General features: G+C 45.4%; 2 protein-coding genes and 2 pseudogenes across 2 annotated transcripts; 1 reads left to right on the forward strand and 3 right to left on the reverse strand.

Annotated features, from left to right (window-relative positions):
- Positions 1-18,392: 18,392 nt before the first annotated feature.
- On the reverse strand, positions 18,393-20,548 carry LOC123040093 (putative serpin-Z6C; annotated as a pseudogene).
- A 4,506-nt stretch (positions 20,549-25,054) lies between these two features.
- On the forward strand, positions 25,055-26,152 carry LOC123040094 (uncharacterized). The gene has a single exon (XM_044463031.1). It carries the CDS (start codon positions 25,226-25,228, stop codon positions 25,823-25,825), a length of 600 nt encoding a protein of 199 aa, XP_044318966.1. The 5' UTR covers positions 25,055-25,225; the 3' UTR covers positions 25,826-26,152.
- An 18,773-nt stretch (positions 26,153-44,925) lies between these two features.
- LOC123038818 (indole-3-acetic acid-amido synthetase GH3.8-like) lies at positions 44,926-48,102 on the reverse strand (annotated as a pseudogene).
- Positions 48,103-50,929: 2,827 nt separating this feature from the next.
- On the reverse strand, positions 50,930-54,944 carry LOC123040095 (probable leucine-rich repeat receptor-like protein kinase At1g35710). The gene is made up of 2 exons (XM_044463032.1): positions 51,428-54,944; positions 50,930-51,291 (listed from the first exon to the last, which is right to left on the reverse strand). The coding sequence occupies exons 1-2, from the start codon at positions 54,942-54,944 to the stop codon at positions 50,930-50,932; spliced, it is 3,879 nt and encodes a 1,292-aa protein (XP_044318967.1).
- Between the last annotated feature and the right edge of the window lie 17,145 nt (positions 54,945-72,089).

Consider the following 72,089-nt stretch of genomic DNA (forward strand, 5'->3'; position numbering starts at 1 on the left):
CAGAAGCGACCACGAAAAACTAGTTCCACCGCCGTAACCTTCTGTATCCGCGATATCCCATCTTGGAGCCTTCGTCGGCGCTCCGCCGAAGGGGGAATCAACCATGGAGGGCCTCTACATCATCTCCAAGGCCTCTCCGATGAGTCGTGAGTAGTTTACCACAGACCTTCGGGTCCATAGTTATTAGCTACATGGCTTCTTCTCTCTCTTTGAATCTCAATACAAAGTTCTCCTCGATCTTCTTGGAGATCTATTCGATGTAACTCTTTTTGCGGTGTGTTTGTCGAGATCCGATGAATTTTGGGTTTATGATCAAGTTTATCTATGAGAAATATTTGAATTTCCTCTGAATTCTTTTATGTGTGATTAAGTTATCTTTGCAAGTCCCTTCGAATTATCAGTTTGGTTTGTCCTACTAGATTGATCTTTCTTGCAATGGAAGAAGTGCTTAGCTTTGGGTTCAATCTTGCGGTGTCCTTTCCCAGTGACATCAGGGGCAGCAAGGCACGTATTGTATTGTTGCCATCGAGGATAAAAAGATGGGGTTGATATCATATTGCATGAGTTTATCCCTCTACATCATGTCATCTTTCTTAATGCATTACTCTGTTCTTTATGAACTTAATACTCTAGATGCATGCTGGATAGCGGTCGATGTGTGGAGTAATAGTAGTAGATGCAGGCAGGAGTCGGTCTACTTGTCACGGACGTGATGCCTATATACATGATCATGCCTAGATAATCTCATAATTATTCGCTTTTCTATCAATTGCTCGGCAGTAATTTGTTCACCCACCGTAATACTTATGCTATCTTGAGAGAAGCCACTAGTGAAACCTATGGCCCCCGGGTTATCTCTTATCATATAAAGCTTTCAATCTACTTTTATTTGCATCTTTACTTTTCCAATCTATATCATAAAATACCAAAAATATATTTATCTTATCATTTTATCTCTATCAGATCTCACTTTCGCAAGTGGCCGTGAAGGGATTAACAACCCCTTTATTGCGTTGGTTGCGAGTTCTTGTTTGTTTGTGTAGGTGCGTGAGACTTCTGAGGAGCCTCCTACTAGATTGATATATTGGTTCTCAAAAACTGAGGGAAATACTTACGCTACTATTGTTGCATCACCTTTTCCTCTTCAAGGAAAACCAATGCAAGCTCAAGACGTAGCAAGAAGGATTTCTGGCGCCGTTGCCGGGGAGGTCTTTGCTCAAGTCAAGACATACCAAGTACCCATCACAAACTCATCTCCCTCGTATTACATTATTTGCCATTTGCCTCTCGTTTTCCTCTCCCCCACTTCACCTTTGCCGTTTTATTCGCCCTTTCTTTCCCAATCTCCTCTCTCTTTTCTGTTTGTCTTCTTCTTCCTCCTTGCTTTTTTGCCGTTATGTCTGAAATTGGGGAGATTATCGTCGATATGGACAATAATGATAACATGGAAAATTCTGATGCTATTGCCGAAGAACCCCCTATCTTGCATACTAAAATGTTTCGAATCGGTAGTGGTAATATTATTGGAAAAGGGGTTATTCAAGATTTCTTTACTTGTGCTGGTGCTTTACCTTCTATGGGTAGTTCTATCTTGCATAGAACTAGTAGTCTTGTCGATGCTATCACCATGCTTATAGTTGAGCTTGAAAGACAGTTTATGCACATGCATCCTTGCATACAAAGAATTTTCCTAGAATTTTCTAATATTGAGCATTCTTCTGTTAAGCGCGCAGCTACTATCTTTTTGGCACATGAGTTTAGATTTATAATAAAAGAAGCCAAGGAAATTTTTGCGCACTATAGGGTGGACGCCGGCCGTTCTCCTATAGAGGAGATTCTCTTCGTTCAAGAGGAAATTATGCGTTTCCAATCTTTGGACTATATTGCATTTAATGAAAACCTTAGAAAAAAGGTTCCTACCACTGTTCTAGTTGATAAAATTTCTGAACTCAATAATGATTTTGCTATTCGAAATAATGAGCTAGGATACTCTCTTGAGTGTAAACTCAAGAGGTTCTATCAAAAGAATGTTTATAACGATGAATTGGTTGTGTATGAAGGGCCCAAGGAGGAACCCATACCTCCTGAAATTGATCTTGGGGACTTCTGTCCCATTAAATTCAGCCTCTTTGATTACTTTTGTTTTCCTCAAAGAAAACTTGCTGCTGAACGTAGAGAATATGAGATGAGTTTTCATGATCTATCTTATTATTATGGCACTACCTAGATCTATCCTCGCTTTTATGCCTGGCTAGGGGTGTTAAACGATAGCGCTAGTTGGGAGGCAACCCAATTTTATTTTATTTTGTTTTTGCTTCTGTTTAGTAATAAATATTTCATCTAGCCTCTGTTTACATGTGGTTTTATGCTTTAATTAGTGTTTGTTCCAAGTAGAACCTTTGGGAAGACTTGGATGAAGTTTATATGATCTTGCTGTAAAATATAGAAACTTTAGCGCTCACAAGATTTGCTGTCATATTTTATTGTGAAGTGCTTTTTAGTTGATTATTTTTTCAGATGATTAATAGACAAATTACACACGTTCACGAATTTAGTTTAGAGTTTTTGGAGTTCCAGAAGTATTCGAAAGTTACAGATTGCTACAGACTGTTCTGTTTTTGACAGATTCTGTTTTTCGTGTGTTGTTTGCTTATTTTGATGCATCTATGGCTAGTATTGAGTGATATGAACCATAGAGAAGTTAGAATACAGTAGGTTTAACATCAATATAAATAAAGAATGAGTTCATTACAGTATCTTATGTGGTGGTTTTTCTTTCTTGCACTAACAGGGCTTACGAGATTTCTTGCTGAGTTTTGTGTTGTGAAGTTTTCAAGTTTTGGATAAAAGATTTGATGGACTACGGAATGAGGAGTGGCAAGAGCCTAAGATTGGGGATGCCCATGGCACCCCAAGATATTCAAGGATAACCAAAAATCAAAGCTTGGGGACGCCCCGGAAGGCATCCCCTCTTTCATCTTCGTCTATCGGTAACTTTACTTGGAGCTATATTTTTATTCGCCACATGATATGTGTTTTGCTTGGAGCGTCTTGTATGATATTAGTCTTTGCTTTTTATTTTACCAAAATCATCCTTGCTGTACACACCTTTTGGGAGAAACCCACTTGATTAGAATTTATTAGAACACTATATATGCTTTACTTATATCTTTTGAGCTAGATAATTTTTGCTCTAGTACTTCACTTAAATCTTTTAGAGCATGGCGGTGGCTTAATTTTGAAGAAATTGTTGATCTCTCATGCTTCACTTATACCTTTTTGAGAGTCCTTTAGAACAGCATGGTATTTGCTATGGTTATAAATTTGGTCCTAGAATGATGAGCATCCAAGTTGGGTATAATAAAAACTATCATAGAAAGTGCATTAAAAACTATGATCAATTTGATGCTTGATAATTGTTTTGAGATATAAATGTAATAATGCCAGAGTCATGCTAGTTCGGTAATTATGAAATTGAGAAATACTTGTGTTGAAGTTGGCAAGTCCCGTAGCATGCACGTATGGTAAAAGTTGTGTGACAAATTTGTTACATGGAGTACTCTTTTGATTGTCTTCCTTATGAGTGGCGGTCGGGGATGAGCGATGGTCTTTTCCTACCAATCTATTGTTGGGGAACGTTGCAGAAAATAAAAATTTTCCTACTCGTTTCACCAAGATCATCTAGGAGTTCATCTAGCAACGAGTGAATAGATGCATCTACATACCTTGTAGATCGCGAGCGGAAGCGTTCAAAGAACGGGGATGATGTAGTCGAACACGACGTGATTCGAATCACCGGAGATCCTAGCACCGAACGGACGGCACCTCCGCGTTCAACACACGTACGGAACAGCCACGTCTCCTCCTTCTTGATCCAGCAAGGGAGGGAGGAGAGGTTGAGGGAGATGGCACCAGCAGCAGCACGACGGCGTGGTGTTGATGGAGCTGCAGTACTCCGGCAGAGCTTCGCTAAGCAATAAGGAGGTGGAGGAGGTGTTGGGGAGGGAGAAGGAGGCAACCAAAGGCCAAGGACTCAAGGTATGAAGTCCCTCCTCTCCCCCACTATATATAGGGGTGCCAAGGGGGGGTGGCCGGCCCTAGGAGATCCAATCTCCTAGGGGGTGCGGCGGCCAAGGGGGGTTTCCCTCCCCCCCAAGGCACCTAGGAGGTGCCTTACCCTCCTAGGACTCTTGCCCCCTTGAACCCTAGGCGCATGGGCCTATGTGGGGCTGGTGCCCTTGGCCCAAGCAGGCCAAGGCGCACCCCCTACAGCCCATGTGGCCCCCGGGGATGGGTGGCCCCACCCGGTGGGCCCCCGGGACCCCTCCGGTGGTCCCGGTACAATACCGATAACCCCGAAACTTGTCCCGATGCCCGAAACAGGACTTCCCATATATAAATCTTTACCTCCGGACCATTCCGGAACTCCTCATGACGTCCGGGATCTCATCCGGGACTCCGAACAACATTCGGGTTACTGCATATACATATCCCTACAACCCTAGCGTAACTGAACCTTAAGTGTGTAGACCCTACGGGTTCGGGAGACATGTAGACATGACCGAGATCGCTCTCCGGTCAATAACCAACAGCGGGATCTGGATACCCATGTTGGCTCCCACATGCTCCACGATGATCTCATCGGATGAACCACGATGTCGAGGATTTAATCAACCCCGTATGCAATTCCCTTTGTCAATCGATATGTTACTTGCCCGAGATTCGATCGTCGGTATCCCAATACCTCGTTCAATCTTGTTACCGGCAAGTCACTTTACTCGTACCGTAATGCATGATCCCGTGACCAAACACTTGGTCACTTTGAGCTCATTATGATGATGCATTACTGAGTGGGCCCAGTGATATCTCTCCGTCATACGGAGTGACAAATCCCAGTCTCGATCCATATAAAACAATAGATACTTTCGGAGATACCTGTAGTGCACCTTTATAGTCACCCAGTTACGTTGTGACGTTTGATACACCCAAAGCACTCCTACGGCATCCAGGAGTTATACGATCTCATGGTCGAAGGAAGAGATACTTTGACATTGCAAAAACTCTAGCAAACGAACTATACGATCTTGTGCTATGTTTAGGATTGGGTCTTGTCCATCACATCATTATCCTAATGATGTGATCCCGTTATCAATGACATCCAATGTCCATAGCCAGGAAACCATGACTATCTATTGATCAACGAGCTAGTCAACTAGAGGCTTACTAGGGACATGTTGGTGTCTGTTATTCACACATGTATTACGATTTCCGGATAACACAATTATAGCATGAATAAAGACAATTATCATGAACAAAGAAATATAATAATAATGCTTTTATTATTGCCTCTAGGGCATATTTCCAACAGTCTCCCACTTGCACTAGAGTCAATAATCTAGTTACATTGTGATGAATCGAACACCCATGGAATTCTGGTGTTGATCATGTTTTGCTCTTGGGAGAGGTTTAGTCAACGGATCTGCTACATTCAGGTCCGTATGTACTTTACAAATCTCTATGTCTCCATCTTGAACATTTTCACGGATGGAGTTGAAGCGACGCTTGATGTGCCTTGTCTTCTTGTGAAACCTGGGCTCCTTGGCAAGTGCAATAGCTCCAGTGTTGTCACAGAAGAGCTTGATCGGCCCCGACGCATTGGGTATGACTCCTAGGTCGGTGATGAACTCCTTCACCCATATTGCTTCATGTGCTGCCTCCGAGGCTGCCATGTACTCCGCTTCACATGTAGATCCCGCCACGACGCTCTGCTTGCAACTGCACCAGCTTACTGCCCCACCATTCAAAATATACACGTATCCGGTTTGTGACTTAGAGTCATCCAGATCTGTGTCGAAGCTAGCGTCGACGTAACCTTTTACGACGAGCTCTTCGTCACCTCCATAAACGAGAAACATTTCCTTAGTCCTTTTCAGGTACTTCAGGATATTCTTGACCGCTGTCCAGTGTTCCTTGCCGGGATTACTTTGGTACCTTCCTACCAAACTTACGGCAAGGTTTACATCAGGTCTGGTACACAGCATGGCATACATAATAGAACCTATGGCTGAGGCATAGGGGATGACACTCATCTCTTCTATCTCTGCTGCCGTGGTCGGACATTGAGCTGAGCTCAATTTCACACCTTGCAAAACAGGCAAGAACCCTTTCTTGGACTGATCCATTTTGAACTTCTTCAAAATCTTATCAAGATATGTGCTTTGTGAAAGACCTATGAGGCGTCTTGATCTATCCCTATAGATCTTGATGCCTAATATATAAGCAGCTTCTCCAAGGTCCTTCATTGAAAAACTCTTATTCAAGTAGGCCTTAATGCTGTCCAAAAGTTCTATATCATTTCCCATCAAAAGTATGTCATCTACATATAGTATGAGAAATGCTATAGAGCTCCCACTCACTTTCTTGTAAACACAGGCTTCTCCATAAGTCTGTGTAAACCCAAACGCTTTGATCATCTCATCAAAACGAATGTTCCAACTCCGAGATGCTTGCACCAGCCCATAAATCGAGCGTTGGAGCTTGCACACCTTGTCAGCATTTTTAGGATCGACAAAACCTTCCGGCTGCATCATATACAATTCTTCCTTAAGGAAACCATTAAGGAATGCCGTTTTGACGTCCATTTGCCAAATTTCATAATCATAAAAGCGGCAATTGCTAACATGATTCGGACGGACTTCAGCTTCGCTACCGGTGAGAAAGTCTCATCGTAGTCAACCCCTTGAACTTGTCGATAACCCTTAGCGACAAGCCGAGCTTTATAGATGGTCACATTACCATCCGCGTCTGTCTTCTTCTTAAAGATCCATTTATTTTCTATGGCTCGCCGTTCTACGGGCAAGTCAGTCAAAGTCCATACTTCGTTTTCATACATGGATCCTATCTCGGATTTCATGGCTTCTAGCCATTTGTCGGAATCCGGACCCGCCATCGCTTCTTCATAGTTCGAAGGTTCACCGTTGTCTAACAACATGATTTCCAAGACAGGGTTGCCGTACCACTCTGGTGCGGAACGTGTCCTCGTGGACCTTCGAATTTCAGTAGGAGCTTGATCAGAAGTATCTTGATCATTATCATTAACTTCCTCTCTAGTCGGTGCAGGCACCTCAGGAACATTTTCTTGAGTTGCGCCATTTTCCGGTTCAAGAGGTAATACTTCATCAAGCTCTACTTTCCTCCCACTTACTTCTTTCGAGAGAAACTCTTTCTCCAGAAAGGACCCATTCTTGGCAACAAAGATCTTGCCTTCGGATCTGAGGTAGAAGATATACCCAACAGTTTCTTTAGGGTATCCTATGAAGACGCATTTTTCCGATTTGGGTTCGAGCTTTTCAGGTTGAAGTTTCCTAACATAAGCATCGCATCCCCAAACTTTTAGAAATGACAGCTTAGGTTTCTTCCCAAACCATAATTCATACGGTGTCGTCTCAACGGATTTCGACGGGGCCCTATTTAAAGTGAATGCGGCAGTCTCTAAAGCATAGCCCCAAAAAGATAGTGGTAAATTGGCAAGAGACATCATAGATCGCACCATATCTAATAGAGTGCGATTACGATGTTCGGACACACCATTACGCTGAGGTGTTCCAGGCGGCGTGAGTTGTGAAACTATTCCACATTTTCTGAAGTGTGTACCAAACTCGTGACTCAAGTATTCTCCTCCACGATCTGATCGTAGAAACTTGATTTTCCTGTCACGTTGATTCTCAACTTCACTCTGAAATTCCTTGAACTTTTCAAAGGTCTCAGACTTGTGTTTCATTAAGTAGACATACCCATATCTACTCAAGTCATCAGTGAGGGTGAGAACATAACGATAGCCACCGCGAGCCTCAACACTCATTGGACCGCACACATCAGTATGTATGATTTCCAATAAGTTGGTTGCTCTCTCCATTGTTCCTGAGAATGGAGTCTTGGTCATTTTACCCATGAGGCATGGTTCGCACGTGTCAAATGATTCGTAATCAAGAGACTCTAAAAGTCCATCAGCATGGAGCTTCTTCATGCGTTTGACACCTATGTGACCGAGGCGGCAGTGCCACAAGTATGTGGGACTATCACTATCAATCTTACATCTTTTGGTACTTACACTATGAATATGTGTAGCATTACGCTCGAGATTCATAAAGAATAAACCATTCACCATCGGAGCATGACCATAAAACATATCTCTCATATAAATAGAACAACCATTATTCTCGGATTTAAATGAGTAGCCATCTCGAATTAAACGAGATCCTGATACAATGTTCATGCTCAAACTTGGCACAAAATAACAATTATTGAGGTTCAAAACTAATCCCGTAGGTAAATGTAGAGGTTGCGTGCCGACGGCGATCACATCGACCTTGGAACCATTCCCGACGCGCATCGTCACCTCGTCCTTCGCCAGTCTCCGTTTATTCCGCAGCTCCTGTTGTGTGTTACAAATATGAGCAACGGCACCGGTATCAAATACCCAGGAGTTACTACGATTACTGGTAAGGTACACATCAATTACATGTATATCAAATATACCTTTGGTTTTGCCGGCCTTCTTGTCCGCTAAGTATTTGGGGCAGTTCCGCTTCCAGTGACCACTTTCCTTGCAATAAAAACACTCAGTCTCGGGCTTGGGTCCATTCTTTGGCTTCTTCCCGGCAGCTTGCTTGCTGGGCGCGGCAACTACCTTGCCGTCCTTCTTGAAGTTCTTTTTACCCTTGCCCTTCTTGAACTTAGTGGTTTTATTGACCATCAACACTTGATGTTCCTTTCTGACTTCTACCTCTGCTGATTTCAGCATAGCAAATACTTCAGGAATGGTCTTTTCCATACCCTGCATATTGAAGTTCATCACAAAGCTCTTGTAGCTCGGTGGAAGCGACTGGAGGATTCTGTCAATGACCGCATCATCCGGGAGATTAACTCCCAGCTGAGTCAAGCGGTTATGCAACCCAGACATAGTGAGTATGTGCTCACTGACAGAACTGTTTTCCTCCATCTTACAGCTGAAGAATTTGTCAGAGACTTCATATCTCTCGACCCGGGCATGAGCTTGGAAAACCATTTTCAGCTCTTCGAACATCTCATATGCTCCATGTCTCTCAAAACGCTTTTGGAGCCCCGGCTCTAGGCTGTAAAGCATGCCGCACTGAACGAGGGAGTAGTCATCGAAACGTGCCTGCCAAGCGTTCATAACGTCTTGTTCCGCAGGGAGAACGGGTGCGTCACCAAGCGGTGCTTGTAGGACATAATCTTTCTTGGCAGCTATGAGGATGATCCTCAGGTTCCGGACCCAGTCCGTATAGTTGCTGCCATCGTCTTTCAGCTTGGTTTTCTCTAGGAACGCGTTGAAGTTGAGGACTACGTTGGCCATTTGATCTACAAGACATATTGTAAAAATTTAGACTAAGTTCATGATAATTAAGTTCATCTAATCAAATTATAATGAACTCCCACTCAGATTTGACATCCCTTTGGTCATCTAAGTGTTACACGATCCGAGTCGACTAGGCCGTGTCCGATCATCACGTGAGACGGACTAGTCATCGTCGGTGAACATTCTCATGTAGATCGTATCTTCCATACGACTCGTGTTCGACCTTTCGGTCTCCGTGTTCCGAGGCCATGTCTGTACATGCTAGGCTCGTCAAGTTAACCCTAAGTGTTTTCGCTGTGTAAAACTGTCTTACACCCGTTGTATGTGAACGTAAGAATCTATCACACCCGATCATCACGTGGTGCTTCGAAACGACGAACTGTAGCAACGGTGCACAGTTAGGGGAGAACACTTCTTGAAATTTTGTAAGGGATCATCTTATTTACTACCGTCGTTCCTAAGTAAACAAGATGCATAAAACATAATAAACATCACATGCAATTATATAAAGTAGTGACATGATATGGCCAATATCATATAGCTCCTTTGATCTTCATCTTCGGGGCTCCATGATCATCTTGTCACCGGCATGACACCATGATCTCCATCATCATGATCTCCATCATCGTGTCTTCATGAAGTTGTCACGCCAACGACTACTTCTACTTCTATGACTAACGCGTTTAGTAATAAAGTAAAGTAGTTTACATGGCGTTCTTTAATGACACGCAGGTCATACAAAAAATAAAGACAACTCCTATGGCTCCTGCCGGTTGTCATACTCATCGACATGCAAGTCGTGATTCCTATTACAATAGCATGAACATCTCATACATGACATATAGATCATTCATCATTCATCACAACTTTGGCCATATCATATCACAAAGCACTTGCTGCAAAAACAAGTTAGACGTCCTCTAATTGTTGTTTGCAAGTTTTACGTGGCTGAAGTAGGGTTCTAGCAAGAACGTTTTCTTACCTACGTGAAACCACAACGTGATTTGTCAACTTCTATTTACCCTTCATAAGGACCCTTTTCATCGAATCCGCTTCAACTAAAGTAGGAGAGACAGACACCCGCCAGCCACCTTATGCAACTTGTGCATGTTAGTCGGTGGAACCGGTCTCACGTAAGCGTACGTGTAAGGTTGGTCCGGGCCGCTTCATCCCACAATACCGCTGAAGCAAGATAAGACTAGTAGCGGCAAGAAAGTTGACAAATCTACGCCCACAACCAATTGTGTTCTACTTGTGCAAGAAGAACTACGCATAGACCTAGCTCACGATGCCACTGTTGGGGAACGTTGCAGAAAATAAAAATTTTCCTACTCGTTTCACCAAGATCATCTAGGAGTTCATCTAGCAACGAGTGAATAGATGCATCTACATACCTTGTAGATCGCGAGCGGAAGCGTTCAAAGAACGGGGATGATGTAGTCGAACACGACGTGATTCGAATCACCGGAGATCCTAGCACCGAACGGACGGCACCTCCGCGTTCAACACACGTACGGAACAGCCACGTCTCCTCCTTCTTGATCCAGCAAGGGAGGGAGGAGAGGTTGAGGGAGATGGCACCAGCAGCAGCACGACGGCGTGGTGTTGATGGAGCTGCAGTACTCCGGCAGAGCTTCGCTAAGCAATAAGGAGGTGGAGGAGGTGTTGGGGAGGGAGAAGGAGGCAACCAAAGGCCAAGGACTCAAGGTATGAAGTCCCTCCTCTCCCCCACTATATATAGGGGTGCCAAGGGGGGGTGGCCGGCCCTAGGAGATCCAATCTCCTAGGGGGTGCGGCGGCCAAGGGGGGTTTCCCTCCCCCCCAAGGCACCTAGGAGGTGCCTTACCCTCCTAGGACTCTTGCCCCCTTGAACCCTAGGCGCATGGGCCTATGTGGGGCTGGTGCCCTTGGCCCAAGCAGGCCAAGGCGCACCCCCTACAGCCCATGTGGCCCCTGGGGATGGGTGGCCCCACCCGGTGGGCCCCCGGGACCCCTCCGGTGGTCCCGGTACAATACCGATAACCCCAAAACTTGTCCCGATGCCCGAAACAGGACTTCCCATATATAAATCTTTACCTCCGGACCATTCCGGAACTCCTCGTGACGTCCGGGATCTCATCCGGGACTCCGAACAACATTCGGGTTACTGCATATACATATCCCTACAACCCTAGCGTAACTGAACCTTAAGTGTGTAGACCCTACGGGTTCGGGAGACATGTAGACATGACCGAGATCGCTCTCCGGTCAATAACCAACAGCGGGATCTGGATACCCATGTTGGCTCCCACATGCTCCACGATGATCTCATCGGATGAACCACGATGTCGAGGATTTAATCAACCCCGTATGCAATTCCCTTTGTCAATCGATATGTTACTTGCCCGAGATTCGATCGTCGGTATCCCAATACCTCGTTCAATCTTGTTACCGGCAAGTCACTTTACTCGTACCGTAATGCATGATCCCGTGACCAAACACTTGGTCACTTTGAGCTCATTATGATGATGCATTACTGAGTGGGCCCAGTGATATCTCTCCGTCATACGGAGTGACAAATCCTAGTCTCGATCCATATAAAACAATAGATACTTTCGGAGATACCTGTAGTGCACCTTTATAGTCACCCAGTTATGTTGTGACGTTTGATACACCCAAAGCACTCCTACGGCATCCAGGAGTTATACGATCTCATGGTCGAAGGAAGAGATACTTTGACATTGCAAAAACTCTAGCAAACGAACTATACGATCTTGTGCTATGTTTAGGATTGGGTCTTGTCCATCACATCATTATCCTAATGATGTGATCCCGTTATCAATGACATCCAATGTCCATAGCCAGGAAACCATGACTATCTATTGATCAACGAGCTAGTCAACTAGAGGCTTACTAGGGACATGTTGGTGTCTGTTATTCACACATGTATTACGATTTCCGAATAACACAATTATAGCATGAATAAAGACGATTATCATGAACAAAGAAATATAATAATAATGCTTTTATTATTGCCTCTAGGGCATATTTCCAACATCTATCCCTCTAGGGGAATGCGTAGTAGTACTTTGCTTCGAGGGCTAATAAACTTTTGCAATAAGTATATGAGTTCTTTATGACTAATGTGAGTCCATGGATATACGCACACTTACCTTTCCACTTTGCTAGCCTTTATTATGCTGCGCAACTTTCGCCGGTATCATGCACCCATTATTTACCTTCCTCAAAACAGTCACCATACCTACCTATTATGGCATTTCCATAGCGATTCCGAGATATATTGTCATGCAACTTTTCACCGTTCCGTTTATTATGACACACTCCATCATTGTCATATTGCTCTTTGCATGATCATGTAGTTGACATCGTATTTGTGGCAAAGCCACTTTCATAATTCTTTCATACATGTCACTCTTGATTCATTGCACATCCCAGTACACCGCCGAAGGCATTCATATAGAATCATATCTTGTTCTAGGTATTGAGTTGTAATCTTGAGTTGTAAGTAAATAAAAGTGTGATGACCTTCATTATTAGAGCATTGTCCCAAGTGAGAAAAGGATGATGAAGACTATGATTCCCCCACAAGTCAGGATGAGACTTCGGACTTTATAAAAACAAAAGAGGCCAAAGAAGCCCACAATAAAAAAAGAGGCCAAAGAAGCCCACCAAATAAAAAAATGAGAGAAAAAGAGAGAAGGGACAATGCTACTATCCTTTTACCACACTTGTGCTTCAAAGTAGCACCATGATCTTCATGATAGAGAGTCTCCTATGTTGTCACTTTCATATACTAGTGGAAAATTTTCATTATAGAACTTGGCTTGTATATTCCAATGATGGGCTTCCTCAAAATGCCCTAGGTCTTCATGAGCAAGCAAGTTGGATGCACACCCACTTAGTTTTTTTTGTTGAGATTTCATACATTTATATCTCTAGTGCATCCGTTGCATGGCAATCTCTACTCACTCACATTGATATCTATTAATGGGCATCCACATAGTCCGTTGATACGCCTAGTTGATGTGAGACTATCTTCTCCCTTTTTTGTCTTAACAACCACCATATACCACCATAGTGCTATGTCTATGGCTTGCGCCAATGTATTGCGTAAGAGTTGAAAAGGCTGAAGTGCGTTAAAAAGTATGAACCAATTGCTCGGCTTGTCATCGGGGTTGTGCATGATGGGAGTATTTTGTGTAATGAAAATGAAGCATGGCCTAATTATATGATTTTGTAGGGATAAGCTTTCTTTGACTATGCTATTTTGATAAGACATGATTATTTGATAGTATGCTTCAAGTACTACTATTTTTATGTTTTATAAGCTTTTATTTTGAATCATTTGGATCTGAACAATCATGCCACATTAAAAAAATTACATTGAGAATTATGCTAGGTACTCCCTCTGTTCCTGTATGTAGTGCGCATTTCATCTGGCTACAATACCAATGAATGAGCTGGCATGTGTACTTTGGACTCTGCTACCCTCCACTGAGCATGTCTACATGCATGTGCCCAGCGACCCACGCTTTCTCAGCCACACAATTCCAGCCCAGCGAGGGTAAATTCCGTCCAAAACGCCAATCACGAACTACATTGTGAAACTTTCTCAGAAAAATAATGCGCATTACATAGAGGAATGGAGGGAGTAGCATTCTACATCAAAAATTCTGATTCTATCATTTACCTACTCGAGGACGAGCAGGAATTAAGCTTGGGGGTGCTTGATACGTCTCCAACGTATCTATAATTTTTGATTGTTCCATGTTATTATATTACCCGTTTTGGATGTTTATGGGCTTTACTCTACACTTTTATATCATTTTTGAGACTAACCTACTAACAGGAGGCCTAGCCCGAATTGCTGTTTTTTTGTGCCTATTTCAGTGTTTCGAAGAAAAGGAATATCAAACAGAGTCCAAATGGAATGAAACCTTTGGGAACGTGATTTTTGGAACAAACGTGATCCAGAGGATTTGGAGTGGAAGTCAAGAAACAAGCGAGGCAGCCAAGAGGGTGCCCGGCGTGCCCCCTACAGGTGGGCGCGCCCCCACCCTCGTGGGCCCCTCGAGCATCCACCAACCTACTTCTTCCTCTTACATATACCCATGTACCCCGAAAACATCAGAAGCGACCACGAAAAACTAGTTCCACTGCCGTAACCTTCTGTATCCGCGAGATCCCATCTTGGAGCCTTCACCGGCGCTCCACCGGAGGGGGAATCAACCACGGAGGGCCTCTACATCATCTCCAAGGCCTCTCCGCGGAGTCGTGAGTAGTTTACCACAGACCTTCGGGTCCATAGTTATTAGCTAGATGGCTTCTTCTCTCTCTCTGAATCTCAATACGAAGTTCTCCTCGATCTTCTTGGAGATCTATCCGATGCAACTCTTTTTGCGGTGTGTTTGTCGAGATTCGGTGAATTGTGGGTTTATGATCAAGTTTATCTATGAGAAAAATTGAATCTCCTCTGGATTCTTTTATGTGTGATTAAGTTATCTTTGCAAGTCTCTTCGAATTATCAGTTTGGTTTGGCCTACTAGATTGATCTTTCTTGCAATGGGAGAAGTGCTTAACTTTGGGTTCAATCTTGCGGTGTCCTTTCCCAGTGCAGCAGGGGCAGCAAGGCACGTATTGTATTGTTGCCATCGCGGATAAAAAGATGGGGTTTATATCATATTGCATGAGTTTATCCCTCTACATCATGTCATCTTTCTTAATGCGTTACTCTGTTCTTTATGAACTTAATACTCTAGATGCATGCTGGATAGCGGTCGATGTGTGGAGTAATAGTAGTAGATGCAGGCAGGAGTCGGTCTACTTGTCACGGACGTGATGCCTATATACATGATCATGCCTAGATAATCTCATAATTATTCGCTTTTCTATCAATTGCTCGACAGTAATTTGTTCACCCATCGTAGTACTTATGCTATCTTGAGAGCAGCTACTAGTGAAACCTATGGCCCCTGGGTCTATCTCTTATCATATAAAGCTTTCAATCTACTTTTATTTGCATCTTTATTTTTCCAATCTATATCATAAAATACCAAAAATATATTTATCTTATGATTTTATCTCTATCAAATCTCACTTTCGCAAGTGGCCATGAAGGGATTGACAACCCCTTTATTGCGTTGGTTGCGAGTTCTTGTTTGTTTGTGTAGGTGCATGGGACTTCTGAGGAGCCTCCTACTGGATTGATACCATGGTTCTAAAAAACAGAGGAAAATACTTACGCTACTATTGCTGCATCACCCTTTTCTCTTTAAGAAAAACCAACGCAAGCTCAAGACGTAGCACTGCTGCATGACGAGGGTGAGGGAGTGGGTCGCTGATATACGTGCCAATGGCGGACACGAACGGACGAGGAAAACATTAGTTTTTGTCCGTCTAGACGCATTTGTAGCCCAAATTTGGTCCAGGTTTAGGATCGGGCCGGATAAAACCGGACATTGCGGACAACTTTAATCTTTTGGGTTCTCCGTTGGGCTATGTTTGGCTCCAAACGGACAAAGTCAGACAATTTGGGTCTAGAGTTGGAGTTGGCCTAAGGTCTTTAGTTGTGTTTTTGTCCCCAATTGTTAGCAGTGAGGTGATGGAGTTGTCGCTGGCATGGAACAAGTCCTTCATGTCTCCTCCTCTGATGGTGCCATTTTACAACGTTTGGAAGCACGTGTCCCAGATCTGGTTCTCCAGATTTTTTTTGCAGATTTGTCTCAGAGGCTCTGTTCTACGGAATGGACGGGGCGTATGTGTTTCTTCAACTCTAGTTCCGACCAACGAAGGTTGGCCAATTTCAGTCTCAATCAAGAGCATGTGAGAGTTGTGTTCCCCGAATCCATCTAGCTGGGCCAGGTGTGTTATGAAAGCCATGTTCCACATGATGATCTTTCATTTTATGGAAACGATCAACAATCACTTCATTGGTAATTGTATCTGGCAATTCCTTTTCGACGAGGCAAATTAGGCTGCGACTCAAATAACAATCACGAATTTTGTTACACGAAGCATTTTTCACAATCCTCATAGCTGAAAACATTTCTCAACAGTGACAATGGCAACGAGTGGTGGCGTTACCATCTCTTTATTTCTTTATCAAATACTTCTCCATTATCTTCTTCCCTGCCAAACCATTGAAATACTAACTGTAAAGAGTTTAGATAAAAGTATGCTAGTATCAGCAGACTAGCACGCCAGTACTAGTTCTGTATTAGTACATCCGAGAGTAGAAAATCCAGTCTCAACAGAATGGCTTCCCAGATTGAATTTCATAGAAAATTTGATTATAACAAAGCATGCTACTGTGTTAAAAAAAAGCATGCTACTAGAGGGCTAGCACACTGCACGTCTGCACACAAGTACTAGCACTGTATCCTAGAAAATGACCTAGCAGTTCTATACTAGCTACTCTGCTATAGTGTGTCACATTTTAATCCTATCAAATTTGATAAGAAAAAGTATATGGCTCATAAGACTAGCAGTTCTATACTAGCACAAACAGAATTTTTGCATTTGATTTGACAAGAATCAAACCAGAAATCCAAAAAAGAAAAAAAATTCCTTTCACGAATGGATCAGCTCAAAAAGAACAAACCTAGTTTCAGAGTTCACCAGTTGAGGATGAGGGATGAGGATGATGAGCAAGGGAGTGACCAGCATCCCGTGACCTACCTAGGCAGGCCGGCCGCCGGCGGCGGCGCGCGGCGGACTCTACGGAGCAACGGAGGGAGATCGTGGCAGCAGGCGGCGGTCGAGCCGACGGTTCGTTTGGTTTGTATAATTAATTTCCAGCAAGAATCGGCGCAGCTGTGCCGCCTTGCCTTCCAATTTAATCGCTGGAGCAGCGAAAATCGGAAATCGCTCCTGCACGCACGCCAGGCTGCCTTCCTTGCGTTTATCTTTCCTGGGCTTTAGCAAGGGAGTGGGGGGCACCAGACCTGGGCCGACTGGGGGCCTTGCTGGGCTAGTACTGGCCATATAAAGGGAGGCTCAAAAATTGAGTGGGGTCCTGGCCCCCCCTCGCCTGAACGTGCGTCCGCCCCAGGCATGTATGTTCGGTCCTCCCTCCCCCTCAATTGGGTGGTTCCTATTTGACGCTCGCGTGCATCGAGGAGACGTGGCTTCGCTGAAGCGCGGGAGTAGCTGCGCGCGATGGGCCGGCCCACTTCGCTAGTTAATGCAGTCCCAGGCAAACCGGTTTTGGGAACCTTCTAGAAGGTTCCCTAAACCGGTTTCTTTTTTTTTCTTTTGCCGGTTTTCTGTTCTTCCTGTTTCTTTATTCTTTTCTTCTTCAGTTTATTTATTCTGTTTCTTTTTCTTTTTTACTCCTCTTCTTATTTTATCCTTTTTCGTTTTTATTTTCGTCCTTTGTTTCAAAAAAGTTTAAAACTTCGTATTTTCTTCATGATTTCATAAAAAAATGTTTTTAAAATTTTGTTCACAATTCAAAATTTGTTCAACGTACATTACAGTCATGTTCAATGTATTTTTAAAATTTTGTTCGGTGTATATCACAAAAATGTTCAGTATGTATTTAAAATTGTTCAGCGTATAATACAAATATGTTCAATGTATGTTTAAAAATTTGTTCATCTTTTTGGAATTTCGAAATTTTTGTTCAACTTTTTAATAATTATTCACGTTTGAAAAGTTTGTTCAAATTTCAAAAATTGTTCATGGTTTAAAAAAGGGTTTCGCGTTTGTCAAATTTTGTTCAGGATTTTAAATTTTTTGTTCTCGAGTTTCTTGAATTGTTCGTAAATTTTCAAAAGTTGTCGTGTACTTTAAGGTCTTGCGCTGCTTGCAAACTAGTACAACATATCAGCTCGACTGGTTTGATTGTAAAATTCCCGAGCGGGACGTCGCGAGTTCGATCTCTCGCTGGCGCCGGGTATTTTTGGCGTTTTTTTACGCGCTTCAGCTACTGACCTTCAAATGGGCCGGCCCATCTACCTTCAGCGAAAGCTACTCTGCCTGACGCTAACGAGCGTCAGACAGGAGCTCTCCCTCAATTGATAGTGGGGTCAACAACGTGCCCCGCGAACATGATCGCACCTGACACCTCCTCGATGACAAAGAAGGCAAAAGGATGGTCAGCAACGAAGGCCACACGCCGCGACGGCGGAGGTAGGGCACTAGTCGTGCTACACGTAATCATCACAGTGGCAGCCACGGCCTCGGTGCCTTCCTTGTTCACCTCGATGACGGCTCAGTGGATCGCTTCCTGTAGGGCCAGCATCCTCCTCCCCCTCGCCCCGTCCTCGGCCACATCAGATAGGTCGGCCTTCCCCGGCTCTAAAGCCTCCTTGAGCCCCATGTCGTGGAGAATGTCGTTCATAGTCATGTCAAAGCTGACCTTGAATGTAGGCAGCTGGAAGTCGTCGACCTCGACGTCGCTCCTCGGCAGGTGCTTGCGAAAAAAGTCAGGGTCTCAGGCGATCTGGCTGGCCAACCAACACAGCCCATCGCGCACGTCAGGGAGGAAGACACACATTGAGTAGGTCGGCTGTGGCTGCGACTGCACGGGCAAGGGGCGACCTTGCTCGTAGCGCAGCTGGAGCACCTTGAAGCCATTGTGCCACGCGATTCTTTGCCTACCGAAGCCACGCATGAAGGGCGTGTCGATGGCGATGTTATCAAGGCGGTGAAACAGATGGCGTTCCTCATCGAATGACTTGTTCCACTTGGCCTTGAAGTAGATGGTGTTGACGAGCACCAGGTCGGTGAGGTGGGACAACGCATCACGGCCAATCAGGGTGGGGATGAGGTCGTTCGTCAACGCCGCCACCCATGCATTGATCTGCTCCCTTGCCTCCTCCGGCTGCATGTACATACCGAAAATCATATATCTACATGCCATAGATCAATCATAATAGCCGTACTATTAATTCCGTTGCGCATTGTTGTGCTAAAGCAGCTCTTCAACTAGAGAGTGTTGTAAATTACTCTAATATAATCTCTGGTTTTCTAAGCTTCAATGACTTTTCTAAAGAAGAGTCATTGAATGGGCTTTTGAACATAACATCTCAGAGTGTGCAAAACCAAACCGAAAACCAAACAAAAAATCAAACCAAATCGACTTTTTTTTTCAGGTTTCGGTTTCAGATTTGAGATATGAAAACCATTTGCATTTCGGTTTTTTTTGTTAGAAAACAAAAACCATTTAATTAAACCGAATTAACCGAAACTGAGGTTTGTTGTGTTCAAAAGCGTAATGCGGTGCTGTAGTCTAATACTACTTTCTAGCCCATTCAGTGCTTCAGTTTACGTGATTAGCCTGAGTACTTATCCAATGACTCTTCTTTATCCCTTTTTAATTGTTTCTTTTCTCATTATTATATATATCATTGTTTCTTATATATATCATTATTATATACACATGAAAACGTTATCTGTTTGCTAAAAAATTCATGTCAACCTTGGTTATTTTGGTCATTACCGAAACCACACTGAAAGTGAAGGGCTATTACTGAATCCGAACCATATCTATGTATGAAACCATATAATCCAAAATATAAAAACCGTAGAAATCAAACCGAATAAAAAAAAACGAGTGCACACGACATATCGATCACTTCCGGGGTCCGGCCGCTATTCACCGACCTGTCGGTGGAAGTTAACGTCGCGGAAGGCGGGGCGGAGGGGCACGGTGGCGTCGTGCCACACGCCGCACCCGAAGCTGACGCGCGGGCCGCCCGTCCGGGGCCGGTCGGTGAGGGCCTGCCGGGCCAGCGTGCAGACGTGGAAGGTGTGGACGTCCCGCGAAGGCACTCCGAGGACGCCGAGCAGCTCGTTGAGGGTGCGCTCGCGCGCGCCGGTGGCCCACAGCGAGAGCGCCGCGTAGAGGCACAGCGGCGAGAAGACCAGGTTGCCGCTCCTGCCGGCGCCGGCGGCGAGGCGCTTGTTCAGGCGGAGGGTGAAGGCCTGCAGGCTGTCGCGGGCGGCGGCGCGCTCGGCCTCCTCCCACTGGGCTATGGCGGCGCGCTCGTCCTCGACCCATTGGGCTAGGTCGTCGGCGTGATCGACCTCGGATTTGGGCAGCATGCCGAGCCTCTGGGCTATGGCGGCGTGATCGTCGTCAGCCCCCGGGCAGAGCCATCGGGCTAGCATCTTGAGGCAGCGGCTAGGGAACCCCTTGACACGTTCCATCTTGTCCTCCGTTGACGTGCCTTGTGTTTTGATCAAGTCATGCAGTAGCACTACTCCGGTTTATAACCAGCTGACAGCATTTGCATGCCTTGGACGTTCACACGGGGATTAGTGAAGGCAGCTTTGCTTCACACGGAATGAGCGAGCAGCGTTCGCACATGATAACTCTGTTCCAACGAACTGCCTCTCATCTCCACCATCATTTCCTTGTCTCACCCACCTGTCATAACTCATAACTTGACGTGCATTCTTCTAAGGGAGTTTTTTCGACGCCTCTAATATTCTACTCCCTCGACCCGAAATTACTTGACGCTGAAATAGATATATCTGGACCTGAAATACATCTAGATACATCTATTTAAGTGTACCACACCGTGAAGGCGCTTCATGTGTCTCACTGACTTCTCGTATCATAGTACTGTTCATTATTTGTAGAATCTTGAACATGGCAGATGCACAAGGGTTGTTTTGGCTCTGCGGAGCATATGCTCCTGAATGAAAAGTAATCTCAAAATGAAGTGTAGAAATATTCTAAAATTCTAATTTTTTGTGTGTGGATGTTGATCTTAGTCTAACAAGCGTGCTTGACAATTTTCATGTGAAACGGGATAGTAGTGGTTCGTTGGTAAAAAAAAAAAATTAACTATAAGATTTGGAGGTAACATCGACATTTGATTTGTTTTTCTCACACGGGTCAAATAGCTTAAGTTTTTCCACTAAAAAATTGCAGGGGTCATTTGAATGTGACAATGAACACATCTAATTTTTCAAAAAAAAATGACGTTTGTAAAAAATATTTTTGGTGGGCAGGAGCATAAGCTCCCAAGAGCCGAATCGGATTTTTGGCAGATGCATGCCCTATATCATAAATAGCACCAACTTATTTATCATTTTACCTTTTTCTTTTTCTTGGAGAAGACAATAGTTAGTCAATCATGGCAGATGCAGCTCTATACTTTGTGTACTAGTTATATTACACTGGTTTGGCTCTCTGTAACCAAGGACCTATTTATGGTAAGCACATGTGGACCTTTTTATGCTACACATCTGAAAATGCTAATTTAATTAGAACAAATCCAGGCGGGCACTAAGAATATACCCCCATAATTAAGCAAATGATCCTGTTCTTTACCTTGGAGATAATCTGTATCTCTGTCAAAATATTCGGGGTGGATCACCTCGTGGCCTTTAACCATGAATCATGACCAAGAGTCATCATCAACATCAAGGGAGTCGAAGAAAGACTTCCACGTTTTAAATGAAATCAGCGCAATTCCGGCAACACCATCATCTTCGCTCTCCCGGAGTTAGAGTAGGATCTTGAATCAGAGTCCAAGTAGGATTCAGAGTAGGATACCAACACTAATGCTGTCAAGTCCATCGAACACGGTTAAAACCCTTTTTCGCACACGCAGATGCAAATCATTGTCTTGTAATGTTGTCCAATAGGGGGAGGTGCATGGCACACGCAGCAGGATAACCTTGTGCGGTAAGCTTCGAGGATGCACACATTTTGGCAAACAAAAAAAGAACAATGGTATGTGATGCCAGAACCTATCGCACACGTGATTCCCGAGGTAAGAGTTTGAGATTCATACAACGTCCCCAATGTTGTATGAATCTGGCAGAAGAGTTCATCGATTCAAAAGAATGTCCACAAACTTGAAAAAAGTTCGTCAATTTGAAGAAAATGTTCATGAATTTGAGAGTTCAGGTTTTAAAAAAAGATCAGGAATTTAAAAGAGTTCATATTTTTTATTTTCATGATTATAAGAAAAATGTCCATGTCACTGAGTAAAGACACCGCAATATTTTACCCACTACTATGCAGCACTTCCTCTGAAGATGTAATCATCTAATTGGCCAAAGAAGACTCATAGATTGGGAAACATACATAGCTATGAAATCACACATAAATATATCTCAAAAAGATTCAAATACTTTCAATCAATAATCTGATCATAAACCCGCAATTCATTGGATCCCAACAATGCACCGCAAAAGTTTACTTTGAATAGATCTCATATGAGATCATTGTATTGAAGAGAGAGAGAGAGAGAGAGAGAGAGGGAGAGAGAGAGATCTAGCTACTGCTATGGACCCGTAGGTCCGGTGGGAACTACTCACACATATTTGTAAATTAATTATTTTTAAACATGTGAATAATTATTCAAGCCTTTGAATAACTGTACGAATATTGAAAAATAGTAATCTAAAAGAAATCAATGTTTTATATTATACAAACATTGTTATAATTCATATATATTATTTCATGAGATTTTAAATATTCGTAAATCATTGTTAAATATAGCCCATTGCTGTGTATTTTCAATGTTTGTTTTCAAACAGTTTGAAACACTCATATATTATATTTAAAATAGTATTTTCCACATAATTAGTTAATATTTCTAAAATTAAGTTTTTTTATCGCATACCTCTATATATTTATTTTGTATGCACATTGATATTTGTGTATAATGAGGTAATTATTAATAACACATGAATATTCGAATCTAACTTTTATTATTATCATTATTATTTACATACTTTTTACTTTTAAAATAATGTGTGCAACATGGGCACTGGCTGCAGTCAATTTATGTACATAAGAGTTTTTTTGTTTAAGTACATAATATCTGAGGGACTTTTTTTGTCAACAAAATATGTTGGTTGGAGTCGCTGGCGCATGCATCGCCCAAGGCGGAGGTAGCATGTTCGATTCATGTAGTGCAGATTTTTATGTTAATTTTCCTAATTACTGAGAGGCGGCCCACTACTCGTAGAGTATATAGTGCTTAAGCATTTTTGTTTCGTAACTATGAATGGGCCCCACGCTATGTTAGTGACACATCAGCTATATACATTGCCACTTCGATGCATATTATGTCTACAGACAGCGTTAGCACCGTATTTGCCCGTTCGTGCCAAGTTGTAGAACCAGTTTGATATATTTTTTAAGTTTAGGCATCAAAATGATCATCCATGTCAAATTCAAGCACCACTGGTGTATTTACCTCTCCTTCCACAGTTAAACATCTTCCTGTGTAAATCTCTCCAAAATAGAGATGCGATATTTGAGGGCATGAGGCGCGTCAACCTCCGGCTAGCCGGCATGGTTTTGTGACTAGAAACCTCTTCTAATTTTAGTCTCTCACGATGAATACTACTATACTAGGAACTAGAAGATATTGCTGCTTATTAGGATTCAAGATGTCATTTTGTCAGTAAAATTTATATTATGCATACATATCAAAATATGCATGATCCAAAAGGTCCACTACAGAAATATATCTATATTAAATTATGACTTTATTGTTACTGTTCAATTTGTGTAAAAGAAATTTGCTACCAAAATCTTGACATCACAAGGTCTGGATCCTGGCACCGCCATTGGCAGGCTTAATCTTGTTAAAGCATGTACTGTAGATTCGCCCCTGATGGGAGTGATGCGGTGAGGATAAATCGACCGAAGGAGGATGACTGCAACTACGGTCGGGGCTATAGTTTATATAGCGGTTGAATGAAAATGGTAGGCGGCAGACGGGCAAAAGGGTGGCGTCGGAGTAGGTTCCTTGACAACCGCGTGTCATTAATGTGGACGACAGATGGACGGTCGGACGACCATGGTGTCGTTTAAACACGGAACAGTCACATGCACCGGGAAGCAGCACGGGCGACGCACCGCTTCAATGCTGGCGACAATGAGAGGCCGCATCTGCTCTAGCCGGTCATGAATGTGGTGCTGAAACTCTGGAGAGATGCTCACTGTTTAGGACGGGAAGCGCGCTCGGGCGAGTGAGGTGATTGGGGTGGCCAGGGCGGTCAGGAGCGGACACGCTTGTAAAGCCCCTTGGTTCATCTCCGGCTATGAAAAAAATATGTTCGAATCGCTCGACGGATCGATACAGGTCCGCGTTAGACGACACGACTCGTCTAGACCACGCGGTCGGAATCGTATGCAGTCGGTTTAAAGTACGTTGAAGATGCCTTAGCAAACAACGCTACAGGGTGAAGCGTGTCTGGACTCCGGAGCAATCATGCATGCATGAGCTGCCGGAACAATCCTCTGGAGTTGAGGACAAGCAGCTAGCTAGCTAGCTCGAGCTACTAGTGGTGCATGCATGCCACTCGGACCATGCATGGCAACCACCGGGCCGGCCGGGTGGGTAGAATGCCGCTATCAACTCGACTCGATTGGATGTCCACTCCGCCCATGCGTGCTGTCCTAAATCGATCGTTTGCGCCTTTCAGGTTTGCCCAAAGCGAGCCATGATTGATCACACGCCAGTAGTTGCAGTTGCACGTTCTGTGGAGCCTAAATAAGAATATTATTATACAAGTAGGTGTAGTGGCATTACCGTTCAATTTACGCAAGATGCACGACTCTCAAAAGTAGAGCCTGCAATTGGCCGTGTTACTAATTCAAATGTATATTTTTATGAGGTGAAACGAATTATATGGTTGCTTAATGAATTCAGAGTAGTTGAACCACCCATGAAATGAAGAGACGTGCCCAGCTCACTCACTCACTCACTCCCACACTCGTACGCGCACCGCTATAGCTAGTCTCTCTCACCTCATCTTCTACACGCGTCCACGGTATAGCTAGGCAGGTAGCAGGACCTGGGGAACAGCTAGGTAGCACCGGGGCGGCGGCGGGCCCTGAAGAATAATATCGGTAATTCGGGAGAGATGCCGACGGTGCGGCGGCGGAACCCGGACGTGCACGTGAAGGCGCTGGAGGGCATCGTGTCGGCCAACACCTTCCTCACGGTGGCCGTCTTCATCGGCATCACGGGGACCATCACGGCCTCCTCCACCGTCCCGCGGAACTGCGTCGCCGGGGACGACATCGCCCGCAACTTCTTCCTCTTCGAGATCCTCTCCTTCGGCTTCTACCTGCTGTCCAGCCTGGTGGCGCAGGGCATGAAGCTCTCCGTCACGCTGCTGGCCGCCGGCGACGACTTCTACGGCGACGGCGAGCAGAAGCCGGTCATGACGGACGACTGCGAGGAGATGCCGGCGTGGCGCGCCGCGGGCCCCCGGGAGCGGCGCCGCGCCGTGCTGCGGTACGCGCGGCCCATGATGCTGCTGGCCGCCGCCTGCTCCATCATGGGCACCTTCTTCCTGCTGCTCTCCATGATCGACGCCATCCAGCTCAAGTTCGGGATCCTGTCCTGCAACATCCCGCTCGCCGTCGGCGCCACCTTCGCGCTCTCCGTGCTCGCCGTCTCCGGCCTGCTCTTCTACGGCTGCACCGTCGGATACGCGCTCTACAACTACCTGCCGTGACCGCGACCGCTCACCCTCTTGCCCACCCACACCTAACTCTTCTCTGCCTTTGTTTACAGTCTCCTTTATCACTTTTACAGTGCGCGGTTAATATATATTCTGGGATTAGTTTTCTCTTAGTGTAAGAAGTACTCTCTCCGTTTCTAAATATTTGTCTTTTTAGAGATTCAAATGGACTATTACATACGGATGTATATAGACATATTTTAGAGTATAGATTCACTTATTTTGCTTTGTATGTAGTCGCTTGTTTAAACCTTTAGAAAGACAAATATTTAGAAATACATATTTTATTGAAAGGAATGGTACGGTATTCGTTTCCAGAAAGTAAGGAGTGCATTTGAAGAAATTTGTTGCCTCGACAGTCGAGATCCATGAGATTATTAGTTAAGCACGCAGATACTACATCGGGTGTGATCTGGCATCTTGCAGTTCCTTCCAAAACTAGTAATTGTGCACGTGCACGCACGTGTGACTTTATAAAAAAAGGTTTGCATTAAGTTTCTGAACCCTAAACTTGTATGCATACTATTATACCAACTTAGACTTCTAATCCCTAAAATCGGAACCCTAAATCTTGTTCTCAAGCTGCCAACAACCTGCGCTAGCAGGCCAACCGGCCAAGGTCTGCGCCCTTCATTATGCCGGCATGGAAGAGAGAAGCCAATGACCGAGGGGCGGGACGGGGCTGAGGGAGGGGGGGGGGGGGGGGGGGGGGTGCACAATCCACTTTCCCTCCAAGTTCCTTAAGGCTTCCATGAAGTTTATTCACACAAAATAGAACTGCAACCAACAAGTATTACTGAGCAAAACCAAGAGGATCGCCCAAAAGGAAGAAATAAAGCAGATAGCCTCACATGGACCAACAAAGAGCAATGGTCTTGAAGATTGCAAAGCATACAAGGAGTAAGAGAAGAAAAGTACTCTTTGTATCTGAATTTTGCCTTCCTTTTTGTGTGCGCATGCTGCATCTGTGTCATGTGGAGAATTAATCAAGATCTGCAATGAAAATGTTGACACTTTGCATGTTCTCGTGGGTGATGGTCCGAACTCTGAAGCCTATGGAATGAAATGTCATATACTTGTATCATTGAAGTTGTCTATTTTATGCAAAGAAAACACCATTATTTTCTTGTTCAATCATCAACTTTGTCTTACTCTGTAATATGCACTGAAAAAACAGTGATTCTGCATATACACGCAATATGCGTGAACTATATTCTGCATATTCCTTGGAACCTGACACAAGGCAGTTTGCCCACTTTGGTATTTCACCCTCACATTAAGTAGTTTAACCAGCATGAGATTACCGCCCAAATAATAAGAGCACATGGTTCGTTAGAGTTTTACACAAAAGAGAAAGCTTTACTGCAGCACAGTAATAAATAATAATACAATTTTCGAAGACAAGCCACCTGTGGCATCAAGGATCTCATCTATACCAGAAACCAATGGCACCTACAAAGCTAAATTCTTCATAGCTCCAAAATACACAACAAAGTGTCAAGCGCTATTTATGAAGAACCTAGTGCTTTACATTGGTTCACATTGCCCTCACATAGAACTGGCTATACTACAGATCATATTGTACAGGAGTGACCGCTGCATCTTTTATTTAACTGAATTGTATCCAGGATACATCATCAGATCACACCATCTACAATAATAAATATTATCAGCAAAGAAATAATACCAATTGAAAAAAAAATACCGTTGGTTATTGGACGCCATGAGACGGGGGCGCCATGAGATGGACGGTGCCGCCAGATGTGGGTTCTTATCTAATCAAATCCCATCATACAACCAGAACAGAATTAAGAGGAATTTTTTCTGGATAGCCTCGCATGGGCCATCCAACACGTCCCAATTTTGCGAGAAACAAGCAGATCATCAACAAGCTCTTACAACATTGCTCATGAGGCTCTAAACTCTGAATTCGAGTGTGTCTTGTATTGTAATTCGAGTGGATCATAGATTCTATTGGTTGTAGGAAAATGTTGCAGGCTATGCAATTCACGCTATAATTGACTGAATATTTGGTACGTATCCCTGTAAAGAAAAGGTTGTAATGCAGAAAAGTGGTGTAAAAAATAGAACATCAAAGGAACTACAAATTACCAAGAAAAAGAAAATAACAAGTGTGGAGCAGATCAGTGTTACCTTTGTGACATACTCGCCTACACCCTTCCAAAAATAACAATCAAAGCAAGCGGCTGCAGATTCAAAAAGGAAGGACATGTGTACAGCTCGTGTGCTCTTGCAATTTTTGGTATGAAAGAATGCATTTTATTTCAGCGCAAAAAAAGAAGAAAATGATGATAGGTTACAGAAAAACAAGTACATACACCAAATTAAAGGAACACATTTTTTATTTGCAAAAAAGAAACCAGGCAACTACGCAATTTAAAGGAACACATTTAGTTTTATTCTAACCTGGATCCAAGAGGACATTGAATGCATGAATCCAATGTTGTGACACTGTCACGGAGTACAGGCAACATTCCTAGCAACTTGACAGAAGATGTGTTGTCGAACACACCGTATCTTGGCAGTCATGTACTTGAACCAGTTACAAATTCTTACTAAATGATTCCTCATTTCTTAATAAAAACGATAGACAAATGAGGATCTCTTAATATGCTCGATAGAAAAGCATTGCCAAACAAGTCAGATCCCAGTAAGTGGTGTTGATTCAGCCAACAGGAGAATGAAATCTCATTATAACTCATTGGTAAAACATAGACATATTATACATCAACTAATGCGAGTACTGTCATACAAAGACAAATAGTAAGTAATATGCTAACTCTTGCCAAATGAGGATGCGTAAACACAACAGTGTATACTGTATATTTCCCTTGCAGCGCCAAAATTTTCAGTGGTTCCTAGAGTTTAGAAAGCTCAGAAATACTTTCATCCATTCCCAGAGTTTCTATGAAAAAAAAGAACAAGCATCTACTTGCAACCTCACATTTGAGCACTTAGATTGAACACACATGTTCTGAACCAGAAAATTCAAGCACAGTAACAGGTAAGGTCACCACGCACCTAGGAGCATGATCTCAGGGAGAAGGCGTTTGATATCAGCCAGCAATCGGGCTCCCTTGTCCTACCGATCATACAACACCATCAGGTAGAGCAAGACGCTGAGACGACGAGGGCGTGTGGGCGGATTTCTTCCGCCTCCCCTTTCCTCTCGGCTTCTTTTTTCGCCGCCCACCTGGAGAGTCGTCTAGCCACCCCTTGGCCCTAGAGATGAGGCCATGAAGCCGATGGCGTCTTCCTCTCTGCCGGTGCAGGAAAGCAAGAAAAGGGAGAGGGGCGGCGTGAGGAGGAGGGGATGGAGGAGCGGAACCCATCGCCGCCACCGCCGACGCAGGTTCAGCTTGCTACATCCTGCGCCGCCGCCGCCCACGCTCGACAGAGGAGAGGGACACCGGCGCCGCCGATGCAAGTTGAGCCCGCTGCGTCGCGCGTTGCCGACGCTGCTCGTGGGATGAGAACGACCCCGGCGGCGTTCTGTAGCGGCAACGAGGAGAGAGGAGGGAGGTGGAGGCGGCTGGAATCGATCCCCCTGTTGCGGGCCGGTGGGTGATCCGCTTGTTGCACGAGGGGCCGCGGAGCGCTAATAGGATTGGCAAACCACGCCGTCAGCTTGGCAGAACATTTCATCTGAGTCGTTGATCTGATTGGCAGACTATTAACGTGATGTAGACGGTGGGATGTGTTTAAGTTAATTTGATCGAAGGGTTCTGCTTATCCTGTGTACGCTTTATGGGGTGGGTTTAGAAAAACTCAAATTCGGTCTTTTAATAGTAGTATAGATGACTGACCGTTTAAAGATTTTTTTTATTCAGCTATATGTTATGCAACTACACGGTTGGAGCATGAGCATATGGTCACGGAGGTTTTTCATGGATGGAGTGTAATCTGCGGATAGGATCTATCCCTCCATAGACTGGACTAATCTATTTTTGCTGTAAAACAATGTTCATTTTTTCTTGTGCTGGACTTACTAGATATTTCGAGGAGGCAACTAAATATTTTATTTGGGTCAGTAAAAATTGTAACCTTTGATTCTACGTGTGTAAAAGCTCGCCATGTAATTTGACTGACTTGTTTATTTCTTGAGTCGATTCTTCTTTCCTCGCTGAGCCTCCATGCATGCATACACTAGTAGAAAAACCCCTATTAGTCCCGGTTGGTGAGGGTTTTTTGTCCCGGTTTTTGAACCGGGACTAAAAGGTCGTTACTAATGCCCTAGACCTTTAGTCCCGGTTCTAACACGAACCGGGACAGATGGGCCTTCACGTGGCCGGTGCACCGATCCCAGGCAGGAGGGCCTTTGGTCCCGGTTGGTGGCACCAACCGGGACCAAAAGGCATCCACGCGTCAGCATTTCAGTGACTGGGGTATTTGTTTTTTTTTGAAGGGGGGGGGGTTGGGGGTTTTGAGGGGTTAATTTAGGTGTTTCATATATTATGTTAGCTAGCTAATTAATAAAGAGAAGTGTCCTCTCTTATGTCCGTGCTTGATCGACGCTACGTACTGTACATAGAGAGACCCTTGACACGCTAGCTAGTAAGAAAATGAAGGGAACCATTAAGTATAGAAGTCTGTCATGCATACCGGGAGAAGTGATCGATCGACCTCTCCTTCTCCGAGAGATTGGTCGAACAACAAGTTTTCGTATTATCTATTCGACGCTACTGGCTACATACATATACAATATGTAAGATCTCTTACAATCCCCTAGCATTTGAAATCAATTTCCACATGGTATTCTCCGGCTGTATTGATGACGTGGTCAAGAAAGAATCCCGCCAATTTCTCTTCAATTGTTTTCATGCGATTTTGTTCTAGGAGTTCATTCCGCATCTGCCACGTCTAATTTGAAGAAGGGGGTTAATACATATATGAATGAAACTCTACAGAAATGATGGTGTAATAAAATGAAATTGTGAATATTATTGCTTACGCACTTCATAGTCTTTTAGAGTAGCCCCGCTTATTTTTCAAAGTCGCGTTGTAGATGAACTCGCACACGTAGTATCCACAGAAATTATTCCCTTCTTCCTGCCACAAGCACTTTACGAAAAAATAGAGGTCAATCAAACTGATAATGAAACATTATAAATGACATTGATGAAAGTATAGCTATAGAATCAACGGGAGATGCGTGCAACTAGCTAGCTAGTAGTACTTACTTTCGGGTATGTATATCGCAGCTCCTTCAGCAGTCTCGGAGCTTCTGCGGTTGACCTGTTTCCAATCCCTGCAAGACAAAGAAAATAATTATTATTACTTGAGATATCTGGAAATGAACAAAAAGTTGCCGATATGGTGCGATAATGATCGATTGAACTTACTTGTTGAGCAATTTAGTCATGTCTGCATAGGTTTCGGGATCTTTTCGTCTCGAGTCTAAGACGGTTACTACTCCCGCTCAAGCTTAATCTCCAGAAGAACATAGGGTGATTTGACTGAACGCCCAAAAAAAATCAAAGGGCTATCAAATAGTTGTAATCGTTTACTTTTTTGCCTATGCTACAATCATGTGACACTATTTAATTTTGTATTAGAAACTTAAAAACAATTTCTAATCAGGTTTAAACAGTTCAAGCATGAATCTCAATGCAAGATTTACGCTTATACATTCATGTAGGATCTCCGGCATGCATAACTTCTAGCTACTGATTCATTTTTCCTCATAAACTTCATGTTTATTTTGTCTTATTTTATATTCATTTTCTAGCTTCTCAAAGGGTAACACTAGAGCCACCAATTCATTCTTTGGTAGAAAAACTTCATTGTTTTGATTTTATTTTATATTTTATTAGGCAAGACCTATGCCATCAATTTATTCCTTCATAGTAAACTCATTTTTTTCTTCAAAAATTCACTATTCTATGCTTATTCTTCCATGTTATAAAAAACACATTTTTTTGGTTAACTCTGCAATTTTTGACATTGTTTGTTCTTTTTTCAAATTTCCCATGATTTGATTTTAGGATGCGTATGAGGGGAATAAGAAGGCTAGAGAAAGTAGAAGGCGGCTGAGCCTTTGGATCCTGATCGGGTGGTGGAGAGAGATTTGACCGAACACCCATAAAATTTGAAGCGCCTATCAAATAGTTATAATCGTTTAATTTTTTTGCCTTTGGTACGATCAGACACTATTTAATTATATATCACAAACTTAAATAAAATAGTATCTAATCAAGTTTAAACAACACAGTCATAAGAATGCAATACAAGATATGCATGTAGGATCACCCAGCATGCAAAACTTGTATTCATGGCTAGTTACTGTTGCCGAGAGATGGCGTGTCAACTCCAATAGGCCTGGGCTTATGTATGTGAGCAGCCCTAAAGAAAGTGACTGATCCCTAAATCTGTTCAGGTAACTTATCCACCAAAAAACCAGTCAACTTGCATATAGTCCGTTTCAGAAATAAATACGTGAGTTGAAAATTATAAGTGGCTTCTTGGCTGGTCCTCAAATTTTGAGCGGTCGCAACCACTTCTTAGGATAACTTCGTATTGGGGAACGTAGCATGTATTTTTTTAAAAAAAAATACGATTACGCAAGATCTATCTAGGAGATGCATAGCAACGAGAGGGGAGAGTGTGTCCACGTACCCTCGTAGATCGAAAGCGGAAGCGTTAGCTTAATGCGGTTGATGTACTCGAACGTCTTCACGATCCAACCGATCAAGCGTCGAACGTACGGCGCCTCCGAGTTCTGCACACGTTCAGCTCGATGACGTCCCTCAAACTCTTGATCCAACAAAGTATCGAGGGAGAATTTCGTCAGCACGACGGCGTGGTGACAGTGTGGTGATGTGATCCGCGCAGGTCTTCGCCTAAGCACTACGACGATATGACCGGAGGAGTAAACTGTGGAGGGGGGCACCACACATGGCTAAGAAAACAATTGATGTGCTTTGGGGTGCCCCCTGCCCCCGTATATAAAGGAGGAGAGGGAGGAGGCCGGCCACAGGGGGCGCGCCATAAGGGGGGAAACCGACTAGGACTCTGAGTCCTAGTCGGCCCCCCTTTCCTTTCCTTTGGAGAGGGAAAAGGGAGGGAGAGGGAGAGGAAGAGGGAGAAGGAAGGGGGTGGCGCACCCCGTTCCCCTTGTCCAATTCGGACGGCCCATGGGGGGGAGGGCACCCCTTGCGGGCTCCCCTCTCTCTCCCCTATGGCCCATGTAGGCCCATTATTTCCCCGGGGGGTTCCGGTAACCCCTCGGCACTCCAAAAAATACCCGAATCATTCCGAAACCATTCCGGTGTCCGAATATCATCGTCCAATATATCAATCTTTACCTCTCAAAATTTCGAGACTCCTCATAATGTACGTGATCTCATCCGGGACTCTGAACAATCTGCGGTCATCAAAACACATCACTCATAATACAAATCGTCATCGAACCTTAAGCGTGCGGACCCTACATGTTCGAGAACTATGTAGACATGACCGGGACACATCTCCGGTCAATAACCAATAGCGGAACCTGGATGCTCATATCGGTTCCTACATATTCTACAAAGATCTTTATCGGTCAAACCACAATGACAACATACGTTATTCCCTTTGTTATTGGTATGTTACTTGCCAGAGATTCGATCGTCGGTATCCTCATACCTTGTTCAATTTCGTTACCGGCAAGTCTCTTTACTCGTTCCATAATGCATCATCCCGTAACTAACTCATTAGTCCCATTGCTTGCAAGGCTTATCATGATGTGCATTACCGAGAGGGCCCAGAGATACCTCTTCGATACTCGGAGTGACAAATCCTAATCTCGATCTATGCCAACCCAAAAAACACCTTCGGAGACACCTGTAGAGCATCTTTATAATCACCCAGTTACGTTGTAACGTTTGATAGCACACAAGGTGTTCCTCCGGTATTCGGGAGTTGCATAATCTCATAGTCAAAGGAATATGTATAAGTCATGAAGAAAGCAATAGCAATAAAAATTGACGATCATTACGCTAAGCTAACGGATGGGTCTTTTCCATCACATCATTCTCCTAATGATGTGATCCCGTTAATCAACTGACAACACATGTCTATGGTCAGGAAACTTAACCATCTTTGATTAACGAGCTACTCAAGTAGAGGCATACTAGGGACACTATGTATTGTCTATGTATTCGCAAATGTATCAAGTTTCCGGTTAATACAATTCTAGCATGAATAATAAACATTTATCATGATATAAGGAAATATAAATAACAACTTTATTATTGCCTCTAGGGCATATTTCCTTCACTTCGTCCATTTCCTTGTGACGTTCTTTCTCCCCCGCTTGCCCGCATCGATGCCAGCGTTGCCTCTGCTGTTCACCCATAGCCTCCACCCCGCCGGCACGTCGCAGCATCCGCCGACCTCATGCCCACTCCGATTTTCTCACTAGTCGCCACCATTGCCAGAATCAACCCATGTTGCCATCGCCGCCATCCCTTGGATGAATAAACTCGCCTCCGAGCTTGGTTTGTTCCAATATAAGCTAGTGGACGACCAAGATGTCGTAGAGCACCCGCCAAGGGCCGAGGAGCTAGGTGGGGCCAGAGTCACTGTCACGCCTGCAAAATCAAGGTCAGCGTAGTTCGACCACAGTGAGCTTGGACGGCGACCGACAAGTACGTTTTCTGGAGAACTTTCCTCCTACGAAGTCACCAGGTTGTCATGAAGGTCCTCCTACAACCCATAGCCTCGGCATCACGTAATGCCGCCGGCCAAGGCTCTCACCTCCTCCGCTTGCAAGGTGTCTGATGAATTTACTACGTGTTTTTTTTTTTGCTTTTTTCATTGTGCTTTACTCTTTTTGCAATCAAATTTAACCTAGAGTATTTAAAAGTGTAGATGCAGAGGTTGAGAGAGATATTCTTCGACGAATCTTCATCAGATGATGAGGAAAAACACGACGATGACTTCAAAATGGACATTGTCGTGATTGTTAACGAGGACATTCGGCTACTGAGACTAGGTTCACAATTCTGCCGCTTGTACCTCAATCAAGATAGAGCAAAGGGCGATAAGAAGCTTATGAAGAATCACAACTGTGGTTTAGCCCTCTCAAGGTCAAGGCGGGCACGATGGGCCTCGATCTTGGCTTTGCCGTCATAGTTGGTGCATCTGGAGCATCCGTGGCCATCAGCATTGCAGGCTTTGACCTCGGACTCGGAGCATGATGTTGCAGGAACAAGGACCCATCATCGGGCTTCAGACGTAGTGGAATCGTCTTCTGGGGCAAGCTTGCACCACTAGGCGCCACTCGTCAGCTTCAGATCTAGAGCGGACACGTGGCTCGAGCCTCCAGAGGCACCAGAGTGCCTGCCCGACCGATCGGTGCGTGACTGGACTGAAGGAAATATGCCCTAGAGGCAATAATAAAGTTATTATTTATTTCCTCATATCATGATAAATGTTTATTATTCATGCTAGAATTGTATTAAACGGAAACATGATACACGTGTGAATACATAGACAAACATAAAGTCACTAGTATGCCTCTACTTGACTAGCTCATTAATCAAAGATGGTTATGTTTCCTAACTATAGACATGTGTTGTCATTTGATTAATGGGATCACATCATTAGGAGAATGATGTGATTGACATGACCCATTCCGTTAGCCTAGCACTTGATCGTTTAGTATGTTGCTATTGCTTTCTTCATGACTTATACAAAGTTCCTGCAACTATGAGATTGTGCAACTCCCGTTTACCGGAAGAACACTTTGTGTGCTACCAAACGTCACAACGTAACTGGGTGATTATAAAGGTGCTCTACAGGTATTTCCGAAGGTACATGTTGGGTTGGCATAATTTGAGATTAGGTTTTGTCACTCCGATTGTCGGAGAGGTATCTCTGGGCCCTCTCGGTAATACTCATCACCTAAGCCTTGCAAGCATTGTAACTAATGAGTTAGTTATAAGATGATGTGTTACAGAACGAGTAAAGAGACTTGCCGGTAATGAGATTGAACTAGGTATTGGATACCGACGATCAAATCTCGGGCAAGTAACATACCGATGACCAAGGGAACAACGTATGTTGTTATGCGGTTTGACCGATAAAGATCTTCGTAGAATATGTAGGAACCAATATGGGCATCCAGGTTCCGCTATTGGTTATTGACCGAGAATAGTTCTAGGTCATGTCTACATAGTTCTCGAACCCGTAGGGTCCGCACGCTTAACGTTACGATGACAGTTTTATTATGAGTTTATAAGTTTTGATGTACCGAAGTTTGTTCGGAGTCCCGGATGTGATCACGAATGTAACAAGGAGTCTCGAAATGGTCGAGACATAAAGATTGATATATTGGACGACTATATTCGGACACCGGAAGTGTTCCGGGTGATTTTGGAGAAAACCGGAGTGCCGGAGGGTTACCGGAACCCCTCCCGGAGAGTTAATGGGCCACATGGGCCTTGGTGGGAAGAGAGAGGGGCGGCCAGGAAGGGCCGCGCGCCCCCTCTCCCTCTGGTCCGAATTGGACTAGGAGGGGGGCGGCGCCCCCCTCTTTCCTTCCCCTCCTCTCCCCCTTCCTTCCCCTCCTAGTAGGAGTAGGAAAGGAGGAGTCCTACTCCTACTAGGAGGAGGACTCCTCCTCCTGGCGCGCCCAACAAGGGCCGGACGGTCTCCCCCCTCCCTCCTTTATATACGGGGGCAGGGGGCACCCCATAGACACACAACTTGATCTACAGATTGTTCCTTAGCCGTGTGCGGTGCCCCCCTCCACCATATTCCACCTCGGTCATATCGTCGCGGAGTTTAGGCGAAGCCCTGCGCCGGTAGAACATCATCATCGTCACCACGCCGTCGTGCTGACGGAACTCATCCCCGAAGCTTTGCTGGATCGGAGCCCGGGGATCGTCATCGAGCTGAACGTGTGCTGAACTCGGAGGTGCCGTACGTTCGGTGCTTGGATCGGTCGGATCGTGAAGACGTACGACTACATCAACCGCGTTGTGCTAACGCTTCCGCTTACGGTCTACGAGGGTACGTGGACAACACTCTCCCCTCTCGTTGCTATGCCATCACCATGATCTTGCGTGTGCGTAGGAATTTTTTTGAAATTACTACGTTCCTCAACAGTGGCATCCGAGCCTAGGTTTTATGCGTTGATGTTATATGCGCGAGTAGAACACAAGTGAGTTGTGGGCGATACAAGTCATACTGCTTACCAGCATTCATACTTTGGTTCGGCGGTATTGTGAGATGAAGCGGCCCGAACCGACATTACGCGTACGCTTACGCGAGACTGGTTTCACCGTTGCGAGCACTCGTGCTTAAAGGTGGCTGGCGGGTGTCTGTCTCTCTCACTTTAGCTGAATCGAGTGTGGCTACGCCCGGTCCTTGCGAAGGTTAAAATAGCACCAACTTGACGAACTATCGTTGTGGTTTTTATGCGTAGGTAAGAACGGTTCTTGCTAAAGACCGTAGCAGCCACGTAAAATTTGCAACAACAAAGTAGATGACGTCTAACTTGTTTTTGCAGGGCATGTTGTGATGTGATATGGTCAAGACGTGATGCTATATTTTATTGTATGAGATGATCATGTTTTGTAACCGAAGTTATCGGCAACTGGCAGGAGCCATATGGTTGTCGCTTTATTATATGAAATGCAAACGCCCTGTAATTGCTTTACTTTATCACTAAGCGGTAGCGATAGTCGTAGAAGCAATAGTTGGCGAGACGACAACGATGCTAGGATGGAGATCAAGGTGTCGCGCCGGTGACGATGGTGATCATGACGGTGCTTCGAAGATGGAGATCACAAGAACAAGATGATGATGGCCATATCATATCACTTATATTGATTGCATGTGATGTTTATCCTTTATGCATCTTATCTTGCTTTGATTGACGGTAGCATTTTAAGATGATCTCTCACTAAAATTATCAAGAAGTGTTCTCAGTATGCACCGTTGCCAAAGTTCGTCATGCCCAGACACCACGTGATGATCGGGTGTGATAAGCTCTACGTCCATCTACAACGGGTGCAAGCCAGTTTTGCACACGCAGAATACTCAGGTTAAACTTGACGAGCCTAGCATATGCAGATATGGCCTCGGAACACGGAGACCGAAAGGTCGAGCGTGAATCATATAGTAGATATGATCAACATAGTGATGTTCACCATTGAAAACTACTCCATCTCACATGATGATCGGTTATGGTTTAGTTGATTTGGATCACGTGATCACTTAGATGACTAGAGAGATGTCTGTCTAAGTGGGAGTTCTTAAGTAATATGATTAATTGAACTTAAATTTATCATGAACTTAGTACCTGATAGTATTTTGCTTGTCTATGTTTGTTTGTAGATAGATGGCTCGTGCTGTTGTTCCGTTGAATTTTAATGCGTTCCTTGAGAAAGCAAAGTTGAAAGATGATGGTAGCAATTACACGGACTGGGTCCGTAACCTGAGGATTATCCTCATTGCTGCACAGAAAAGTTACGTCCTGGAAGCACCGCTGGGTGCCAGGCCTGCTGCTGATGCAACTGACGACGTTAAGAATGTCTGGCAAAGCAAAGCTGATGACTACTCTATAGTTCAGTGTGCCATGCTTTACGGCTTAGAACCGGGTCTTCAACGATGTTTTGAATGTCATGGAGCATATGAGATGTTCCAGGAGTTGAAGTTAATATTTCAAGCAAATGCCCGGATTGAGAGATATGAAGTCTCCAATAAGTTCTACAGCTGCAAGATGGAGGAGAATAGTTCTGTCAGTGAACATATACTCAAAATGTCTGGGTATAATAATCACTTGATTCAACTGGGAGTTAATCTTCCGGATGATAGCGTCATTGACAGAATTCTCCAATCACTGCCACCAAGCTACAAGAGCTTTGTGATGAACTATAATATGCAAGGGATGAACAAGACTATTCCCGAGCTCTTTGCAATGCTAAAAGCTGCGGAGGTAGAAATCAAGAAGGAGCATCAAGTGTTGATGGTCAACAAGACCACTAGTTTCAAGAAAAAGGGCAAAGGGAAGAAGAAGGGGAACTTCAAGAAGAACAGCAAGAAAGTTGCTGCTCAAGAGAAGAAACCGAAGTCTGGACCTAAGCCTGAAACTGAGTGTTTCTACTGCAAGCAGACTGGTCACTAGAAGCGAAACTGCCCCAAGTATTTGGCGGATAAGAAGAATGGCAAAGTGAACAAAGGTATATGTGATATACATGTTATTGATGTGTACCTAACTAGAGCTCGTAGTAGCACCTGGGTATTTAATACTGGTTCTGTTGCTAATATTTGCAACTCGAAACAGGGACTACGGAACAAGCGAGCACTGGCCAAGGACGAGGTGACGATGCGCGTGGGAAACGGTTCCAAAGTCGATGTGATCGCGGTCGGCACGCTACCTCTACATCTACCTTCGGGATTAGTTTTAGACCTGAATAATTGTTATTTGGTGCCAGCGTTAAGCATGAACATTATATCTGGATCTTGTTTGATGCGAGACGGTTATTCATTTAAATCAGAGAATAATGGTTGTTCTATTTATATGAGTAATATCTTTTATGGTCATGCACCCTTGAAGAGTGGTCTATTTTTATTAAATCTCGATAGTAATGATACACATATTCATAGTGTTGAAACCAAAAGATGCAGAGTTAATAATGATAGTGCAACTTATTTGTGGCACTGCTGTTTGGGTCATATCGGTGTAAAGCGCATAAAGAAACTCCATACTGATGGACTCTTGGAATCACTTGATTATGAATCACTTGGTACTTGCGAACCGTGCCTTATGGGCAAGATGACTAAAACGCCGTTCTCCGGAACTATGGAGCGAGCAACTGATTTGTTGGAAATCATACATACTGATGTTTGTGGCCCAATGAATGTTGAGGCTCGCGGTGGGTATCGTTATTTTCTCACCTTCACAGATGATTTGAGCACATATGGGATATCTACTTGATGAAATACAAGTCTAAAACATTTGAAAGGTTCAAAGAATTTCAGAGTGAAGTAGAAAATCGTCGTAACAAGAAAATAAAGTTTCTACGATCTGATCGTGGAGGAGAGTATTTGAGTTATGAGTTTGGCCTACACTTGAAACAATGTGGAATAGTTTCGCAACTCACGCCACCTGGAACACCACAACGAAATGGTGTGTCCGAACGTCGTAATCGTACTTTACTTGATATGGTGCGATCTATGATGTCTCTTACTGATTTACCGCTATTGTTTTGGGGTTATGCTTTAGAGACGGCCGCATTCACGTTAAATAGGGCACCATCAAAATCCGTTGAAACGACGCCTTATGAACTATGGTTTGGCAAGAAACCAAAGTTGTCGTTTCTTAAAGTTTGGGGCTGCGATGCTTATGTGAAGAAACTTCAACCAGATAAGCTCGAACCTAAATCGGAGAAATGTGTCTTCATAGGATACCCAAAAGAGACTATTGGGTACACCTTCTATCACAGATCCGAAGGCAAGACATTTGTTGCTAAGAATGGATCCTTTCTAGAGAAGGAGTTTCTCTCGAAAGAAGTGAGTGGGAGGAAAGTAGAACTTGATGAGATAACTGTATCTACTCCCTTATTGGAAAGTAGTTCATCACGAGAACCAGTTCCTGTGACAACTACACCAATTACTAAGGAAGCTAATGATAATGATCATGCAGCTTCAGATCAAGTTTCTACTGAACCTCGTAGGTCTACCAGAGTAAGATCCGCACCAGAGTGGTACGGTAATCCTATTCTGGAAATCATGTTACTTGACCATGATGAACCTACGAACTATGAGGAAGCGATGATGAGCCCGGATTCCGCAAAAATGGCTAGAAGCCATGAAATCTAAGATGGGATCCATGTATGAAAACAAAGTATGGACTTTGGTTGACTTGCCCGATGATCGGCAAGCCATTGAGAATAAATGGATCTTTAAGAAGAAGACTGACGCTGATGGTAATATAACTGTCTATAAAGCTCGACTTGTTGCAAAAGGTTTTCGACAAGTTCAAGGGGTTGACTACGATGAGACTTTCTCACCCGTAGCGATGCTTAAGTCCGTCCGAATCATGTTAGCTATTGCTGCATTTCATGATTATGAAATTTGGCAAATGGATGTCAAGACTGCATTCTTGAATGGTTTTCTAGAAGAAGAGTTGTATATGATGCAGCCAGAAGGTTTTGTTGATCCAAAAGATGCTGACAAAGTGTGCAAGCTCCAGTGTTCCATTTATGGACTGGTGCAAGCATCTCGGAGTTGGAATAAACGCTTTGATAGTGTGATCAAAGCATATGGTTTTATACAGACTTTTGGAGAAGCCTGTATTTACAAGAAAGTGAATGGGAGCTCTGTAGCATTTCTAATTTTATATGTAAATGACATATTATTAATTGGAAATGATATAGAATTTCTGGATAGCATAAAAGGATACTTGAATAAAAGTTTTTCAATGAAAGACCTCGGTGAAGCTGCTTACATATTGGGCATCAAGATCTATAGAGATAGATCAAGACGCTTAATAGGACTTTCACAAAGCACATACCTTGACAAAATTTTGAAAAAGTTCAAAATGGATCAGGCAAAGAAAGGATTCTTGCCTGTGCTACAAGGTGTGAAGTTGAGTCAAACTCCCGACCACAGCAGAAGATAGAGAGAAAATGAAAAATGTTCCCTATGCTTCAGCCATAGGCTCTATCATGTATGCAATGCTGTGTACTAGACCTGACGTATGCTTAGCAATAAGCTTGGCAGGAAGGTACCAAAGTAATCCAGGAGTGGATCACTGGACAGCGGTCAAGAACATCCTGAAATACCTGAAAAGGACTAAGGATATGTTTCTCGTATATGGAGGTGACAAAGAGCTAGTGGTAAACGGTTACGTCGATGCAAGCTTTGACACTGATCCGGACGATTCTAAATCGCAAACCGGATACGTGTTTTTATTAAACGGTGGAGCTGTAAGTTGGTGCAGTTCTAAACAAAGCGTCGTAGCGGGATCTACATGTGAAGCGGAGTACATAGCTGCTTCGGAAGCAGCAAATGAAGGAGTCTGGATGAAGGAGTTCATTTCCGATCTAGGTGCCATACCTAGTGCATCGGGACCAATGAAGATCTTCTGTGACAATACTGGTGCAATTGCCTTGGCAAAGGAATCCAGATTTCACAAGAGGACCAAGCACATCAAGAGACGCTTCAATTCCATTCGGGACCAAGTCCAAGTGGGAGACATAGAGATTTGCAAGATACATACGGATCTGAATGTTGCAGACCTGTTGACTAAGCCTCTCTCACGAGCAAAACATGATCAACACCAAGACTCCATGGGTGTTAGAATCATTACTATGTAATCTAGATTATTGACTCTAGTGCAAGTGGGAGACTAAAGAAAATATGCCCTAGAGGCAATAATAAAGTTATTATTTATTTCCTCATATCATGATAAATGTTTATTATTCATGCTAGAATTGTATTAAACGGAAACATGATACACGTGTGAATACATAGACAAACATAAAGTCACTAGTATGCCTCTACTTGACTAGCTCATTAATCAAAGATGGTTATGTTTCCTAACTATAGACATGTGTTGTCATTTGATTAATGGGATCACATCATTAGGAGAATGATGTGATTGACATGACCCATTCCGTTAGCCTAGCACTTGATCGTTTAGTATGTTGCTATTGCTTTCTTCATGACTTATACAAAGTTCCTGCAACTATGAGATTGTGCAACTCCCGTTTACCGGAAGAACACTTTGTGTGCTACCAAACGTCACAACATAACTGGGTGATTATAAAGGTGCTCTAGAGGTGTTTCCGAAGGTACATGTTGGGTTGGCATAATTCGAGATTAGGTTTTGTCACTCCGATTGTCGGAGAGGTATCTCTGGGCCCTCTCGGTAATACTCATCACCTAAGCCTTGCAAGCATTGTAACTAATGAGTTAGTTATAAGATGATGTGTTACAGAATGAGTAAAGAGACTTGTCGGTAAAGAGATTGAACTAGGTACTGGATACCGACGATCAAATCTCGGGCAAGTAACATACCGATGACAAAGGGAACAACGTATGTTGTTATGCGGTTTGACCGATAAAGATCTTCGTAGAATATGTAGGAACCAATATGGGCATCCAGGTTCCGCTATTGGTTATTGACCGAGAATAGTTCTAGGTCATGTCTACATAGTTCTCGAACCCATAGGGTCCGCACGCTTAACGTTACGATGACAGTTTTATTATGAGTTTATAAGTTTTGATGTACCGAAGTTTGTTCGAAGTCCCGGATGTGATCACGGATGTAACAAGGAGTCTCGAAATGGTCGAGACATAAAGATTGATATATTGGACGACTATATTCGGACACCGGAAGTGTTCCGGGTGATTTCGGAGAAAACCGGAGTGCCGGAGGGTTACCGGAACCCCTCCCGGAGAGTTAATGGGCCACATGGGCCTTGGTGGGAAGAGAGAGGGGCGGCAGGAAGGGCCGCGCGGCCCCCTCTCCCTCTGGTCCGAATTGGACTAGGAGGGGGGGCGGCGCCCCCCTCTTTCCTCCCCTCCTCTCCCCCTTCCTTCCCCTCCTAGTAGGAGTAGGAAAGGAGGAGTCCTACTCCTACTAGGAGGAGGACTCCTCCTCCTGGCGCGCCCAACAAGGGCCGGCCGGCCTCCCCCCTCCCTCCTTTATATACGGGGGCAGGGGGCACCCCATAGACACACAACTTGATCTACGGATTGTTTCTTAGCCGTGTGCGGTGCCTCCCTCCACCATATTCCACCTCGGTCATATCGTCGCGGAGTTTAGGCGAAGCCCTGCGCCGGTAGAACATCATCATCATCACCACGCCGTCGTGCTGACGGAACTCATCCCCGAAGCTTTGCTGGATCGGAGCCCGGGGATCGTCATCGAGCTGAACGTGTGCTGAACTCGGAGGTGCCGTACGTTCGGTGCTTGGATCGGTCGGATCGTGAAGACGTACGACTACATCAACCGCGTTGTGCTAACGCTTCCGCTTACGGTCTACAAGGGTACGTGGACACCACTCTCCCCTCTCGTTGCTATGCCATCACCATGATCTTGCGTGTGCGTAGGAAATTTTTTGAAATTACTACGTTCCTCAACATGGACCTAATTTTCCATGAGCTTCCGGCAATGGATTGAAGTGGAGAGCCAGCCGGAGCTTGGGTGTCCTCCTGGGACCAGCGGAGAGCTAGCCGGACGTCTATCTCCTCCTCGTTCGAGCAAGAGGATGAGGTCCCAGTCTAGTGATCCGGAAGAGTCAGACTCAGATCCACTGCCCACCATGCCGAAAGTGGCTAGAGATCAAATAAGAGGAGCTCGGCGGAGCCGACTGAAAGTGGACTGAAGTAGCAAAAGGCTAGGGTTTAATCTAGGGTGCAATTAGGTAGGGGATATTAATTAATGGGGTCGGGGTAGGCCGGTCCGACATGGCGGAGGGGCCCGGGCGTGTCTCGGCAGTCCCAAGTCCTCCCTACATATGAGTTGTGTTTGAGGCGTGCCGGACATCCTGGCCGTTTGGAATGGCTTTGAGGGCTCTGGTTGGGTGGCTTTCTTTTGGTCTCGGGCATGTCCAGGTTGTCAGCCGGACATTTAGGAGAAAATGCAAGATCCGACTGTAGATACTTTAGACACAACATTCTCCGCGATTGCTCTATTTTGATAACATGGTGAATAGTACACAGAAGCAACTCCCAAAAATAAAAATCACCCAATGCTAAGTTCACGATAGCTCCATGTAAGTTCACTGAATTTATAATTTGGGTAAATCGATTTTGTGGAAGAATAAACGGAAGAAGAAGGAAGAAAATTGGAGGAGAAAGAAAGAACAATGGCCATTTGATATTTAATCTAGGAATCTGATAATGCCCAAGAATATGACAAATTAAACTTTTCCAACGACAAGTTTAGTGACGCGAGGATGGCAACTTGAGTAAGCATGGCAATTTTGCGATTCAGTTTATGTTTTGACAGAAAATTACCGTGTGTGTCAACTAACTTGTCATTCTTACGTCACTGGAATCATCATAGAAAACGTTCGATTTGTGGTCACTTATCATATTCGTTAATCTAATGGTCCAATGAATTGACTTATTCAAAATAATTTGAGAGAGCTTACATATAGCCGATCCCTATTCTTTTGAAGGAGTTGAAACTTTGTAATGAATCGACGATAGCTGATTCCTTCTAGTCGCAAGCGTCGGGTCGGGGTCCAATGCGGCAGGGCAGGGCTGAAGTGGGCGGCCACGACGCGCGAGTCAAGCAGCTCGATGGTGTGCTCGAGCTTGACGCAGCGGGGCGCCTTGTACTGGTTGATGGACGCGCCCCGGGAGACGGCGTCGTCCATGAGCTCCCCGAAGGTGCTGGCCAGACGACCCGGATCTCGAGCGGCCCGATCGACCCGTCCACCACCCGACTCCGTCTGTACACCGCGTTGAGGACCTCCTCCATCTCCAGGCAGCACCCGTCGAGGGTCTCCTTGTAGTCCACCGCCGCCGCGCCCCCGCCCGTCTTCAGCAGCTCCCAGTAGATGACGTAGTGCCCCGGGATGCGCCCGGTCCACGGCGGGCTGCAGCTCGGCCTCGTCGATCTTGTCCGTCTTGACGGAGAGCAGCACGTTCTCGTGGCGGACGAACCGGAACTGCGGTGCCGCGTTTGCGGAAGCCCTGTTGGCGCAGCTAGCCCTTGCACACGACGGTGATCACCGTAGACACGGACGAGAGAGGAAAAGGAAGAACACATAAATATTTCGGGCGCTCAAATTGTTGGCGCAGCTAGCCCTAGCACACAACGGTGATTACGGTAGACACGGCCAGAACGCCAGGCGTGTGTTGCCGGTGGAAAAGGAGCTCGGCGTATGTCGCTGGAGACGAAGAAGCAGGCACGGTGGTGACCGGCATTAGCGCGCCAGGTCGAGTCCGTTGCGATGGCGACCGGCGTCAGTGCGCGAGGTCAAGTCCGCGGCCGTGACTATGACAGCGACTGGAGCTGTTGTTGGCGCCGCCTCTCGCTGCGCCGCCCTTCTTCCTTGGAGCTCCACAACTCTATCCTCTCTCTTTGTCTCTCTCAAGAACACATGAGAACACACACGCACGCACACATGCACCAAGGGAGAAACCAACTGCTAGGTTTGCCAAGAGGCTCTCTCCTTGCTGAAAACAAACACTACATTGTGGCTGCAGCCCTTACGGCCTCCTTCTCTCATTACTCGATGGAACTATTTATACACAAGGATTGGGCGATCGTGCCATGCAACACACGCCACTATTTCTATCCACTAACTGCATGCATTAACCACTAACTCCATGCAGTAACAGAACCAACCCAGCCTCCTCCTAGAATCTCTCTACGAGCCATGACTTGGCCTCCAACGTGCACTTCATATAACTAACAAACTCTCATGTAGCCTACTTGCACGGCCAAGTCCAGCCGCCTTCTCAACGGCCACAAGACTTAACCCATGCATGCATGGATATCAACACAATGGACAAGACCTCACCGGATCACCCGGCTTGTACCGCAGCCAGTCACGCTTCGGCCTCCGACACGTCTCGCCGCTTCTCACGGCGTCGCCGTATCACACGGCATCTTCGGCATCTCGCCATGCTCGCCGCATCGCACAGCAGCCCAGCATCTCACCTCTTTCGCGTGCACAACCGAAGCACCATTGGCCTACGCACACTTCCTAGACCCTCTAAACTACATGCACATAGTAAAACTAAATACACTGATACATGAATCAAGATTAAACCTAACAGCTGCAACAACTCCGGCGACGGAAAACGAGGTTGTGGTTTAAGGGGGTATGTTAGGAAGTAAATAACGAGTGTGCTGGTACGAGCCGAACCAGCGGTATGTTGCCGACCCGAGTTTGAACTCGAAGAAAATATCGTCATTCGTGCCGCGTGGCATTTGTGCGCCGAAAAAATAGTGTTCTCCTTCTTCCACCTTCGTTCGAGCGAGTGAGAGAGAGAGCTAACTGGGTTTGTCCCAACAAGCCCGACACCTGGAGCACGTCGCCAACGCGGTACCGGTTCAGCCCGGCGTACGTGGTGATCACCAGCTCGTACTCATGCCCCGGCTCCACGAGCTGGCCCGCGTCAGCCTCGCTCGCGGCCGTCCCGTGGACGGGGAGGAACTCGAAGTAGGCCGTGGTGGGCATGATGGTGTAGGACACCTCGGACAGGCCGCACAGCGGGCGGAGGTTGATGCCGAAGTAGCACTTGGAGGACGCGTACGAGGTGTAGTACTCCAGCGCAGGGACGTACAGCGCCATCGCGCCGGTGACGATGATGTCGATGTACTTGGTTCTCCGCCAGATGCGCGTGATGATGCCGGCACATTCGCCCTCGCAGCACGGGTCCCGGACGAACTGGGCGAGCTCGGGGTCCGGCTGGCAGAGTACGCCAGCGACCGCCTCGCGCATGGACTCGCCGGCCTCGACGTCGGTGGTGAGCTGCTCCCAGTTGAGCTGGAGGAAGCGGATGGCGCGCAGCAGACTGGGCGCGAACACGGCACCCATGCGGAGCACGTCGTGGCGCCGGCACAGGCCGCACACCATCTGCGCGTACATGCTCTGGAACGCGTCCGGGCAGAGCACGGCCGCCCTCGGGCTCGTGTGGTAGCTCTGGAAGGCGTTCTTGAAGCGCTCTCGCTCCTGTAAATGCTGGTTAGGGCTGGCCACACCGTCAGCCAGCCGGGCGTCTTCGTCTCTGGCTTCACGAAGAAAAAGTAGAGCCCCTTCCGCTTGTCAACCCGGGGGAAGTGCCTGCACGTACCAAACGCCATTAACCAGTCACTCTGAGTCTGGGTGCTTCGCACGAAAATCTAGCTAGTGGACTTACAAGTTTATGACTGCCGCAAGTAGGCCGCCGAGAAGCTGGCGTCGCCGGCTCTCGCCCTCGATGTTCGGAACCAGCTTGGGCTCGCCGCCCCAGGTGCCGGAGCTGGTGAAGTAGTCGGAGACGGGGTGCCCCGACAGGACGGGCGACCTGTCTCCGTTGGCGACGCGCTGGATGTAGGGCTTCAGAGCGTCGTATGACACCACCGGCACCATGGCCCGAAAGGTGGCGCCGTCGGCTGGGCCGCCGCAACTCCTGAGGTACTCCGTGCCGGCGTTCTGGGCGAGGATCTCGGCCAGGACGCGCCCCTGCACGAAGTCCACATCGAGGAGATGGAGCTTCCCGGCGTCATTGGCCATTGCCACCTCCGCCGCCGCCGTCGTTGACGAGGCCGGGCTCTGGCCAGCTGCGCCAACGGGCATCAACGCCATCTACTCAGTCCGGACTCCGCAAGATACCATGAATCTAGCAGCTAAATGGTGCGTATGCGAGAGCATACGGCAAAGTACACAAACAAGGATCCGGCCGCCAGATCTGCAACTTTCCGGCCCACCAACGCGGCGAGGGGGGGGGGGGGGGGGGGGGGGGTAGGCTACGGGGAACGGAGGGCAACCTCGTGCATGTGGCGGCCTTTCGGCGTGATCCCGCCTGCTACTTTGGCCGGAATCGTGGGCGGCGGGGCTAGGGGGAGAGGGGAGGTAGTAGGTGGGGAAAAGCGCGAGCTAAAATGTCCTCCCACCAACCGCTCCGCCCTATATGCAGGGTACCGATGGGCCGGGGGAACCCTCGTATTCGCGGGTTGGGGTCTCGTTCTTGCCGCGTCCCTCAAAAAATTTTATGGGCCGATCGCGTTTGCCGGGTCTGTTCGGGCGGGATTTTGCAAGGCGAGTCGTATTTTGACGGTTATTTTACAGGTCGGGGTTTTGCGGGGTCTACTAGATATGCTCTTAGCTATAGATGGATTGGATCGATCTCTCATCTCTGTACGTACATGCGTCTATCTATTCGTATGTTCATTTGCCCGCAGCGATACGATGTGAGGGTGTCCGCCGTCGCCTGCTTCAGTGCTCTGGAAGCCAGAGTCGGCTGCGCACTCCGGCCCTTACCTATTGCCGACTGCAAATTTAGAGACATTAAAACTAAGCACTTTTCCAGTCATCTGAGAGCATTAGCGTTTTTAGCCGTCGGATCTTCAGATTTAGTGCTGCCGTCAATCTCGCTCAAGTACGCAACTAACCTTAGTTTTGTCTATTTTCTTATGTCTAAATTGTATGGTTAGGGTTTGGTATATATTACGATTGGGAATTGGATTGCTGTGATTTGATAATGTCTTCAACTGATTCATATCTCTGGATTATTTGTTGACCGCGCGACGACAATATGAAAAAGGGGAAAACTAATGCCCACACGTGTGGGCGTTTGCATATCGCCCATACGCCTCCATCACTACTCATTTTGCCACGTATGAATAGATGACATCAGCAGAAATCTTTTCGGATTTCGGCTTAAAAATGTTTTATCTCCTAAATTAAAAAGCGAATTAAAAATCCTTTTTCACCATTAAATCCGTCTCAACGAGATCTTTAAAACTAGACTCCATGTTGATATGTTTCGACGATTTTTTTTGCCCAGAAATTGCCATGATGTTTAGACTATAGTTGTCATAGTGCTTAAACTAAAGTTGCCATGTGGCAATTTTAGTTTGTAGATCATGAAAATTTTAGTTTTTTGATGATGACAATTCCAGTACTTTGACCATAAAAATATTTTTTTATTGAACCATGGCAATTTTAAGTGCATGTACCATGGCAATTTTAGTTTATGGTGCATGACAAGTCTAGTTTCTTCATTCTTCATTTTATAATATGTTAAAATTTACTTTTAAATGTAAAAAAAATAGTTGAAACATATCATGGCAACTTCAGTGTCAATATCATGGCAATTCATGTGCAATAGACATGTCAACTTTTAATAAAAAAAAATTCGCCGAAATATATCGATATGAGATCTAGTTTTGAAGATCTCGTCACGAGGGATTTAATGGTGAAAACAGATCTTCATTCAGATTTTTCATTTAAGAGGTAAAACATTTTAAAAACTGAAAATCCGAAAAGATTCTCGCATGCATGCATGCGATGACGTGGCAATCTATTTGTATTAGAGACGTGTGGTGCGTCTTCTTTCCTGCTACACGTGTGACAGTTATCGACGTCCATGAAAAATTGTCTAGTAGTTTAATCAATATGCTGTACTTATTGTTTCATATTTCTTGCATATTTAAAAATAGATAATGTAACTCGTTGTGCGCTTACGATTACATATTTGCCGGCGAATTACAGGGGAATTTATGGAAAGGTTTCTTCAAAAGATGAAGGCATCGACACAAGATTATAATGCTGGTCCATCACGTGAACCTCCTGATGCCACATCTCCGGCACATGAACCAGATGACGATCCATCGCACAAAGAAACAATGCCTCCACATATGAACAACATTTAGACACTATTACAGTGGGTTCATCTCAAGCTCTAGAAGAAATCAATTTTGCTAGAAAATATTACTACCAAATATTTCAAAATTCAGTGTATTAATTTTATGTATATCATTGCTTGTTATCCATCCCTTGCATAGTGTACATGTGGCTAGTATAGTGTATATGCGGACACCGAGACATTTTTGTTTTGGGTCCGCCCCTATTCCCACCCGAAGCCAGCTGTCCGCATTCATACTGGCTCAGAGCGGACGCCGCTCACTGGAACCAACATTGAAGCGTCTCAACGGCAGAGAGCACCGCCCGCTGCGCAGACATTCGTTTGCTAGCCTACCTCCATTAAACTGGCACGTGCGCCGAGGAACCTACTCTGGCGCCCCGAGTGCCACACGTTCGTTCCTATGGCGACAAGCATTAAACACCTCTCCGGCTGGCTCCCCGCATCCACCCACTATATAAACGTGTCCAGGCGTCGGGCAAGAACTGGTGCTTCTTTCGAAGCCCCATTATAAGGACATAACTAATGCATCGAGGCTAATGAACTAGTGGTCGTGGTCAATTTATACGTAATTGCTACATCGTACAATGTTAAAATCAAATCAAACTGGTTTATAATGGTATGATTCTTACATTAGTACAGGTTTGCTAGTTCCATACATACCATTAGAATTCCTTTGTCGTGCTAGTTACCGAGGAAATGACACTTTTTGAGAAAGTACATAGGTAGCAAACAAGAAACTACAAGACGTGAGTTCATCGCCCATAATCATAGGCACTGTTTTGCAGGAATGCTGAGGCCAGTATGCATATAATCAACATGATCTTCACATACTTTAATCACAGATAGCTCGTCACGAACACGTCGTGCTGTTTGTCTGCTTGATGGAATAGGCTCCAGACACCGAGCTGCAACACTGAGGATGTAGTATATTTCCCTAGCAGTTTCAGCATTAGGGACAATGAGCCTTGAGTCTAGCACATCTTGCAAGCACACGTCATTATTTTTGGTGGACGACAAGAGAGAAAAGAGAAAATCTCCTGGATGGTATCCCATAAATAGCTCTAGAACAAGAACGCCGAAGCTGTATACATCACATTTCTCCGTCACATTCTCTGTATATGATAGCTCTGCAATTAATACCAATTAATTAGTGTATGTGTTGCAACTAAACAATTCAAGTTTCATTGACATCAAATTTTACATGTATGTGCATATGTAGTGTCAAAACTATAAAAGTATTTGATGAGGTTTTATTTTCTTTACCTGGGGCAATATAGCCTTTCGTCCCAACAAGACTTGTGAGATTTTGACCATCAATATTGAGAATTTTAGCCATACCGAAGTCGGAGATGCAAGCCCTAAATTCCAGATCAAGTAAAATGTTGTTGCTTGTTATATCTCTGTGGACTATTGGTAATGAACAATCATGATGCATGTATGCCAAAGCATGAACAACATCCAGTGCAATATTTATCCGCCTTCTCCAGTCCAATTCAATTGCCCTTTCATTGTCCCTTAGTGTTTCTGCCAAGTTTCCCCTCTCCATGTATTCATAGATAAGATATTTGCCTTGGCTAGAGGAACAATATCCAAATAGTTTTACGATGTTTCTATGCCGAGTCTGCACCAATGCCTCGATTTCACTATTGAATACCAACTCGTTCACACAATAGTCATCTTCAATCATGTGTATCTTCTTCACTGCAAATATTTCAGATGTTGCAAGTTTGGCTTTATAGACAGATCCATATCCCCCAGTTCCTATACAATGTGTTTCACTAAAATCATTGGTTGCTTCAACTATCTGTTTGAAGACATCCCCCCCCCCCCCATCAAAATTCCAAATAGAGAATACTTTTTTGGGTGTTACTATATCCTCTTTAATTTTCATGGATTTCTTCCTTGCATTGGTGAACATCAACGTCGCCACAACAAGAATAAGAGATACTAGAGCAGTAACCATGGCTAGTACAAGTGTTTTGTATCGTTTCCTTTTCCCTCCACTCCACGTTGTGTTATTGCAAGGAGGCAATCCTTTCACTATGCCACATAGCATCTTATTATGGATGAACCACTGAACTGGAGCTTCTTTGAAGAGCTTACTCTCTGGGACTGGTCCTTCCAATTCATTGTAAGATAAATCAATGGATGTCAAGATTTTCATACTCTGAAATGATGATGGGATTACACCATAAAGTTCATTGTGTGAAAGATTCAAATTATCCAGCATTATCAGACCACTAAGTTGGCTAGGTATTTTCCCAGTAAATGAATTATCACTTAAATCCAACATGTCATGTAAGTTGTTCAACACCCCAAGCACTACAGGGATGTTTCCTTTAAAATTATTGTGACTCAAATTCAATGAGCGGAGCTTCAAACAATTCTCAATTGATCCTTGTACCAAACCACTAAGGTTATTTGATGATAAATCCAACAACTCTAGACTGGACAATGCTCCAAATTCTTGTGGTATGCTTCCATGGAACAAATTATCTGCAAGGTGCAGCTGGAATAATTGTTTTAAATTGCCTAGTTCTCTAGGAAGCTCTCCTTCGAGACTGTTTGAGGAGAGATCAAGTACATTTAGCTGAGATAGCCTCCCCATACTTGCAGGTATTTTCCCTGTGATGTTGTTGTTTGATATGCATAGCTTGGTAAGATTATGACAAACTCCCCAGTTATAAGACAATTGGCCAAATAGTTTATTTGAACTCATGTCCATATAAACAAGATTAGGATGAACTCCCAACTCAGAGATATCACCTTCTATTTGATTCCTTTCAAGACGAACTCGGACTAGGCTTTTGCAGTTTCCCAAACTTGATGGCAATTGTCCATTCAGATTGTTATCAAATGCAGTTAAATTCTGGAGAAGGCCTCCAACACACAACTCGGGTGGCAAGGGACCAGAGAAATTGTTTGCACCAAGTTGCAAGACCACAAGATTCATAAAGGTACCGATTTCTTGAGGAATATGTCCGGAGAAATTATTATCACCGAGACGCAATTTTCTTAGCTTAGTCAACTTTCCAATGACATCAGGGATGGAACCAGTGAGCTTGTTATTGCTAAGAGTCAGTTCTTGTAAATCCACCAGGTAACCTAGTTCTCGAGGAATATGTCTGGTTAACTGATTAGCATCAAGGTACAACCGAGTGAGCTTAGTTAAACTTCCAAAGGTATTGGGGATGGAACCAATGAGTTTGTTGTCGCTTAGATCCAAGTTATCAAGAATCACCATGTAACCTAGTTCTTGAGGAAGATATCCATAGAAGTGGTTAGCATCAAGGCGCAAGATAGAGAGCTTTGTCAAATTTACAAAGATATGGGGGATGAAACCCATGAGTTGGTTGTTGTTAAGTTCCAAATATTCAAGATTTGACAGGTTCCCTAGTTCTTGAGGAAGATATCCAAATAATTCATTACCAAAAAGGTGCAACATAGTGAGCTTTGACAAACTTCCAAATGTACTGGGGATGGAACCCGTGAGTTGGTTGCTGCTAAGATCCAACTCTTCTAAATTTACTAGGAAACCAAGTTCTTGAGGAATACTTCTGGAAAGTTGGTTACCCCATAGGTACAAGCGAGTGAGCTTAGTTAAACTTCCAAAGGTATTGGGGATGGAACCAATGAGTTTGTTCTCGCTTAGATCCAAGTTATCAAGATCCACCATGTAACCTAGTTCTCGAGGAAGATGTCCATAGAAGTGGTTCGCATCAAGGCGCAAGATAGAGAGCTTTGTCAAATTTACAAAGATATGGGGGATGAAACCCATGAGTTGGTTGTTGTTAAGTTCCAAATATTCAAGATTTGACAGGTTGCCTAGTTCTCGAGGAAGATATCCGGATAATTTATTACCAAAAAGGTGCAACATAGTGAGCTTTGACAAACTTCCAAATGTACCGGGGATGGAACCCGTGAGTTGGTTGCTGCTAAGATCCAACTCTTCTAAATTTACTAGGAAACCAAGTTCTTGAGGAATACGTCCGGAAAGTTGGTTACCCCATAGGTACAAGCCTTTGAGGCTAATCAATCTCCCAAAGAAATTGGGGATGGAACCAATTAACTTGTTTTTCTGAAGAGACAGCTGATTTAAATGCAGCAGGTAACCTAGTTCTTGAGGGATGTATCCGGATAACTGATTACCACCAAGGTACAAGATTGTGATACTAGTAGATTTCCCTAGATTTCTTGGAATAGGACCAGTGAGACTGTTGTTGGAAAAATCTAACCTAGCCAGCTTCTTTAGGTAGCCTAGTTCTGTGGGGATGAGACCAGACAAGTGGTTGGCTGAGAAATCTAACACAACCAGGCTCTCTAGTAGTTTTATTTGGCTTGGTATTTCACCGGAAAGCTCATTCTCTTGGAGCATTAGGTGTCTCAGCTTTGGTAAGGATGATGCTAAAGCAGGTGGAAAGGAGCCCCTTATCTTATTGTTGGAGAGTTGGATGCTCATGAGAGTATGCAGCACAGTGAAGTTGAGGTTGTCCAGCTCCCCTCCGAGCCCCAACCCGGGTAGAGAGATCTCGGTGATCACCTCCCGGCGCCTTGCTCGATGCTTGCTGCACCTGATGCCATGCCAGCTGCATGGCCGTGCAGTGTTGTTTGCACTTCCCCAGGATTGTAGTTGGGTTGGATGGCTTTGGAGTGTGGCTTTCCAGGCAAGGAGGGCCTCTGCTTGCTCTTCCAGGAGGGATGTCACTGCCATAGTATGAGGAAACCAGGGTATTAGTAGTAGAGATATTGAGACGAGCTTCAGGAGAGGCGACATCTCCATGGCTGGTCGCGGAGCAGGAGCAGCTTGCTATGGTAAGAATTTGTATGTCTGTGTACGGTGCCACCTTAATATATATGAAAGCTAGCTGCACGATCTATCAAGCACTTTGATAGATGTACTTGAAACTGGTGTACAAAATTAACAATGGCTCCATGACTAGATGACCCAGTCGTCACCCAATCTCGGTCCAAGTTAATTTATCTACTTGATTGAAACTGCTAATTAATGTATCCATGAAGAGTCCCGCAACAAAAAAAAATGTATCCATGAAGAAATCGTCTTCTGGTGTGCGGTCATAAGGACGAACTTTCGTTTGGCTTTGCTGTGAAAAAAAACGAACTCTCTTTCGGAAGTGATACGAGAATCTTGGACTAGGTAATTAAACTGATTTATACATTGAAGTTTGTCAGCATCGACCGGAACAGGTCGCGGACCAAGTACACTGCCATTTCGGATACTCCTACATAGTCTTCAAGAACGATGCGCGGGCTTGCCAATTGGCGTTGAAAATTTTGCACGTGCATGTGTAAGAGCATCTACAGCCAGACTCGGTAATTCCGGCCCTCAAACACTCGCGGACATTGATGAAGCTATGTACCTAGGGTAGGGTCATGAACCTGTCCAAACTACCCTCTTCAAGGACATCTCTAGAAGAAACCACCTTTCAATCGACTCAGAAGTGTTCCACCCGACGGACTCGAAGACACTCGACCATGAAGCAAACCACTCGACAGCCAGGAGATCTGTTGGGGATATAACTATTTGTGTAAGCCGCCCAGGAGGGGCCGGGTTATGCGAAGAGACTCATCAGAGAGAAGCCCAAGGCCAAGCATGAAGATAGCGGTTCAAGATGGGCTTAAGGCCCGCTGGCGACTTAAGGCCAGTTGTAGTAAACCGCTGTAAGGATATTACTTGTATCATAAGGTAGACTTAACTAGTCACCGAGCCGGACATTGTTTATGAGCCGGCCGGGACTCTGTAAGCCGCAGGGCGTCCACCCGTGTATATAAGGGGACGACCCGCTGGCGGCTTAGGGTAAGAAACAACTCGTCGAGAACCAGGCATAGCGTGTCTCGCTCCCTGGTCATCGAAACATCAATACCAACCCAACTAGACGTAGGCCTTACCTCACCGTAAGGGGCCGAACTAGTATAAACCCTCTCGTGTCATTTGTCCCGATTTAACCCCTTCAAGCTTCCTAGTTGCGATGGCTTCACAACTAAGTCCTTTCACGAGGACATCTGACGTGACTATTCCACGACAAGATCTAAAGTCGCTCTGCACACAATCGGCCGGTCATTGAGTAGCCTTTATGGTCATCCTAGCACTTTATTTATGGCGTTGCCAGTAACGTCCGATCTTAATGTACCTTAAACCCTACATAACTGAGGGCCGGAGGGGTCTGGCGAACTCTATATAAGACACCCCCTCCTCAGTGTAAAGGGTTCGCACCCCTGTAACTCATATACCCATAATTCAGTCGACCGCCTCCAGGCTCCGAGACGTAGGGCTGTTACTTCCTCCGAGAAGGGTCTGAACTCGTAAATCTCTTGTGTATACAACTACTCCATAGCTAGGATCTTGCCTCTCCATTCCTACCCCCTACACTACTGTCAGACTTAGAACCACGACAGTTCGCGCCCACCTTGGGGCAGGTGTCTTAGCGACTTATTGGAGAAGTTGCGATTTTTTCGATCTCCTTCATCATGGTTTCGGGCGGAGTTTTGGTTGAGGGCCGCGAGATCCGTCTCGGCGCGCTCACGTTCATCGCCGACGACTCCGCTTGGCTTCAGGAGGCTCCATTCGACATCGACGCGCTCCCTGTCCGCGGGGCGACGCACTTTCGTGCGTGCGTACGCGGCGTCCTCCTGCGGCAACCGTCGACCCAGTATCGGTCGGTCCCTGTGTCGTCCTCCCTCCCTGTTTCCCGCTGGCGCAAGCATTCCGGTCGATCGAGGCTTCAGCGGTGGGTGAAGCACGTGGTGGCTCGCCAGTCGGCCACCCCCCAAGTCGCGGCGATCGAGCCCGACGAATCTCTCTACGGCCTGTTCGACCTGTCGACTGGCTCCACAGAGACTACATCCGAGTGGGACAGCAGTGATCCAGCGGTGAAGGTTCTGATGGTCGATGGACCACGCAGTCCTCCTGGCTTACCCCGCACCGACGGAGGCGACGGCGGAGGCGATCCGTCGCATGCCCACGAAGAGTATCTCCCCGAGCCCCTCACTTCGCTGCAGAGGGAAGAACTTCGCCGCCGGAACATGGATGCGCTGCACACTCCTATCGTTGGAGAAACCCCCGAGGCTCGTGCCTTAGAGGACACGCGCTTGGCCAACTTGGCTGAGCTCACTTGACTGGAGAACCTTCAGCGAGCACTCGACGAGCGTGCGCGGCAACGGGTTCCAGAATCCAGTTGACGTCAACTCTTTCCACCACCGACTCAGGTATATCAAACTCCGATTCAGAATTTAGCAGCTGCAGCCCGTATAGCAGAGTCGATTCAGCCTTCCCAGTCAGAGGCTGGCAGAGGCTTGTTACAGATCAGAGCATTACTCCGGGCAGCAGGAGATCAAAATTCAGCTGTATCACAGTCGCGGAATAGGATTCACAGCAGATCCGTCACTGCAAATACAGTCCAGTAGGCCCATAGCCAAAGATCGCCCCCGAGGCGTGAGGGACGTGGAGACCGGCGTGATCAGTACAAGAACCGTGCGCAGTATGATCACCGACTCGATCGTGATGATCGACGTCGAGTGCCCACCCCTCCCCCAAGGAGTGGATCGTACGCGCCTCGACAGCAGGATGATAGACGCCATCACAGTGTTGGGCGAAGGATTCCAGTCGACCCCAGGGAACCAGGCTTTGATGCGAGATCCATTATCGTTCAAGGTTTGGTCGACAGGAACAGAGATCACCGAGAAGGTCATGACAGAGATGTACCCACCAGCAGCAGAGTACACGTCTCAGGACCAGAGTGTTTCAGCAGAGCCATCAGGGTCGTGGTGATTCCTCCCAACTTCAGGTTGGCGACTGGAGTTAGTAAGTTCACTGGTGAGTCCAAGCCTGATACTTGGCTTGAAGACTACCGAGTGGCTGTTCAGATTGGCGGCGGCAACGATGAAGTGGCCATGAAACACCTGCCTCTTATGTTGGAGGGCTCGGCCAGAGCATGGTTGAATTAGTTGGCACCCAGCAGCATTTACACTTGGGAAGATCTTGCCCGAGTGTTTGTCAGAACATTTGAAGGAACTTGCAAGCGACCAGCAGGGTTGACAGAGCTGCAATCTTCTGTGCAGAAGTCGACTGAAACTTTGAGGGATTACATCCAGAGATGGATCACGTTGCATCACACGGTAGAGAATGTATCTGATCACCAGGCAGTCTGTTGTTGGGGAACGTAGCAGAAATTCAAAAAATTTCCTACGTGTCACCAAGATCTATCTATGGAGAAACCAGCTACGAGTAGAAGGAGAGTGCATCTACATACCCTTATAGATCGCTAAGCGGAAGCATTCAAGTGAACGGGGTTGATGAAGTCGTACTCGTCGTGATTCAAATCACCGATGATCAAGTGCCGAACGCACGGCACCTCCGCGTTCAACACACGTACAGCCCGGTGACGTATCCCACGCCTTGATCCAGCAAGGAGAGAGGGAGAGGTTGAGGAAGACTTCATCCAGCGGCAGCACAACGGCGTGGTGGTGGTGGAGGAGCGTGGCAATCCTGTAGGGCTTCGCCAAGCACCACGGGAGAGGAGAACGGCTTGGGAGAGGGGGAGGGCTGCGCCAGAACTTCGTCTATAGCTCCCATGCGCCTCCCCACTATATATAGGGGTGGAGGGGCTGGTTTCTTGCCCTCCAAGTCCATTGGGATGTTGGCCAAGGCGGAAGGAAAGAAATCTCATTATTTCCTTCCCCACCGATTGTTATCCCCCTTTTTAGGGATCTTGATCTTATCCCTTCGGGATATGATCTTATTCCTTCTAAGGGGGGATCTTGGTGCGCCTTGACCAGGGGTGTGGGGCCTTGCCCCCACTACCCACGTCCATGTGGGTCCCCCCATGCAGGTGGGCCCCACTCCGGAACCTTCTAGAACCTTCCCGGTACAATACCGAAAAATCCCGAACATTTTCCGGTGGCCAAAATAGGACTTTCCATATATAAATCTTTACCTCCGGACCATTCCGGAACTCCTCGTGACGTCCGGGATCTCATCCGGGACTCCGAACAACATTCGGTAACCACATACAAACTTCCTTTATAACCCTAGCGTCATCGAACCTTAAGTGTGTAGACCCTACGGGTTCGGGAGACATGTAGACATGACCGAGACGTTCTCCGGTCAATAACCAACAGCGGGATCTGGATACCCATGATGGCTCCCACATGTTCCACGATGATCTCATCGGATGAACCATGATGTCAAGGACTTAATCAATCCCGTATTCAATTCCCTTTGTCTATCGGTATGTTACTTGCCCGAGATTCGATCGTCGGTATCCAATACCTTGTTCAATCTCGTTACCGGCAAGTCACTTTACTCGTTCCGTAACACATCATCCCGTGATCAACTCCTTGGTCACATTGCGCATATGATGATGTCCTACCGAGTGGGCCCAGAGATACCTCTCCGTTTACACGGAGTGACAAATCCCAGTCTCGATCCGCATAAAACAATAGATACTTTCGGAGATACCTGTAGTGCACCTTTATAGTCACCCAGTTACGTTGTGACGTTTGATACACCCAAAGCACTCCTACGGTATCCAGGAGTTACACGCTCTCATGGTCGAAGGAAGAGATACTTGACATTGGCAAAGCTCTAGCAAATGAACTACACGATCTTTTGTGCTAGTCTTAGGATTGGGTCTTGTCCATCACATCATTCTCCTAATGATGTGATCCCGTTATCAACGACATCCAATGTCCATAGCCAGGAAACCATGACTATCTGTTGATCACAACGAGCTAGTCAACTAGAGGCTCACTAGGGACATATTGTGGTCTATGTATTCACACGTGTATTACGATTTCCGGATAATACAGTTATAGCATGAATAAAAGACAATTATCATGAACAAGGAAATATAATAATAATACTTTTATTATTGCCTCTAGGGCATATTTCCAACAGTCTCCCACTTGCACTAGAGTCAATAATCTAGTTCACATCGCCATGTGATTAACACTCACAGGTCACATCGCCATGTGACTAATACCCAAGAGTTTACTAGAGTCAGTAGTCTAGTTCACATCACTATGTGATTAACACTCAATGAGTTTTATGTTTGATCATGTTGCTTGTGAGAGAGGTTTTAGTCAACGGGTCTGAACCTTTCAGATCCGTGTGTGCTTTACAAATCTCTATGTCATCTCCTAGATGCAGCTACCACGCTCTATTTGGAGCTATTCCAAACAACTGTTCTACTTGGAGCTATTCTAAATTATTGCTCCATTATATGTATCCGGTCTCTCTACTCAGAGCTATCCGGATAGGTGTCAAGCTTGCATCGTCGTAACCTTTACGACGAACTCTTTTACCACCTCCATAATCGAGAAAATTCCTTAGTCCACTAGTTACTAAGGATAACTTTGACCGCTGTCCTGTGAGCCATTCTTGGATCACTCTTGTACCCCTTGACTGACTCATGGCAAGGCACACTTCAGGTGCGGTACACAGCATAGCATACTGAAGAGCCTACGTCTTAAGCATAGGGGACGACCTTCGTCCTTTCTCTCTATTCTGCCGTGGTCGAGCTTTAAGTCTTAACTTCGTACCTTACAACTCAGGCAAGAACTCCTTCTTTGACTGGTCCATCTTGAACACCTTCAAGATCATGTCAAGGTATGTGCTCATTTGAAAGTATTATTAAGCATTTTGATCTATCCTTATAGATCTTGATGCTCAATGTTCAAGTAGCTTAATCCAGGCTTTCCATTGAAAAACACTTTCAAAATAACCCTATATGCTTTCCAGAAATTCTACGTCATTTCTGATCAACAATATGTCAACAACATATACTCATCAGAAATTCTATAGTGCTCCCACTCACTTCTTTGGAAATACAAGTTTCTCATAAACTTTGTACAAACCCAAAATTTTTGATCATCATCAAAGCATACATTCCAACTCCGAGATGCTCACTCCAGTCCTTAGAAGGATTGCTGGAGCTTTGCATACTTATTAGCATCTTTCGGGATTGACAAAACCTTCCGGTTGTATCACATACAACCTTTCCTCATTAAAATCGTCGAGGAAACAATGTTTTGACATCCTATCTGCAAGATTTCATAAATAATGCAGTAATCGCTAATATAATTCCAACAGACTCTTAGCATCGCTACGAGTGAGAAAATCTCATCGTAGTCAACTCCTTGAACTTGTCGGAAAACATCTTAACGACAAGTCGAGCTTTCTTAATGGTAACATTTACCATCATTGTCCGTCTTCCTTTTGAAATCCATCTGTACTCATTAGCCTTACGACCATCGAGCCGTTCTGCCAAAGTCTACACTTTGTTTTCATACATGGATCCTCTCTCGAATTTTATGGCCTCAAGCCATTTATCGGAATCCGGGCCCACCATCGCTTCTCCATAGCTCGTAGGTTCATTGTTGTCTAGCAACATGACCTTCAAGACAGGATTACGTACCACTCTGAAGTAGTACGCATCCTTGTCATCCTACGAGGTTTGGGAGTGACTTGATCCGAAGTTTCATGATCAATATCATAAGCTTCCACTTCAATTGGTGTAGGTGCCACAGGAACAACTCCCTGTGCCCTGTCACACACTAGTTGAAGAGACGGTTCAATAACCTCATCAAGTCTCCACCATCCTCCCACTCAATTCTTTCGAGAGAAACTTTTCCTCGAGAAAGGACCCGATTCTAGAAACAATCCATATTGCTTTTGGATCTGAATTAGGAGGTATACCCAACTGTTTTGGGTTTCCTATGAAGATGCATTTTATCCGCTTTGGGTTCGAGCTTATCAACCTGAAACTTTTTCATATAAGCGTCGCAGCCCCAAACTTTTAAGAAACGACAACTTAGGTTTCTCTAAAGCATAATTCATACGGTGTCATCTCATCGGAATTACGTGGTGCCCTATTTAAAGTGAATGTGGTTGTCTCTAATGCCTAACCCATGAACGATAGTGGTAATTCGATAAGAGACATCATGGTACGCACCATATCCAATAGGGTGCAACTATGATGTTCGGACACACCATCACATTATGGTGTTCCAGGCGGTATTAATTGCGAAACAATTTCCACAATGTCTTAATTGTGTGCCAAAACTCGTAACTCAGATATTCATCTCTATGATCATATCATAGACATTTTATCCTCTTGTCACAATGATCTGCTACTTCACTCTGAAATTACTTGAACCATTCAATAATTCAGACTTGTGTTTCATCAAGTAAATATACTCAACATTTACTCGAATCATCTGTGAAGTAAGAACATAATGATATTCACTGCATGCCTCAGCACTCATTCGACTGCACACATCAAAATGTGTTACTTCCAACAAGTTGCTATCTTGTTCCATCTTACTGAAAATGAGGCTTTTCAGTCATCTTGCCCATGTGGTATGATTTGCATATCTCAAGTGATTCAAAATCAAGTGAGTCCGAACGATCCATTTGCATGGAGTTTCTTCATGCATATACACCAATAGACATGGTTCGCATGTCTCAAACTTTTCAAAAACGAGTGAGTCCAAAGATCCATCAACATGGAGCTTCTTCATGCGTTTTATACCATTATGACTTACATGGCAGTGCCACAAGTAAGTGGTACTATCATTACTATCTTATATCTTTTGGCATGAAAATGTGTATCACTACGACCGAGATTCAATAAACCATTCCTTTAGGTGCAAGACCATTGAAGGTATTATTCAAAAATAGAGTAACCATTATTCTCCTTAAATGAATAACCGTATTGCGATAGACATAATCCAATCATGTCTATGCTCAACGCAAACACCAATCTCGGTGGTAGAGGGAGCGTGCGATGCTTGATCATATCAACCTTGGAAACACTTCCAACATATATCGTCAGCTCACCTTTAGCTAGTCTCCGTTTATTCTGTAGCTTTTATTTCGAGTTACTAACACTTAGCAACCGAACCGGTATCCAATACCCTGGTGCTACTAGGAGTACTAGTAAAGTACACATTAACATAATGTATATCCAATATACTTCTGTCGACCTTGCCAGCCTTCTCATCTACCAAGTATCTAGGGTAATGCTGCTCCAGTGGTTGTTCCCCTTATTACAGAAGCACTTAGTCTCGGGTTTGGGTTCAACCTTGGGTTTCTTCACTAGAGCAGCAGCTGAATTGCCGTTTCATGAAGTATCCCTTTGTTCCCTTGCCCTTCTTGAAACTAGTGGTTTCACCAACCATCAACAATTGATGCTCCTTCTTGAGTTCTACTTTCGCGGTGTCAAACATCATGAATATTTCAAGGATCATCATATCTATCCCTGATATGTTATAGTTAATCATGAAGCTCTAGCAGCTTGGTGGCAATGACTTTGGGGAAACATCACTATCTCATCTGGAGGATCAACTCCCACTCGATTCAAGTGATTGTTGTGCTCAGACAATCTGAGCACAAGCTCAATGATTGAGCTTTTCTCCCTTAGTTTGCAGGCTAAGAAAATCGTCGTAGGTCTTATACCTCTTGACGTGGGCACGAGCCTGAAATCCCAATTTCAGCCCTCGAAACATCTCATATGTTCCGCGACGTTTCGAAAACGTCTTTGGTGCCTCTACTTAAACCATTTAATTGAACTATCACGTAGTTATCAAAACGTGTATGTCCGATGTTCGCAACATCGACAAACGACGTTGGGGTTCAGCACACTGAGCGGTGCATTAAGGACATAAGCTTTCTACTGATCGCATAATCGCTACTATCAACTTTCAACTATATTTTCTCTAGGAACATATCTAAACAGTGGAACTAAAGCGCGAGCTTACGACATAATTTGCAAAAGGTCTTTTGACTATGTTCAGGATAATTAAGTTCATCTTATGAACTCCCACTTAGATAGACATCCCTCTGGTCATCTAAGTGATCACATGATCCGAGTCAACTAGGCCGTGTCCGATCATCACGTGAGACGGACTAGTCATCATCGGTGAACATCTTCATGTTGATCGTATCTACCATACGACTCATGCTCGACCTTTCGGTCTCCGTGTTCCGAGGCCATGTCTGCACATGCTAGGCTCGTCAAGTTAACCCTAAGTGTTTTCGCTGTGTAAAACTGTCTTACACCCGTTGTATGTGAACGTAAGAATCCATCACACCCGATCATCACGTGGTGCTTAGAAGCGACGAACTGTAGCAACGGTGCACAGTTAGGGGAGAACACTTCTTGAAATTTTGTAAGGGATCATCTTATTTACTACCGTCGTCCTAAGCAAACAAGATGCATAAACATGATAAACATCACATGCAATCAAATAGTGACATGATATGGCCAATATCATTTTGCTCCTTTTGATCTTCATCTTCGGGGCTCCATGATCATCATCGTCACCGGCACGACACCATGATCTCCATCATCATGATCTCCATCATCGTGTCTTCATGAAGTTGTCACGCCAACGACTACTTCTACTTCTATGACTAACGCGTTTAGCAATAAAGTAAAGTAGTTTACATGGCGTTCTTCAATGACACGCAGGTCATACAATAAATAAAGACAACTCCTATGGCTCCTGCCGGTTGTCGTACTCATCGACATGCAAGTCGTGAATCCTATTACAAGAACATGATCAATCTCATACATCACATATCATTCATCACATTCTTCTTGGCCATATCACATCACATAGCATACCCTGCAAAAACAAGTTAGACGTCCTCTAATTGTTGTTGCATGTTTTACGTGGCTGCTATGGGTTTCTAGCAAGAACGTTTCTTACCTATGCAAGACCACAACGTGATATGCCAATTGCTATTTACCCTTCATAAGGACCCTTTTCATCGAATCCGTTACGACTAAAGTGGGAGAGACTGGCACCCGCTAGCCACCTTATGCACCAAGTGCATGTCAATCGGTGGAACCTGTCTCACGTAAGAGTACGTGTAAGGTCGGTCCGGGCCGCTTCATCCCACAATACCGTCGAAACAAGATTGGACTAGTAACGGTAAGCATATTGAACAACATCAATGCCCACAACTACTTTGTGTTCTACTCGTGCAAAGAATCTACGCAATAAACCTGGCTTTGATACCACTGTTGGGGAACGTAGCAGAAATTCAAAAATTTTCCTACGTGTCACCAAGATCTATCTATGGAGAAACCAGCTACGAGTAGAAGGAGAGTGCATCTACATACCCTTGTAGATCGCTAAGCGGAAGCGTTCAAGTGAACGGGGTTGATGAAGTCGTACTCGTCGTGATTCAAATCACCGATGATCAAGTGCCGAACGCACGGCACCTCCACGTTCAACACACGTACAGCCCCGGTGACTTATCCCACGCCTTGATCCAGCAAGGAGAGAGGGAGAGGTTGAGGAAGACTCCATCCAGCAGCAGCACAACGGCGTGGTGGTGGTGGAGGAGCGTGGCAATCCTGTAGGGCTTTGCCAAGCACCACGGGAGAGGAGCACGACTTGGGAGAGGGGGAGGGCTGCGCCAGAACTTCGTCTATAGCTCCCATGCGCCTCCCCACTATATATAGGGGTGGAGGGGCTGGTTTCTTGCCCTCCAAGTCCATTGGGGCGTTGGCCAAGGTGGGAGGAAAGAAATCTCATTATTTCCTTCCCCACCGATTGTTATCCCCCCTTTTTAGGGATCTTGATCTTATCCCTTCGGGATATGATCTTATTCCTTCTAAGGGGGGATCTTGGTGCGCCTTGACCAGGGTGTGGGGCCTTGCCCCCACTACCCACGTCCATGTGGGTCCCCCCATGCAGGTGGGCCCCACTCCGGAACCTTCTAGAACCTTTCCGGTACAATACCAAAAAATCCCGAACATTTTCCGGTGGCCAAAATAGGACTTCCCATATATAAATCTTTACCTCCGGACCATTTCGGAACTCCTCGTGACGTCCGGGATCTCATCCGGGACTCCGAACAACATTCGGTAACCACATACAAACTTCCTTTATAACCCTAGCGTCATCGAACCTTAAGTGTGTAGACCCTACGGGTTCGGGAGACATGTAGACATGACCGAGACGTTCTCCGGTCAATAACCAACAGCGGGATCTGGATACCCATGATGGCTCCCACATGTTCCACGATGATCTCATCGGACGAACCATGATGTCAAGGACTTAATCAATCCCGTATTCAATTCCCTTTGTCTATCGGTATGTTACTTGCCCGAGATTCGATCGTCGGTATCCAATACCTTGTTCAATCTCGTTACCGGCAAGTCACTTTACTCGTTCCGTAACACATCATCCCGTGATCAACTCCTTGGTCACATTGCGCATATGATGATGTCCTACCGAGTGGGCCCAGAGATACCTCTCCGTTTACACGGAGTGACAAATCCCAGTCTCGATCCGCATAAAACAATAGATACTTTCGGAGATACCTGTAGTGCACCTTTATAGTCACCCAGTTACGTTGTGACGTTTGATACACCCAAAGCACTCCTACGGTATCCAGGAGTTACACGCTCTCATGGTCGAAGGAAGAGATACTTGACATTGGCAAAGCTCTAGCAAATGAACTAGACGATCTTTTGTGCTAGTCTTAGGATTGGGTCTTGTCCATCACATCATTCTCCTAATGATGTGATCCCGCTATCAACGACATCCAATGTCCATAGCCAGGAAACCATGACTATCTGTTGATCACAACGAGCTAGTCAACTAGAGGCTCACTAGGGACATATTGTGGTCTATGTATTCACACGTGTATTACGATTTCCGGATAATACAGTTATAGCATGAATAAAAGACAATTATCATGAACAAGGAAATATAATAATAATTCTTTTATTATTGCCTCTAGGGCATATTTCCAGCATCTGTGCCTTCAAGGAAGGCATTAAGTACAGAGAGCTAAACCTAAAATTCGGTCGAACCGGAGATATGTCTCTGAGTCAAATGATGGAGATTGCCACCAAGTATGCCAATGGTGAAGAAGAGGATCGGCTCCGGAGTGGCAAGCACAAGTCAGTCGCCCACGAAACCGGAGGAGGAAACTCCAGTCGGAAGCAGAAGCGGAAAGCCGAGCCAGCTGCTCCTGGAGAAGCCTTGGCCGTGACTCAAGGAAAGTTTAAACGGAAGCCCAAAGGGTCTTGGAACCCTAAGAAGGTGAAGGACAAGGAAGGGAATGACGTGATGGATTTACCGTGCCACATCCACACGAAGAAAGATGAGGAGGGTAAACTCATTTACCCGAAACATACCACTCGACAGTGTCGGCTCTTGATCCAGTAATTCCAAGGGAAACAACCCAAAGATAAGGAAAAGGAGTCGGACAAAGTTGAGGACAAATAAGATAGTGATGATGGATATCCCCAGGTCAATTCCACCCTGATGATTTTTGCTGATGTTGAAAGCAAAAATCGATTGAAAGTTATCAGCCGAGAAGTGAATATGGTTGCTCCGGCGACACCTAGTTATCTGAAATGGTCTCAGACTGCCATCACATTCAGCCAGTCCGATCATCCGACACACATAGCCACCCCTGGGAGGCAAGCTTTGGTGGTCAACCCAGTCGTCGAAGGCACTCGACTGACTAAAGTTTTGATGGATGGCGGCACTGGCCTAAATATACTATATGCAAAGACATTGAAAGGGATGGGCATTCCGATGTCCAGACTCAGTACCAGCAACATGAGTTTCCATGGAGTCATTCCTGGAAAGAAGGCTGAGTCACTCAGCCAAATTGCTCTTGATATGGTTTTCGGTGATTCCAAGAATTACCGCAAAGAAAAGTTGACGTTTGAAGTTGTGGATTTCCAGAGTGCTTATCACGCTATTTTGGGCAGGCCAGCTTATGCACGTTTCATGGCTCGACCATGTTATGTGTACCTCAAATTGAAGATGCCTGGTCCCAAAGGTGTGATCACTATTACTGGCAATCGGAAGAAGGCGGAAGAGTGCTTTCAGAAAGGCTCAAAGATCGCCGATGCTCAGATGGCAGTGGTAGAGCTGCAGGAATACCAGAAAACTGCAGACCCGAGTGATTTGTTGCGAGCCAAGAAGCCCGCTACGGAATCAGCGTTTCAGTCGTCCGGTGAGACAAAACCGATTCACATTCACCCGACCGACCCCAGTGCTGCTCCGACTCATATCTCTACAACACTCGACTCCAAATAGGAAGAAGCGCTCATCCAGTTCCTCCGTGAGAACTGGGACATCTTCGCATGGAAGCCTTCTGACATGCGGGTGTTCCCAGGGGGCTGGCTGAGCATCGTCTACGAGTCGACTCAAAAGTGAAACCTGTCAAAGAACATCTTCGACGGTCCGCCGTCCAGAAAAGAAAGGCCATTGGCGAGGAGGTGGCTCGGCTCTTAGCAGCGGAGTTTATCCGAGAGATTTACCACTCCGAGTGGCTCGCCAATGTTGTCATGGTCCCCAAGAAGGACAAGTCACTTCGCATGTGCATCGACTTCAAACATATCAATCGGGCCTGCCCGAAAGATCATTTTCCTCTCCCCCGCATCGACCAAATAGTCGACTCGACTGCGGGATGTGAGCGCCTGTCTTTTTTAGACGCCTATTCCGGTTACCATCAGATCCGTCTGTATGGACCCGACGAGATCAAAACAGCTTTCATCACTCCATTCGGGTGCTTCTGTTATGTCACCATGCCATTCGGCCTCAAGAATGCCGGAGCCACGTTCATGAGGATGATTCAGAAGTGTTTGCTCACTCAAATCAGTCGGAATGTGGAAGCATACATGGATGATATTGTGGTCAAGTCACGGAAAGGTTCCGACCTGCTGACTGACCTTGCTGAGACATTTGCCAACCTCAGGAGGTATGATATCAAGCTTAATCCATCAAAGTGCACATTCGGAGTTCCTGGCGGAAAGTTACTCGGTTTTCTCGTTTCCGAACGAGGAATCGACGCCAATCCAGAAAAAGTTGGTACTATACTCCGAATGAAACGTCCTGTGCGTGTGCACGATGTCCAGAAGCTTACTGGTTGCTTGGCCGCTTTAAGTCGATTCATCTCTCGTCTCGGTGAAAAGGCATTGCCTCTTTACCGACTGATGAAGAAGTCAGACAAGTTCGAGTGGACTCCTGAAGCTGATGCAGCGTTTGCAGAGCTAAAAGCCCTGCTCTCCACCCAGCCGGTGCTTGCTGCCCCAATCAGCAAAGAGCCTTTGCTGCTTTACATTGCAGCCACGGGACAAGTCGTCAGTACAGTACTTACGGTCGAGCGGGAAGAAGAAGGAAAAGCCTTTAAAGTTCAGCGCCCAGTATATTATGTTTCTGAAGTTTTGACCCCATCAAAGCAAAGATACCCTCATTATCAGAAGCTTGTATATGGGATTTATATGACCACGAAGAAGGTTGCTCATTACTTCTCTGACCATTCCATTACAGTCGTCAGCGACGCTCCATTGTCAGAGATTCTGCACAACAGAGATGCAACTGGTCGAGTGGCAAAATGGGCGATTGAACTCCTTCCCCTAGATATCAAGTTTGAGGCAAAGAAAGCCATCAAGTCCCAAGCAATAGCAGATTTCATCGCCGAGTGGACTGAACAGCAACTGCCGACTCAAGTTCACTCGGAGCACTGGACCATGTTCTTTGATGGTTCTAAGATGCTGAATGGTTCCGGTGCTGGGGTAGTGTTGGTTTCCCCCCGAGGAGATAAGCTCAGATATGTGCTCCAGATTCACTTTGATTCCTCCAATAACGAAGCAGAATACGAAGCACTTTTGTATGGGTTGCGTATGGCCATTTCACTCGGCGTCCGTCGCCTCATGGTCTATGGCGACTCAGATTTGGTGGTTAACCAAGTGATGAAGGAGTGGGACGTCAGAAGTCCGGCCATGACTGGTTACTGCAATGCAGTGAGAAAGCTAGAGAAGAAATTCGAGGGGTTAGAGCTTCATCATATACCCCGACTGAAAAATCAAGCGGCTGATGATTTGGCAAAAATAGGTTCCAAGAGAGAAGCCATTCCCAGTAATGTGTTTTTGGAACACATCCACACACCATCAGTTCAAGAGGATCCTTTCACCGAAGAAGCCCCGCAGCCAAAAAGTGCCACGGATCCGACTGAAGTTGAAGTTCCAGCTGTGGTCGACCTGATCATGGAAGTTTTGGTCATCACTCCCGACTGGACAGAGCCGTACATCGCGTATATCCTAAGGCAAGAGCTCCCAGAGAATGAAGAAGAGGCTCGACAGATCGTCCGTCGATCCAAGGCCTTTACTGTGATAAAGGGACAGTTGTACAGGGAAAGCGCGACTGGAGTCAGTCAGAAATGTATAACACCAGAAGAAGGTCAGATAATCCTTGACGATATCCACTCGGGGACCTGTGGTCATCATGCGTCCTCTCGGACCATTGTGGCTAAAGCATACCGAGCAGGGTTTTACTGGCCAAGAGCAAATGAAATGGCGAAGGAGATAGTCGACAAGTGTGAAGGATGTCAGTTCTATTCCAATATGTCACACAAACCAGCCTCAGCCTTGAAGACCATTCCACTCGTCTGGCCCTTCGCTGTTTGGGGATTAGATATGGTTGGACCACTGAGAACTGGCAGGAGCGGCTTCACCCATGTACTGGTGGCAGTCGACAAGTTCACGAAGTGGATTGAAGCTAAGCCTATCAAGAATCTGATGCCTGCACTGCTATCAGCTTCATCAGAGAGTTGATATTCAGATATGGAGTTCCACACAGCATCATCACTGATAATGGTTCAAACTTTGATTCCGACAAATTCAGAGCCTTTTACACTTCTCAAGGCACGCGGGTCGACTACGCTTCCGTTGCTCACCCCCAGTCGAATGGACAAGCAGAAAGAGCAAACGGCCTAATTCTCAAAGGACTGAAACCCCGGTTGATGCGTGATCTCAAGCACGCAGCAGGCGCGTGGGTCGACGAACTTCCTTCAGTTCTTTGGGGATTGAGGACCACTCCTAATTGGTCAACTGGGCGAACTCCATTCTTTCTGGTCTATGGAGCCGAAGCAGTTCTGCCAAGTGACTTGCTTCACAATGCACCCCGAGTCGAGCTCTACTCTGAAGATGAAGCAGAACAAGCCCGGCAGGACGCAGTCGACCTTCTAGAAGAAGAAAGAGAGATGGCCATGATCCGATCGACTATCTATCAGCAGGACTTGCGTCGATTCCATGCCAGAAACGTGAAGAGTCGAGCCTTCCAAGAAGGAGACTTGGTCCTCCGAGTGGATCAACAGAAGCCACACAAACTCGCCCCTACTTGGGAAGGCCCCTTCATCGTCACCAAAGTTCTCCACAATGGAGCGTACCATCTTTACAATGTCGATCGCCAGATTGATGAGCCACGAGCTTGGAATGCGGAGCTGCTCCGCCCCTTTTATACTTAAGTACTCACTCGGATGAGATGTAATAAAAAGTACCACTGTAGTTTGTTTATCAAAGACAAGAGTGTTATAATTTTCCCAGTGATTGTTGTTGCTTTTGTTTACGAGAGAAATCCCCCAGTGGGTGGCTTAGCTGCGAATCCGTTTCGCCTAAGTTTGTAAAAAAATTCCTACCGAGTGACGAGCAAGCCTCTCACTCGGGGGCTTAGCTGTGAATCCGTTTCGCCTAAGTATTTAAAAATCCTACCAAGTGGAGAGAAAACCTCCCACTCGGAGGCTTAGCTGCAGTCCAGTACGCGCCTAAGTATTTAAAAGTCCTACCGAGTGGAGAGCAAACCTCCCACTCGGAGGCTTAGCTGCAGTCCAGTACTCGCCTAAGTATTTAAAAATCCTACCGAGTGGAGAGCAAACCTCCCACTCGGGGGCTTAGCTGCAGTCCAATACTCGCCTAAGTATTTAAAAATCCTACCGAGTGAAGAGCAAACCTCCCACTCGGGGGCTTAGCTGCAGTCCAGTACTCGCCTAAGTATTTATAAATCCTACCGGGTGAAGAGCAAATCTCCCACTCGGGGGCTTAGCTGCAGTCCAGTACTCGCCTAAGTATTTGAAAATCCTACTGAGTGG

Source organism: Triticum aestivum, chromosome 2B, assembly GCF_018294505.1.
Source record: "Triticum aestivum cultivar Chinese Spring chromosome 2B, IWGSC CS RefSeq v2.1, whole genome shotgun sequence".
Taxonomy (NCBI): Eukaryota; Viridiplantae; Streptophyta; class Magnoliopsida; order Poales; family Poaceae; genus Triticum; species Triticum aestivum.

Excerpts from the sequence above, each read along its gene's own strand:
- LOC123040094 (XM_044463031.1), top strand. The coding sequence starts at position 25,226 with ATGCCGACGGTGCGGCGGCGGAACCCGGACGTGCACGTGAAGGCGCTG.
- LOC123040095 (XM_044463032.1), bottom strand. The coding sequence starts at position 54,944 with ATGGAGATGTCGCCTCTCCTGAAGCTCGTCTCAATATCTCTACTACTA. Across the intron at positions 51,292-51,427 it reads GAAAGGCTATATTGCCCCAG|AGCTATCATATACAGAGAAT; the intron begins GTAAAGAAAATA and ends TATTAATTGCAG.